The sequence below is a fragment of the Phyllobates terribilis genome, unplaced genomic scaffold, assembly GCF_046119375.1.
Source record: "Phyllobates terribilis strain yellow unplaced genomic scaffold, ASM4611937v1 Scaffold_5__5_contigs__length_657084704, whole genome shotgun sequence".
Taxonomy (NCBI): Eukaryota; Metazoa; Chordata; class Amphibia; order Anura; family Dendrobatidae; genus Phyllobates; species Phyllobates terribilis.
Genome location: NW_027362765.1, coordinates 324,393,090 through 324,465,028, shown reverse-complemented (window position 1 = coordinate 324,465,028; position 71,939 = coordinate 324,393,090). Strand labels below are relative to the sequence as shown.

At 49.2% G+C, this 71,939-nt stretch overlaps 1 protein-coding gene across 1 annotated transcript; it reads left to right on the top strand.

The window, feature by feature from the left end:
- Positions 1 to 37,386: 37,386 nt before the first annotated feature.
- On the top strand, positions 37,387 to 53,506 carry LOC141271145 (proteoglycan 3-like). The gene is made up of 5 exons (XM_073681245.1): positions 37,387 to 37,543; positions 39,217 to 39,434; positions 47,930 to 48,064; positions 50,775 to 50,880; positions 53,246 to 53,506. The coding sequence occupies exons 1-5, from the start codon at positions 37,489 to 37,491 to the stop codon at positions 53,314 to 53,316; spliced, it is 585 nt and encodes a 194-aa protein (XP_073537346.1). The 5' UTR covers positions 37,387 to 37,488; the 3' UTR covers positions 53,317 to 53,506.
- The last annotated feature ends 18,433 nt before the right edge of the window (positions 53,507 to 71,939 follow it).

The window sequence follows — 71,939 nt, the reverse complement described above, 5'->3', positions numbered from 1 at the left end:
TGCGATTGACCCTCTTCTAAGGAGGGTGGAGCGCGGACCGTTGGTGGTAGTCGGGATGGACCAGGCGGAGCCAGATGCCACCTTGAGGGTAGTGGCGTACGCCGACGACATTTCCCTTTTTGTAACCTCGAAAGGGAAGGCAGATTGGGTCATGTCTGAGGTTGAGTGCTACTCGGTGGCATCCGGGTCCATGATCAACCGGGATAAGTGTGAAAGTCTCTGGCTGGGAGGGGGAGATCCTAGTTTTGATCTCCCGGACACTCTTCCAGGGCCTCAGGCCACAGCAAAAATACTAGGCATCAGTTTCGGCCCGGGGGACTACCCCCAGCAAAACTGGGAGGGCAGACTTAAGATTGCCGCCCAGAAGGTGGATCAGTGGAAGGGCTGGTCCCTGACCCTGAGGGAAAGAGTTAGCCTGGCCAAAGGGTATTTGCTTCCTTTACTAATATACCTGGGCATTGTCTGCATCTTGCCAGAGCCTCTTTGGACACGGGTCTACAGCCTGTTCTTTCAACTATTATGGGGGAATAGGCTGAACTTAATCAAGAGGGAGGTCACGTACCGCACGAGGAGACTTGGAGGGTTGGGTATGGTCAACCCAGTGGTGTTTCTTGTAAACACCTTTATTAAGGCAAACATCGCCAACCTCTGGTTAGAGAGGGCTCCTTCGAACGCCTCATAGGCATCTTCTGGCTTATGCTACCCCGGTTCTGAAGATGATCCGTCGGTGGGGTCTGGGAGTGTGGGAGATCAGGACCTTGTCAAGGAGGTTACTTGACAATAGGGTCCTGTTGACCCACTTTCAGAAGCCCCTGGCGCTCAAGGATTGCCCAAGCCGGGATCTGGAGGTACGGCTTGGGTTATTGAACTCTAAACGGATCCCCTTGAAGTTTTAGGACTTGGCTTGGCGCTGCTTCCATGGGAGACTGTATGTGAGGGACAACCTGAAGTACAGGAACTCTGATTACCGGGATTGTCCCCGCGAGGAGTGTGGCGGCATGCTTGAGAGCATGGAGCACTTCCCGCTTCGGTGTCCCTTTAATACAGAGGTCTACAGTAGGGTGGGTGCTTCCATTGGCTGGTCCAGGCTGGCAGGCCTTTCCTATGTGGAGTGGGCCTATGGGGCATTCAGGTCCCTGGGTGGCCGAGATCGGGGCACTGTTTTCTTAGTTAGCTTAGTGACCAGGTTTTACACGTGGAACGCACGGTGCTTAGTGTCCACCCAGCAGAAAGCCCTCCCCCGGGAAGAGGTGATTAGGAACATCCTGGGTGACCTGGCAAAAGTGCGCTCGCTGGAGTATGAGAGGCTGGGTGCAGGGAGGGCTTCCCTTCTATGGAGGGGGTTCTCATTCAATGTGCCCTAGGGAGAGTTAGGTTATGCGTGTCTGTGATAGGGTGAGTTAGTCTCCTTCTATACTTTATATTTATTTGTAGGATCAGGTAGTCGTGTAGGGTCAGGGAGGGACAGACAGGGACAGTGATCAGGGATAGGTAGTTTAGTATTAGGTTGGTAGTGAGGGTCAGTGAGGGACAGGTAGGGACAGGTAGGGAAAGATTGGTAGGGCGTTAGGGACAGGTGTTTTTTTTTTGTTGTTTTTTTTTTATAGGGAGGGACAGGGTGTTGTGTGTTAGATTAGGGTGAGATCCTCTGTAGTCTCCAGTTTCCTGGTGGTGGGCTGCTCCCCTCACATTGTAGTTTTTTGTTTTGCGGTATCGGAATCGGAATATAGGGCTTGCAAGCACTGAACTTGGGTCTGATTTTTGATTTATGGTTGGTTCTTTGTGGTTTGAAATTATCATGTTACTGCTAAGTGTTAAAACAGACTTTTTATGTTGTGTATTTTATGTATATATATGTGTATTGCGTGTGGGGGGGTGTAGTTTTAGGTTGGGTGTGGGGTTTCAGGGGGGGAGGGGGAAGGGGTGTTTTTGTAAAAAAAAAGAAAAATGGACATCCTGCGGGATGCGGGAAAAAGGACCCTTTTTGCGCGTAAATGGCCACAAACTTTCGTGGGACCTTGTTGGTGTTAAGAGGCCACAGACTTTCGTGGGACCTTGGGTGTTTAAAAATGGTGGTGGGGAAAAAAATAAATAAATAAATAAAATAAAATAAAAAATAAATAAAATAAAAAAAAATTGAAAAAAAAAAAATATATATATATTTTTTGTTGTAGAGTGTTAGTTTTGGCCAGGTGGCCCCATCTCTTATTTTTGGCGGTGGGCCAGCTATTTAGTTTTCCTTTTTGGGGTTAGGTGTGAATGTGCAGGTATGAATGTTGCGGATGTTAGGGGTCTTGTGCACTTTAGGGCGTGGCCTGGCTGGTAGGTACTGAAGGTCTTCCCTTGCTGGGAGGTCTTTTGGAAAGAACGAAGACGTTTTGTGTCTTGTGTTTCGTGTCAAGTGTCATGTGTTAGTTTGTTGGACTCTATATAATTTTGGATTTGGGCTATGTCTTGCTGGGGTTTTTTGTTTTTCTTGTATAATGTTTGTATTTGTGGTTTATATTTGTGTTTTGTTTTTGTGTTTTTGTACTTTTATATAAAATAAAAAGAGTTCCAGCTCCAGTAGCGTCCACTAAAGCTGCTGCAGTTAAAAAGCTTTTATAAGGATCGAGCTTGGCGGTCCACCGCAAGGCGTCCTGCCGCCAGTCCCAGCCCCTGTGCCTTGGGGTGCCTCCCCGATGCTCTTCACTGAGTGTCCCGGGGGCCCGAACCATTTCCTTTGAAAAAATTAAGTGTCCAAACTACAGGTGGTGTAGCTTGCTTAACAGCTGGGATAATCCGCTGACTAGCAGACAATGCTACTAGGCACAAAGTATTTCCTGGGCTAGATGCAGTTAAAAATTTGTAATTAGATACTCTCGTTGGATGCTGAGAAAGCATTCCATAGAGTCTCCTGGCATGCCATATATTATTCTCTTAAAAAGCTTGGGGTAGGGGTCTAGGGGACCCTTTTATAGCCAAAATCACGGCCCTGTATCGCAATACGTCACCTAGGCTGAAGATTAATGGAACTGTAGCACCCTGAGGGCTCGGTTGCTACAGAGGTATTGCACCTCACCCAGAGGTGTGATATCTCACTCTCAGGTAAGGATGGAGTGTGGATCAGGACCCGACACCTGCATGCATTACACCACATTGCCGTGGGGCAGGGTGACCAATATGCCCCTGAGATGGGCACGACAGTCCTTGTCCCTGGCTGGAGTGGGGGGAGGGAACACTGAGGAAGGGGAACCCTGTAGTGCAGGAGCAGGGAGGAAGCAGTTCCTGGGTGCATTGAGAAGGGAGTATAAAAGGTGGGCACCATCTTAGTTCAGTGCAGAGAAGTCTGAGCAGAAGTGACAGGGAGCAGGGGCTCTGCATGAGCTCTGCTCCGGAGGCGGGCCTAGTAACAGAGGCCCAGGCCTGGAAGAGGGAGAAGGAAGGAAGAGGAGCGGAGAAGGCTCCAGGAACAAGGAGCGAAGGGATCCCAGGGGTGCGGACGGGCGAGTCGCCACCGCACGCCCGAATCCACCTGCGTGGAGGGGTCAGGCCAAAGGGGGAGACCAGTCCCCGAAACTAGTGGAGGCGGGAAACGACCCTCAGCTAGAAACCAGAGGCTGTGACATTTGATGTGGCGCAGCCCCTCGCTACACCCGCTAGGAAGGCACCACATAGGGTCAGGGAAACTGGCGCCAAGTTTACCAAGAGGAGGCCCGAGGCAGCCAGACAGAAGGGTTGGTAAGAAAGGCCAGACAAAGGACACACAAAGGGGGTCCTGTGTTGCGCTCCAAAGTTATCTGGGAGTTGTCTGAGCCCCTCACCTGGTGAGCACAGTACGATGTGGGCAGCCGTTACCTGCAGAAGTGGTCTGGATAATAAGAACTGTGAGTAAAGGCCCTGGACTGCATCACTGACTCCGTGTCGTTACTGCTGCTGCCCTGCACCATCACCCCCATCCTCTGCATACACTGCCCCGAGGCTATACTCCTCCCGTGGGGAGTTATGCTACGCTCTGCTGCACCCACAACACCAGCCTCAGCGGTCTGCCCTGCAGCGGCGGTTCACTCTGACCGCAATCCACGGGTGGCGTAGTCGGACATTTAAACATCAAAACCACATAAATAGTTCCGCCACTGGTTTGACCACCCTGAGCCACGGAACCAGGTCGCCGCCACGGAGACTACAACCACCAGCATCCACCAAAAAGGGTCCGGCTCCGGGTGTCCCAAGGCCCAGGGGGCGCGTCAGAACATTTTCATCACCTTTCATAATCACCAATGGGACAAGGCAGGAATGTCCTCTGTCCCCTCTCTTATACATCCTAGTGACGGAGCACCTGCTCTCATCAATTCGCCATAACCCCAATATTAGGTGGATTGAGGTGGGAGGCACCGAGTACAAGTGCTCTCTATTTGCTGATGATCTCCTAGTATATATCACTCAATCACATATATCCATCCCTGCTGTTATGGCTGAAATAGATCACTTTGTTACATGGTAAAATTTTAAAATCAATGCAGCGAAGTCTGAGGCCCTCGATGTCTCCCTCCCCATATCCATACAGGATTCCATCCAGTCCAACTTTCCCTTTGCCTGGCCCTCACAGGGTATCAAATACTTAGGAATTCCTATTCATAGAGACCTCTCCCGTCTATGTTATCTTAATTTTGGGCCCTTTAATGAACAACTCCATACAGACCACGGTTGGCAAGTTAGAACTGTAAGATTCACTACGTGAACCACTGGTGTTTTGTGGAAAAGCACATGTACACTGTGTTCCAAATTATTATGCAAAAAGTGTTTAGGAGTGATAAGGGAAGAATTTGTTTGTCAGTTAAACTCATTGATGGTGATGTGTGTCAGGTCTCTTTATATCACTGTAAGCAATTGCAGACACCTGTGCTAATTAGTTTGGCAGGTGTGTCCAATGAAAGGCACGACTACTTAAGAAGGCTGTCCCACATTATTAAGCAGCCTACATTTTCTGCCAAAATGGGAAAGAAAAAGGATGTGTCGGCTGCTGAGAAGCAACAAATTGTGGAGTGTTTAGGTCAAGGCATGACTACAATCAACATTGTGCGATGATCAGGATGAAGTGTCTTGGCAATCAAGAAGTATGTAGCTGATTCACAGTACACACGTGTGCGTGCTGATAAGGGCAAATTGAGGACTCTTTCCTACAGGCAATTACGTCAGGTTAAAAGAGCAGCGGCAAAAAAGCCTTGTCATAGCAGCAGACAAGCTTTTGAAGCTGCTGGTGCCTCCAACGTCCCCCGAACAACAAGATGCAGGGTCCTTCAGAGGTTTGCAGCTGTGCGTACGCCATCCTGTCGACCTCCTCTATCCACTGCACACAAGCAGAAACGGCTCCAGTGGGCCAAACATTACATGAAGACTGATTTCAAAACTGTTTTGTTCACGGATGAGTGCCGTGCAACGCTCGATGGTCCAGATGGATGGAGTGGAGGATGGCTGGTTGATGGACACCCCACGCAAACACGGCTACAGCGCCAACAAGGAGGAGGTGGAGTAATGTTTTGGGCTGGAATCATGGGGAGAGAGATTGTCGGCCCCCTTAGGATCCCTGAAGGGGTAAAAATGTACTCCATAATGTATGTGGAGTTTCTCAAACAGCACTTCCTGCCATGGTTCAAGAAGAAGAACCGTGTATTCCACAGCAAGATCATTTTCATGCATGATAATACACCGTCTCATGCTGCACATAACACATCTGCATCTCTGGCTGATATGGGCATAAAAGGGGACAAACTTATGGTGTGACCCCCATGCTCCCCTGACCTCTACCCCATTCAGAACTTCTGGAGCATCATCAAAAGGAGTGTCTATGATGGCGGGAGGCAGTTCACATCTAAGCAACAGCTCTGGGAGGGTATTCTGTCCTCATGCAAAACAATTGAAGCAGAAACCATCCAAAACCTGACAAATTCAATGGACGAGAGAGTTCAGAAGCTCCTTTCGAACAAGGGGTCCTATGTGCAAATGTAACATTACCTAGAATAAAGTTTTGAGTTGAAAACTGTTTGATTTCAGTTTCTAATAACCTGTTAATGCTTATAATTTCAAAAATGACCATTTTTTTGGTCTTTATTAAAATGAAAAGGTTGATCGAAGAGTGTGGGGGATCTAAGAGTGTGGCAACCCAGTAGTCAGGATTACTTCGAATTCTGACAATCTGAGGGTCATGTTGCAGGTAGTGCAGCAAGAAGGCACTTATGTGTCTTGCGCATCTCGGAGCCCCAAAATTATTTTCCGGGCTAGATGCAGCTAAAAATTATTATTAATTTTAAATCTGGTGGAGCTTAGTATAGATGGCCTAATAGAATCAGTACTGCACACTGCTACAAAGCCCGAATTATTTTCCAGCCAAGATACAGATAAACATGATTAGTAATTTTAAATCTGGTGGAGCTTAGTATAGATGGCCTAATAGAATCAGTACTGCACACTGCTACAAAGCCCAAATTATTTTCCAGCCAAGATACAGATAAACATGATTAGTAATTTGAAAGCTTAAAACGGTTGGTGAGGTGATTTTAACCAATCATCAAGCTTTTACTCTCCCCAGGATGACACAGGGGTAGAAAAGTCATTTCGGATCCATGATTTATTCATCTTTATGAACGTGAGTCTGTCTACATTATCAGTGGAGAGCCGCGTGCGCTTATCTGTCAGCACACCACCAGTAGCGCTGAACACACGTTCAGACAGAACGCTGGCTGCGGGGCATGACAAGATCTCCAAGGCGTAAGTGGCTAGCTCCGGCCATTTATCCAGATTGGAAGCCCAAAAAGAGCAAGGGTCTAGTGACACAGTCATGGCTTCAATGTTTACTTGGAGATACTCCTGTACCATCGTCTCTAGGCGTTGACTATGTGTCAGACTTCTTGTCTCCTGTGGCCTTGCAAAGGATGGGCTAAAAAAGTGGTGAAATGATTCCGCAAAATTGATGTTACCAGCAGATACTGTGGTTCTGTTTCGGTTTGAGTGCTGAACACTCGATGGTCCCACTGTTGGCAAGTTGGAACTGTGAGATTCACTACGTGCACCACTGGTGTTTTGTGGAAAAGCACATGTAAGATTCTGCAACAGTCTCTGCTGATACTCCTGCATGCGTGCATCCCTTTCTATGGCAGGAATAATTTCTGCAAATTTACTTTTGTACCGGGGATCTAACAGTGTGGCAACCCAGTAGTCAGGATTATTTCTAATTCTCACAATTCGAGGGTCATGTTGCAGGTAGTGCAGCAAGAAGGCACGCATGTGTCTTGCGCATCCAGGAGCACCAAGTCCATGTTGTGTTGGTGGCGAGGTAACAATCATGCTTCCTTCCTCTGTCCTCTCCCCCCAACCTCGCACAACAGAAATGTGATCAAGGTCTCCCTCATCTGATGAGTCTTCCATCAGTTCGTCCTCCACTTCTTCCTGGGCTCCTGCACCTTCCTCACTAGTTTAGCTGCTACCATGCGCCCTGGTAAAACCATCTCCCCCACCCTCACATGCCTGCCGCCTTGGTGCTGCCGACCGTCTGGACCTTGCACATGTTAGCCCTTCCGCATACAACTCCTCCTCCTCTACTTCCTCCACCTCCTCTTGTGCCACCACCTGACTCCGAATTCTGTTTAACATGTGCTCCAGCATGTAAATCACCGGAATAGTCATGCTGATAATGGCATCGTCAGCACTAAACATCTTCGTCTCCATTTCAAAACTGTGCAGAAGGGTGCATAGGTCCCTGATCTGAGACCACTCCTCCAGCGTGATTTGCCTCGCCTCTGGATCTCGTTGGCTCAGGCTACACGTTAGAACGTATTGCACCAGGGCTTGTCGGTGCTGCCACAGTCGCTGCAACATGTGCAGAGTTGAATTCCACTGGGTAGGCACATCGCATTTTAGCCGGTAAAGTGGCAGGCCCAACGACTTCTGTAGAGATGTAAGTCGCTGAGCTGCGGGATGCGAACGGCGGAAGTGAGCACACAGCGACCGTGCCCTCTGCAGAAGGCCATCTAGTCCGGGATAGTGGGCTAAAAATTGCTGGACAACCAGGTTCAACACGTGAGCCATACAAGGCACGTGTGTGACATTGCCCCGGCGAAGGGCCGCACCCAGGTTTGCAGCATTGTCGCACACGGCCTTCCCTGGTTTCAGGTCCAGTGGAGACAACCATTCATGAAATTGGTTCTCCAGAGCTGACCACAACTCCTCAGCTGTGTGACTCACATTTCCCAGACATTTCAAAGTAAAAACCGCCGATGACGTTGAGCCCTACTTCCAGCATAGTAAGGAGGTGTGCAGGATCCCTTCTGCGCAGTTAGAAAGCTTGTGGCATGACCAGACAGGCTTTGGGTGCAGGTGGAGGACCGAGAGGAGGTTGAGGAGGCAGAAGCAGTGGAGGAACTTTGAGATAAAGAGGATTGACGCACAACTCGTGGGGACGGCAAGACTTGGACAGCAGCCCCTTGTCCTGCTGTCACCATAGTTACCCAGTGCCCAGTCAGCGACATGTAACGCCCCTGCCCATGCCTACTCGTCCAAGTGTCTGTGGTGAAATGCACCCTGTCACACACAGAGTTTCTCAAAGAAGTGGTGATGTTGTGTGCGACATGCTGGTGGAGCGCAGGCACACCTTTCTTTGAGAAGTAGTGCCGACTGGGCATCTGGTACTGGGGCACTGCGACGGACATAAGGTCTCGAAAATCCTCTGTGTCCACCAGGCGGAAAGGCAGCATTTCTGTAGCCAAGAGCTTGCTGATGATGAAATTCAACCTCTTAGCTTTCTCATGGCTAGGAGGAAATGGTCTTTTACTTGTCCACATCTGAGGGACCGAGGGCTGGCTGTTGTGCTTAGACGGGGTAGATAAGGGTGTCCCCGGCAAACTGCCCGTCTGTGAGGAAGATGCAGGCGGACATGTTAGGTTGCCTTGATCCAAAGGTGGTGCTATCGATGTCGGACAGTGCTCAACACCAGCTGGTGTTACCAGCTCCAAAGAAAATGATGACCTGCCAATCACGCTGGCTGTTGCGGGTAAAGAGGTGGCAGGTCTGCATCCCAAAACAGGTGTGACTGCTGTCCCCCCAGTCACAGATGATGAAGAGGCCGCGGATGCACAAGATGTGGCAGACGGTGGTTGGCCCGGCCGGCTAGGCCGCATTGTAGCACAGTGAGCTTCCCACTGCAACTTATGCTTCATGTCCATGTGCCGGTTCATGCATGAAGTACTCAAACTATGTATTTTTTGGCCTCTACTTAGCTTTTGCTGACAAATGTTACAGATAACACGAGTTGGGTCATCTTTATCGATCTGAAAAAATGCCCAGGCTATGCAAGGCTTAGCACCCATGCGACCTGAAGAGCCACCACGACTTGTGGTGAGAGGCAGAGTTGTGTTTGAGGATGCAGTTGTTGACTTGCTTCCAGTACTACGTCTCTGTCCAGGAAGGCGCAACCTGACCTCGTCGTCACTAGCATTCTCCTCCACCTCCTCTGCTGACCTCATCTCTTGGCTGACTGTGGGTTGACAGTAAGTGGGATCTCCAACCTCATCATCATCACCCTGTGTGTTATCACACCCGTCGTCCTCAGAGCCAACCTGTTCCTGCCCTGACAAAAAACTAAAGTTGTCGCTCCAATCAGGTATTTGAGTCTCATCATCGTCTTCCTCATTGTCTCCACCAACAGGAGTTACAGTTTGGGAATGAGGGTCTACATTATGGTCAGAATCTTCTGCGTCTGGTCCTGGATCCGACTCATAAAGATTCTGGGCATCAGTGCAGATCATTTCCTCGTCTGGATTCACAGAAGCGCTGGAGCCGACCTCTTATTCCCAGGCTATAGTATGAGTAAACAGCTCTGCAGACTCAACCACCTGTTCTACCTCATACTCAGACGGGCAGCTGGAGATATTGGAGCTGTGAGGAAGCAAGTGCGATTGGGGTGACACCTCTGAGGACTGGAGTATTTGTGATGTTGAAGTTGATGTGGAGGAGAGCCCACTTAAAGGAGCACTTGATATCCATTGAAGCACCTGCTGTTTTTGTGCCTCATCTGGAATTTGTAGCGATTGGCGTGGCCATAAGAAAGGGATCTTATCACATTGTCCGCTAAAAGAAGTAGACATTTTAGTTTGGCTGGAAGATGGTCTTTCTTCTGCAGATGTTACTGTTGCTTTAACACCTACCCCACGGACACAACCTTTTTTCCCCTTCCCAACACGCCTAGTCCCCTTTCCACCAGCAGCAGGCCTTTTTCCACTCATTTTAGTGGTTAACTAATTCACAACTCTGGAATTGTTTGCACAAAGAATCAATGGATGGGAACCGAGCAGAGTTGAGTGGCCAAACTGTGGTATTAGGCCAAAACTATTGGCTGGGTTAGATGCAGAAAAAAATTATATTCAATTTGCAACCTGATGGAGGTCAGTATAGATGGACTAATAGACCAAGTCCCACACACTGCTAGAAGCCCAAATATTTTTTCAGAGCTAGATGCAGAAAAAAATTATATTGAATTTGCAACCTGATGGAGGTCAGTATAGATGGACTAATAGACCAAGTCCCACACACTGCTAGAAGCCCAAATATTTTTTCAGAGCTAGATGCAGGTCAGTATAGATGGACTAATAGAATGATACTATGCCCAAAAGGTTTTACTTCACTAGGTGCAGTAAAAAAATTGGTTTCTATACACAGGTGGTGTAGCTTGCAACACAGATAGGCTACTCCACTGACTAACACACTCTGCCATAGGCCAAAAAGGATTAGCTTTGCTAGATTTAGCCAAATGCTGTGAAAAAAACTTGCACAGCACTGGCACAGACCTGCCTGGCAAAAACTGATAGGAACTGATGTAACTTAGTCCTGAAAAGGACTGCAATTACAATTAGTCTTTACTCCCAACCTATCTATTTAAGAGCTCAGAGCTGCCTGATAAAAGTCGTAGGAAATGCTGTAACCTAGTCCTTAAAAGGACTGCAATCACAACTATTCCCTACTCCCAAGCTATCTGTATATTTGTGCGAAAATTGGCTTGAAATTAACAAGGTATAGCGCACACAGCAACAGCGGTGCCATCTAACACGCAGCTGCAGCAGTGAGAAAATGGTGGCGACGGGGAAAATGGCTGGGTCTTATAGGGCAAGGACATGTGACATACACTGCCAATGACACATGCCCTTGCTTGTGTGAAAAAAGCACTTCGCTCCGTGTGTGCGCTGCTGATAGGCTGACAGATTGCACCTCCCCACTGTAAATGCGGGAAAGAGAAAAAAAAATGGAGATCTTCATTATTCCTGCAGAGATCCATCCCCTGCCCCTCCCCCTGCCCCGCTGTACACTCAAACTGCGTATTAACATTAATTTTCATCATTACTGAGAAAAAATCCAGTTATGATTTTGGTGCACGAACAGTTATCGAACATAACCTCGAACAGCCGAATTTTTTTCAAATCGTTCGTGTTCGCCGAACGGCTCGAACACCGCCCAAAACAGCTCGAATTTGAGATTGGCGAACAGTTCGAGTCGAACAACGCTCATCTCTAATCTCCACGAGCCTAAAAGGCAACATTTTTAATGCAAGCATTCATGAAATGTGTGAATTTAGTAGCGTGGCCAGTGGGGCGTTTGGCTACGTATTTGCGCTTGCGTTCCAAGGATTGGGGTAGGGACAACTGAACGCTGCGCTGGGACAAGGACGTGGACATGCTTGCTGATGGTGCTAGTTGAGAGTGTTCAACAACAGGTGCAGGGCGGGAGGCATCTTGGCATGCGCCATGAAGAGGGGATTGGCGTGCACGCACAACAGTGGAAAGAGCTGTGGTGTCACCCGCAGACACTGTTCCTGGACCCTGGGGTTCGGCCCACTTAGTCGGGTGCTTTGCTGCCATGTGCCTGATCATGCTGGTGGTGGTCAGGCTGGTAGTTTTGCTACCCCTGCTGATGCTGGCCTGTCAGGTGGTGCAAATGGCTTTTTTGGTGTTATCTGCAGTCTTTAAAAAATAACCAGACTCGGGAAGACGCAACAGTTGTACTGGCAACTTCCATCGTGTTGGCGTTACGAGCAACGCTTTCTCGCCTTGTGTCTGCGGCCACCACACTGCTTCTTCCTGCCTGTTGTGGTGCTATGCCTCCCTCCCCCTGTGTGCTGCTGTCTTCGCTCTGTATGTCCCCCTGCCAGGTTGGGTCAGTTACTATATCATCCACCACCTCGTCTTCCACTTCCGCACCCTGGTCCTCCTCATCAATTGTGTCTCATCATCATCATCATCCACCTCTTGGGACAGTAATTGCACTTTCGCACCATCGCCTTCGTGTGACCATGGCTGCTCCAATATTTGGGCATCGCTACACGCGTTTTCCTCTTGACTTGCTTGAAGCTGGCCGGACGAGAGGTCCGAATCTACAAATGGAAAAGTGAATAGCTCTTCTGAGTGTCCAACTGTGGGATCCGTAGTCTCTGGGCACAAGGCATGGTGGGATGAAGGAGGATCAGGTTGAGGAATATGCGGCCCATACTCATGGCTACTGAGACTTGACCGTATGGTAGACAGGGTGGTGGTGGCAGCAAAGTGACTGGAAGCATTATTTGTTATCCAAACAACAACCTTTTGACACTGCTCTGGGTTCAATAGTGGTGTACTGCGGTCCCCTAGTATTTGGGACATGAAGATCAAGCGACAAGATGTGGGTGTTTGTTGTGGCACAATTTCAGCTTGCCCATGGCCACATCCTTGGCCTCTGCATGCACCATCACGTCCACTTCCCCGTCCCTTGCCACGCACCTTGCCCATTTTTAATGGAGGACAATATTTTCCACGTTCACGAGAAATGGCTGATTTTAGAACGCAGTTATATGTTATACGTCTGACAGAAAGCCACGGTTTTAAATAGCAGGCCTGTAATTTACTAATACTATTCTTCACAGACACCTAGTGTGAATAACTTGACCGACACACTGCAATGAAATGAAAATGGAAGAAATGTCTGATTTTGGAACAGTCTTATAGGTGATATGTCTGACAGAGAACCATGGTTTTAAATAGCAGGCCTGTAATTTAGTAATACTATTCTTCACAGAGACCTAGTGTTAACAGCTTGACCGACACACTGCAACAGAATGGAAAAGGAGGCCAATATTTTCCACGTTCAGTTCAAATTTCTGGATTTTTAGCGCTGAAACATGGAAGAGATCTGGCTTTATTCTGCAAGGAGAACAAGCAAATGGAGCAGAAAAATGGTGTACTCTGGATTGATTTTTAAGAAAATAACCAGGATTAAGATTAAAAAAAAAATTTGCCCTAGCCCCTGATATCTGGGGCTATGTCTACAAATATCTGTAATTATTACAGGAGCAGCAGACAGGACGTTCAATGGACCCTCTTGTGCTGTATCATACACTGCAGTCTGCCACATACACTGCCTGTCTGCCTAGCACTGATTATATGCAGCTGGATTAGTCCTCAGAAGGACTGTTAGTTCAGATGGATATACAGTGCCTACAAGTAGTATTCAACCCCCTGCAGATTTAGCTGGTTGACACATGCGGAATTAACTTGGCATTGTGACATTTGTACTGTAGATCAGCCTGGAAGTGGGAAATGCACTGCAGCAAATTTTTTTTTTTTTTTTTTTTTAAAACATTAAAAGTTAATTCAGAGTGTCATTTATTATTCAACCCCTCAAACCACAAGAATTCTGTTTGGTCCCCCTAAAGTATTAAGAAGTAGTTCAGGCACCAAGAATAATGAGCTTCACATGTGTGGATTAAAGATCTCTCTTGCCAGCCTTTTCTGACTATTTAAGACCCTCCCCAAACTTGTGAACAGCACTCAGACATGGTCAACATGGGAAAGACAAAGGAGCATTCCAAGGCCATCAGAGACAAGATCGTGGAGGGTCACAAGGCTGGCAAGGGGTACAAAACCCTTTCCAAGGAGTTGGGCCTACCTGTCTCCACTGTTGGGAGCATCATCCGTAAGTGGAAGGCTTATGGAACTACTGTTAGCCTTCCACGGCCTGGACAGCCTTTGAAAGTGTCCTCCCGTGCCGAGGCCAGGCTTGTCCGAAGAGTCAAGGCTAACCCAAGGACAACAAGGAAGGAGCTCCGGGAAGATCTCATGGCAGTGGGGACATTGGTTTCAGTCAATACCATAAGTAACGTACTCCACCGCAATGGTCTCCGTTCCAGACGAGCCTGTATGGTACCTTTACTTTCAAAGCGTCATGTCAAGGCTCGTCTACAGTTTGCTCATGATCACTTGGAGGACTCTGAGACAGACTGGTTCAAGGTTCTATGGTCTGATGAGACCAAGATCGAGATCTTTGGTGCCAACCACACACGTGACGTTTGGAGACTGGATGGCACTGCATACGACCCCAAGAATACCATCCCTACAGTCAAGCATGGTGGTGGCAGCATCATGCTGTGGGTCTGTTTCTCAGCCAAGGGGCCTGGCCATCTAGTCCGCATATATGGGAAGATGGATAGCACGGCCTACCTGGAGATTTTGGCCAAGAACCTCCGCTCCTCCATCAAGGATCTTAAGATGGGTCGTAATTTCATCTTCCAACAAGACAACGACCCAAAGCACACAGCCAAGAAAACCAAGCCCTGGTTCAATAGGGAAAAAGTCAAGGTGTTGGAGTGGCCTAGTCAGTCTCCTGACCTTAACCCAATTGAAAACTTGTGGAAGGAGCTCAAGAATAAAGTCCACGTGAGACACCCAAACAACCTAGATAACTTGGAGAAGATCTGCATGGAGGAGTGGGCCAAGATAACTCCACAGACCTGTGCCGGCCTGATCAGGTCTTATAAAAGACGATTATTAGCTGTAATTGCAAACAAGGGTTATTCCACAAAATATTAAACATAGGGGTTGTATAATAATTGACCCACACTTTTATGTTTAAAATTTAATAAAATTTAACTGAGCAACATAACTTTTTGGTTTGTAAGATTTATGCTTCTGTTCATAAAACCTACTCTCGTTTGCAGTTTGAAGGCTCTAACTTATTTGCATCTTATCAAACCAGCTAAATCTGCAGGGGGTTGAATACTACTTGGAGGCACTGTATATATGTTGCGGAATACCTATACTAACAGGACGTTCAATGGAGCCTCTTGTGCTGTATCATGCACTGCAGTTTGCCACATACCCTGCCTGCCTGCCTCCTGCTATCACCTCTGAATATATGCAGCTGGATTAGTCCTCAGAAGGACTGTTAGTTCAGTTGGATATATATATATATATGTTGTGGAATACTTATACTAACTATAAACAAGCAAATCTCTCCCTGACATGACAGACAATCCCTGCATGTTCATTGGCTCTCTAAAGAGCGCCATACATGCAGGGAGGGGACCCAAGCAACCCGGAAATACTCGCCAAGCTTGTCAAGTACAGTGATGCTCGGGCGAGTACCGAGCAGTGGCGAGCACGTTCACTCATCACTAGATCCCAGGTCTCTTCTACACGTTCCCAAAGTTGGTGCATACTGGTCAACTCATTTGGGTATGTTTACAGCTTTTTCTTCAACTCTACCCACAAGTATTCGCTTTTATTGAGGTATGGGGACTGTGGAGGCCAATTCAAGCACCTCTACTTTTTTGTCATTGAACCATTTCTTCACCAATCTCGATGTATGCTTTGGGTTGTTGTCCTCCTGAAACACTATGTCGTCCTTTTCATACCCATAGTACTCACGTATACAAAGTATCTCGTCTTGTAGGATACTCACATATAGCTCAGCATTGAGACTACCATCGATCCTGGTCAAGAATCCAACGTCTTTGGCTGTGAAAAAAAACCATGTCATCAGGCTTCCTCCACCGAACTTGACAGTACCTTCAATTTCTAGATCCGTTAGCCCCTTTTTCTCTTGTTTCTTCCAGACCTATTTGCACCCATCAGAGCCTCATCTATTGATTTTCGTCTCATCGCTCCAAATCACCCATTTCCAATCTTCTACTGTCCACTTTTCTGCAAACTAGAGTCAACGCTTCTTATTAACAATATTTTGGTCGAGGCTTTTTCACTTTTTTTCGACCCACCATTCCAGACTTGTGTAACATGCTTCACACAGAACTTGAAAGGACATCTGTGATCTCACTATTATGGAGCATACGAGTCACCTCCACTGCTGTGTTTCAGAACTGATAGACCTTGTGATGACCCAACTTGTTGACTCCAATAATTTGCATGGACTACCACCTCTTGGCTTTTGAATCGATGGACGGACTTCATTTCGTATTCTCCCATTGTCATGGCACTCACATGATGTAGATTGGCAATTTTATGGGCTGAGAGATCGCTATAGATGAGCTAGATGATGCGGTTGCATGGGTGTGCATGTACTCTGTGTATACATGCATGTGTGTTATGTGTGTGTATATGACGCGCCCCCTGGGCCTGTGCTGTGCAGGGGATACCCGGAGCCGGATCGCTGGGGGTTGTAGTCCTCCGTGGCTGTGACCCGGTCCATGCCCAGGGCGGTCAAACCAGTGGCAGTCTGAGTGTGATAACAAATGTCCGACTACGCCACCCGTGGATTGCGGTCAGTGGGGACCGCCGCTGCGCTGCAGACCGCTGAGGCTGATGTAATTTGCGCAGCCGAGTATGGAATAACTCCCCACGGGAGAAGTATTGCCTCAGGGCAGCTAGTGTGGAAGATGGGAGTGATGGTGTGAGCGTCCCAGTACTAATGGTGCTGGTGCGGCGATGAAACACAGAGACGTGTGGTGCAGTTCAGGGTCTTTACTGATGGTAATAAGCAGACCCTTCCGGGAGTACTGGTTAGCAGTAGGGGCCTGGTCAGTCTGTGAGCAAGCAGGATCTCCCCCTGGCCAGGTGGAGTTGTAGGCCTCCCCGTCTATCTGCACTCTTTCCAGGCTACCTTGCTCTATGAGGGTAGAAGTAGCCCACGTCCCTGAGTATACCGTGTGGTGCTCACCCGTATGGCCGGTGACTTGGGGCCTTCTGTTAGCCTCCGCTTCACGATGGTGGTGCTGGTCCCTTGCTTGTGACCGTGCCTTCGGGCCTCTATGGCCAGAGGACATGGAATCCCCTGCCGGTTGGATTCTGCTGCTGGACCTGGATGTCCCCACAGCCTCGGACTCCGTGTCCGTTATTAGTGTCTTCAACCAGGGCGAACTATGTTCAGCTCGAGCCCCTGGTATTCAGCTACTGTTCCTACAGAGCTCCTAGGTCTTCCTTTCCCTGTGTCTGCTGTCCTCCAGACCAGACTGCGTCTCTGTCTGGGACTTCACTCCAGGCTCTGACTGCTCTGCTTGTTCTGCAGGCTCTGTCTGTCTAATCCCGCCCCAGACCCAGTTTATAAGGGCAGATTCCTCCCCTCCCAGGTCTGGGTGGGCCGTGTTGCATGCTTAGGGCTCCTGACCAGTGAAACCTCCCACTTGCTCTCAGACATAATATTTCTATTACTGTGGCAACCAGACCCCTGGGGTGCCACATTCCCCCCTAGTAAATTTTAGTACTCCGGGACTAAACACATTTTTTAAAGAAACATAAATGCAGGGTATAACAATAATACAATAACATATTTACAAGAAGCTTTAGTTCTTTAAAGGTCACGGCGTGTCCGTAACCGGGTGTCCATATCACCCAAGGTGAAGCTTTAAGCGAAGTAGGGGACCTGTCCAAAGCAAACCCCTTGCGTTGGCCTTGGGCTTGGCTGCAAGGCTGGAGCTAGCTACTTTGGGCCGCAAGTAGGCCACGCCAGACAGGTTTTCTCTTCCGCGGCCGTCTTCGCAAGAGGCACCAAGGTGCAACTATCTACAAGAATTGTTCCGGTTATCCAGTGTCCATAACCTGTTAGTCCAAAGAAATCTGCAGGGTAACTGAGAAACATAATTAATAACAGGCAACAAACATAAACCATAAACAGTTAAACAGATAAATTCACAGTGCATTAGTTTAGATTTTCCAGCGAGCGGGCATCTGACCTCTAGTGACTCTAGTGGACCTACGGAGCTCACTAACTGGTTCTGCACTACAGGGTGTAGGAGGTGTTATGGGCAAGCTGGGCAGCTGTCTGCGCACTCTTTGGCTCACTAGGGGCACGGCAGGCTCACTACTAGCAGAGGGTTGATCCTCCTGCGCTGCTGGTGTGGACTTTTCTGCCTCCTGGGCCGGCTGCTCTTCCAGCTCTACCTGGTCTTCTGTAGGCACTTGAGGGGCTGGCTGGAGAAAGGTGAGGACGGGCACCACGATAGCGTTGTTTACTTGTGTCCAGGACCGGGGAAAGTCTCCGAGTACGGTGCTGATCATTTCCTCCTTTTCCTCTACGGGTTGAGGGTCTTCCTGATCTTCATCCGTGCTTTGCAACTTCTCGGGGCACTTTTTCAGGTGGTCTCTGGAGACAGTGGCTGTGGTCTCTCCTCCATCCTTGCTGATGACGTACACCTTTGGATTATTGTGGTTTGAGGGCAGTACGGTGTACGGGTCCTTTTCCCACTGGTCGTCCAACTTATGGAGCCGCCTTTTTCTTTTCAAGACCTGCTCTCCAGGTACCAGGGGAACAGCGGGAGCATATTGGTTATAAGTCCTCTCCTGCCTTTCTCTTGATTGACAGAGACTTTGCTCGACGCTCTCCTGTACTTTCCGGTACTGTTGCTGCCGTTCTGTATCCCAGTCTGCTTCTGGCGAGGTGTCCTCGGGTGTCAGGACTCCAATATCCAGGTCAACAGGCAGCTTACCAGGTCTTGCTCGCATTAGGTAAGCCGGGGTACAGTTGGTGGAACCTACCGGGATGTGGTTGTACAGGTCCACCAGATCGGGCAGTTTCTCAGGCCACAGACTGCGTTCTTCCAGGGGCAATGTTTTTAGCAGATCTATCACCACCTGGTTCATCTTCTCGCAGAGTCCATTGGTTTGGGGGTGATAGGGCGTTGTTCTTATCTTCTTGCAGCCATACAGGTTGCAGAACTCCTGGAAGACCTCTGCTTCGAAGGCTGGTCCTTGGTCCGTCAGCACTTGGTCTGGGTACCCGTGTGGGCGGCAGAAGTGCAGCTGGAAGGCTCTGGCTGCTGTCTGAGCCGTTAAGTCTTTGACAGGGACCACGACCAGGAACCGGGAGTAGTGATCCACAATGGTTAGGGCGTAGACATACCCGCTTCTGCTTGGAGCCAGTTTAACATGGTCCAGAGCGACCAGTTCCAGCGGCTGCCTGGTGATGATGGGCTGCAGGGGAGTCCTCTGGCTGGCACGGTCCCTTCTTCTTAGATTGCACGGGCCACAGTCTCTACACCACCTCTCAATGGCTCCTCTCATGCCTATCCAGTAGAACCGTTCAGGCAGCAGGAACTCCAGCTTCTTCCATCCGAAGTGCCCTGCCCCATTGTGGTAGGCCTCCAGCACCATAGCTGCGTCCCGTCTCGGTACCACCACCTGCCAGATCAGTTCATGTGTCCGGGAATTGACCATTCTGCGGCACAACTTCTCCTTATAGAGAAACAGTCCGCTCTTTTCCGTCCACAGTTTCCACAGTTGCTTGGTCTCTTCCGGAGCATCTGGGTCCAGGCGGGCGTCAGCCTGGGTCAGCATCTCCTTCACCAGACGGACTGCAGGGTCACGGTCTTGCGTCTCCGCCCAGTTGTAGTGGGGTAAGGGGTTGAACGTAGCGGATCGCTGGCCCCTCACACGGTGGGAATACTGGGTAATCCCATGATGGTGAAACGCAGGGAGTTCGATCTCTTCCAATTCTTCTGGATCCTCCCCTTCGTCCGGTAGGTTTGGCATCCTGGACAGGGCGTCCGCGTTGGTATTAGAGCGTCCTGCCCGGTATTTGATTGTGAACTCAAAATTGGACAGGCGGGCCATCCATCTCTGCTCCAGGGCACCCAGTCTTGCAGTGTCCAGGTGCGTCAACGGGTTGTTGTCCGTGTACACGGTGAATCTGGAAGAGGCAAGGTAATGCTTAAAACGTTCGTTTACTGCCCACACCACTGCCAGGAACTCTAGCTTGAACGAGCTGTAATTCTCAGGGTTTCTTTCCGTGGGTCGCAGTTTTCGGCTGGCGTAAGCAATTACCCGTTCTCTCCCCTGCTGGATCTGGGACAGTACGGCTCCTAGCCCGATGTTGCTTGCGTCCGTGTGGAGGATAAAGGGCTGGCTGTAATCAGGGTACGCCAGGATTTCATCCCCCGTGAGGGCCATCTTCAGCTGGCGGAAGGACTCCTCTTCCAGCTTTTCCCATTTGAAGGGTGGCTTCTGGTTTTTGGCCTTCCTGGACTGGCCTATCAGGAGGTCCTGCATAGGAGCTGCCTTCTTGGTAAAACCGGGAATGAATCTTCGGTAGTAGCCTACGAACCCGAGGAACTGCCGCACTTCCTTTATGCTGGATGGTCTTGGCCAGTCCTTGATCACGGTGATCTTGTCAGGGTCGGGAGCCACTCCGTCAGCACTCACCACGTGTCCCAGGTATTGTACCTTTGGCTTCAGTAGATGACACTTTGAGGGTTTTACCTTTAGGCCATAGTTCGCCAGGGCTTCAAACACTTCTGCCAGGTGTTCCAGATGGTCCTCATAGGTCTTGGAATAGACGATGACGTCGTCCAGGTATAATAGGACCGTCTCGAAGTTCCGGTGTCCCAGACAGCATTCCATCAACCGTTGGAAGGTTCCTGGTGCGTTGCAGAGCCCGAATGGCATACAGTTAAATTCGCTGAGTCCCATCGGGGTGGTGAATGCGGTCTTCTCCCGGTCCGCCTCTGCTACAGGAACCTGCCAGTACCCGCTAGTGAGATCCAACGTAGAGAAGAAGTTAGCAGATTTTAATGCAGCTAAGGACTCTTCTATCCTTGGTAACGGGTACGCATCTTTGTGTGTGATACGGTTGACCTTCCTGTAGTCTACACACATTCTCATGGTGTTGTCTTTCTTTTTCACTAAGACTAGTGGAGCTGCCCAGGGGCTACAGCTGTCCCTAATTACCCCAGCCTCCTTCATGTCTTTCAGCATCCCCTTGGCGTGTTGATAGTGTGCAGGGGGTACGGGTCGGTATCTCTCCTTTATAGGAGGGTGGTCTCCCGTGGGGATGTGATGTTCTACCCCGTTTACTCGCCCGAAGTCTAGCGGGTGTTTACTAAACACTCTCTCGCACTCTTGAACCACCCGATAGACTCCCTGTTTTTGGTGTGAGGGAGTGGAGTCAGTACCCAAATGCAGTTGCTGACACCAGTCCTCCATTTGTTTCTTAGAGCCGTTACCTTCCTCTGGTTGAGATGGAGGCAAGGGTTCCACGGGCTGTACAGAGTTCTGGTTGATGGTGAACAATTTGGCTAGCGTGGCATACCGGGGCAGGTATACTTCTCTCTCCCCGATATTTATGATGCGGACGGGCACCCTCCCATGGCGTCCCATGGCGTACATCGACCACCCCCCGTGCTGTCAAAATGGTGGGCCTACTGTCTGAGTAGACGGGTTCTACCATTGCTTGGTAGTCTCTACCTCTTAGACCAATAGCTGCCCGGCACCAAATCATCATCTCACTTTTTGGGGGCATGGCAATAGGGAACGGGTCACACATTCTCACGCTACCTATCTCACCATCAGATAGTTCCACTTGTTGCCGCTTCATCAGTGCCCGGATCTCTTTTTGGAGGACACGCTGCTGGCTGGAACTGGTGTTCTTGGAAACCTGTTGCAAAATAAGAATCACCTCTGCAAGACCGTTTTCGATTACATTAGTACCTAAGGTTATTTTTGGGTGACTCTCGCGACGGTCAATGTCCACAATGATAAGTCCTTGTGCCGGCAGTTCAACTTTACCGACCTTGATGGTCACTTCCTTAAATCCTATCTGTGGCACGGGCTGACCATTGCTGGCGATAATGCTCAGGTCGTCATCTGGGTAGCGGGTTATGTCCGAGTCATTCCAGTACCGCTTGAAGAGCACGTACGGGATGGTGGTGACCTGTGACCCAGTGTCTAGTAGGGCACTCATAGGAATGCCATCCAGTACCACAGGCAAGACCGGACGTCCCCCTACGTATTTATCACGCCAGTTTGATGGGCCTGATGATCTTATGCCTGGGGGTTGGCCCTCTACCCCAGGTTGTGCATATGTCCGGGTTGATTGCAGCGGCGGCAGATGGGTCATCCGTCCTCGTTGTATCTGTCGCTGGGTCTTCCTCTGGCCGGTGGGGTCCTCCTCAGTCGGCGCCACGGGACGTCCTCCGGTCCGGATGCCAGCTGGATCTTTCCTGGAGAAGAGACCTGTAAAGACTGCACAGTTCTGGTTAGCGCGGCAACGCTCTTAGTCAGCTCTTGGACCTGGTGGTGCAGGTCTGTTGCTGGGTCATTGTTCAAAGCCTGCGCATCAGCTCCCACAGGCCCTGCAGACAAGGGCGCCGTCTCCTGGTGATAAGTGATAGCAGGGCGCCTGTGGGTCGCAGCGCCACCTGGTGCTGGTTCTCGGAGCACCCGGATGGCTCTGTCCTTGAACTGTGCAAAGTCCAGGTCAGGGTCCTGTAAGGCCATTGACCGCAACTGGGTTCGGTGGGCATTGCATAGTAGACCCTCAATAAATTGTTCGGTCAACAGCTTGTCTTCATTTCCCACGCTGTCAGGGTCTGCCTGTTTAATGGCTCTCAGGGCCTCTTGTAGGTTTAGAGCATAGTCTCTTATACTTTCATGTGCCCGTTGTTTGCACCCATAAAATCTGAGCTTTATTTCGGCTGAGGTGCGGGTATCAAATGTGTCTTTCAGCCGGGCTAGTATCTCTCTGACAGTCCTCTTCTTCCCAGGTGACCAGGACTTTACCTCCCTTTGGGCTGCCCCGATTAACTGGGCCACCAGGATGCTTACTTTTTGCTCTTCTGTGAGGGGGTATACCTGGAAGAGGCTATCCAGTCTTTCCCTAAAGTCACTTAGGGCATGTGACTCCCTTGAGTACTGGGGTAGCCAGGTTGCCCCAGGGATATAGGGCATGGTGAATGGCATGACCGCTGCAGCGGTTGCGCTGGCGGCCGGTGTGGCGGTGGAGCTCCCCTCGGTGTCCGACATCCTCCTTCCCCCCTAGTGGACCGTGGCCTACCTTGCGATGCTCTTCTTCCGTAGGCCTCGGCTCCGCAGTCAATCGTCGGGGTAGAGGACCTGGCGTCGCGCTCCGATGACGTCAGCGTCGCTCTTCCTCCCTTCCAGGACCTTACACAGCGTCGGAGCGTGGGGCGGAGCTTCGGATCTCGCGCGCTTTCGGCGTCCACGGCCCTCTTCTTCCCGCGCGGCGTACTGAAGATGGCGTCCGATGGCGGGAAGCAGCTGCGGATGGCGGGAAGACGGCAGAAGACGGCGGGAAACGGTCCAAGATTGCGTCCGATGGCGGGAATCGGCTCCGGATGGCGGGAAACTTCACCACAGGTAAGTATAAAAGTCTTTTTCAGGCACGCAGTACCCGGTGGTTGCGGGCACGAAATCCTGCCGACTACGCCAAAGTTGACGCGCCCCCTGGGCCTGTGCTGTGCAGGGGATACCCGGAGCCGGATCGCTTGGGGTTGTAGTCCTCCGTGGCTGTGACCAGGTCCGTGCCCAGGGCGATCAAACCAGTGGCAGTCTGAGTGTGATAACAAATGTCCGACTACGCCACCCGTGGATTGCGGTCAGTGGGGACCGCCGCTGCGCTGCAGACCGCTGAGGCTGATGTAATTTGCGCAGCCGAGTATGGAATAACTCCCCACGGGAGAAGTATTGCCTCAGGGCAGCTAGTGTGGAAGATGGGAGTGATGGTGTGAGCGTCCCAGTACTAATGGTGCTGGTGCGGCGATGAAACACAGAGACGTGTGGTGCAGTTCAGGGTCTTTACTGATGGTAATAAGCAGACCCTCCCGGGAGTACTGGTTAGCAGTAGGGGCCTGGTCAGTCTGTGAGCAAGCAGGATCTCCCCCTGGCCAGGTGGAGTTGTAGGCCTCCCCGTCTATCTGCACTCTTTCCTGGCTACCTTGCTCTATGCGGGTAGAAGTAGCCCATGTCCCTGAGTATACCGTGTGGTGCTCACCAGTATAGCCGGTGACTTGGGGCCTTCTGTTAGCCTCCGCTTCACGATGGCGGTGCTGGTCCCTTGCTTGTGACCGTGCCTTCGGGCTTCTATGGCCAGAGGACATGGAATCCCCTGCCGGTTGGATTCTGCTGCTGGACCTGGATGTCCCCACAGCCTCGGACTCCGTGTCCGGTATTAGTGTCTTCAACCAGGGCGAACTCTGCTCAGCTCCAGCCCCTGGTATTCAGCTACTGTTCCTACAGAGCTCCTAGGTCTTCCTTTCCCTGTGTCTGCTGTCCTCCAGACCAGACTGCATCTCTGTCTGGGACTTCACTCCAGGCTCTGACTGCTCTGCTTGTTCTGCAGGCTCTGTCTGTCTAATCCCGCCCCAGACCCAGTTTATAAGGGCAGATTCCTCCCCTCCCAGGTCTGGGTGGGCCGTGTTGCATGCTTAGGGCCCCTGACCAGAGAAACCTCCCACTTGCTCTCAGACATAATATTTCTATTACTGTGGCAACCAGACCCCTGGGGTGCCACATATACATGCATGTGTGCTATGTGTGTGTATACATGTGTGTGTATATGACGCGCCCCCTGGGCCATATTCTTTAGGGGAATACCCGGAGCCGGATCAGATGGGGGTTGTAGTCTCCGAGTGGCTGTGACCCGGTCCGTGCCCAGGGTGTCAAGCTCAGAGTATGTGGCAGTCCTACAGATGTTATAAAGTTCTTTATGTCGACTACGCCACCCGTTGTATTGCGGTCACTACGGCCGCCGCTGCAGCAGGGTCCGCTGAGGCTGATGGTGTTGGTGCAGCTTTTGATAGTATAACCCCCAACGGGTGGGGTATAGCCTCAGGGGGTCAGGTGCAGAGGATGGGGGTTGTGGTGGTGCAGCATAGATGGTAATTAAAGACAGAGTCGGGTTGTGCAGTTTAGGGTATTTACTTACTGCTGATGTTCCGGTCACTCCAGCTTCAAGTGACCACCCGAGCCGTGCTGCGTCCACCAGGTCCTGGATTCAGCCAACCCCCAAGCAAGTCCGGAGCGTGACCCTGAGCCCTCCTTCCTGTCCTGTCTTCTGGCCGTCCCCACCAGGGATCCACCTAGGTCCAGCTCCCTCGGGCCTTCTGTTGGGAAACCCTTGGCCTTGGGTTCCCTGACCCTACACGTGGTTTGCCTTCAGGGTGGATGTGGTGGGTGGCCGTGGCAGATCCTGCCCACGGCCTCCGGTCTCTGGCTGAGGTGTGCTTTAGCCCCCACCAGTTTGGGATCCGGTACCCTTTTGCCAACTCTTCACCCTGTGTTTGTATGTGGGTTCTCAGAGTTCCTTTTCTTTCACCCTCTGGGTCTCTCTTTCTCCTCTCTCTCTCTGGGGCTGCTCTGCTCCTCTTCCTCTGACTTCTCACAGACTGACTGACTGTGGCAGACTGACTGACTGTGGCAAAGTGACCCTGATCTTAGATGGTGCCCACCTTAAATACTCCCTCTATGTGTGAGCTCAGGTGACCAGCACCCAATGAGCTCCTATCTTTACCCAGGCTGCTCCCCCTATCTGCCCCTACACTACTTGGGATGTACCACCCCCCTCCCACTCCAGCCAGGAACAGACTCGGTCGTACCTGCACATTTCTAAGTGGGAGTACCGTTGGTCTGTTCCTCGGAAATGGGATGTGTGTAGTGCATGCAGCTCTCTGGGCTCAGTCCCACACTCCATCCTTACCCGGGAGTGGAATATCACACCTCTGGGTTGAGGTGCAATACCCCTGTAGCAGCCGAATCCTCAGGGTGCTACATTCCCCCCTGGTAAATCACAGCACGTCCTCGGGCTGTAAGATATAAAACATCCACAAACATACATTTTTTTTTTTTCATATAAACAACATAATAAAAACATATAAAATATCATATATATATCAGCATCATCATAAAACTTTTCATATTAATAACATTCTCGTCGCCTCTGGCTCCTCCTCCGGTCACTGTGCAACGTGTGCCCGGGAAAAGTGCAACAGTCTTTGGAACTCGTGGCTTTCCTATAAAACCAGTAGGGGGCGCTTTAGGACGCGCAACTATTTACAAGGGGATATGGCCGCTCTCAGTCCTCGGCCAGGTATCAGGAAGGAATGACCGCTCTCAGTCCTCGGTCAGTGGGATTTAAGGGATAAACGGGTAAACAGTTCACACTTGCTGGTCCCAACGGGGACTATATTATCAGCAACAGTTTCTTTGGTACCCCTACGGGTAACTATATACAGCTTCTACTCTGCTGTACTCAACGACGACGTCCTCCTGCTCTTTCTTTGTGGTTACCTTTAGCTTCAGACCCGTCCGGGTCCTCTTGTTCTTCCTCCTCACACCGCAGCTCTTCCTCCGTCAGGCGATGCACATGGAGGGCGTAGGGTCCTATGGCACACTTGTGCCGGGTGAAGGTGACCTCGTCCCCGATGTAAAGGTCACGACCTCTGTGTCCCTCCGGTAGGTGGGACTCAACGTCTCTCCTGGTCACGAAGACGTCGCCTGGGGTGCGGTGGTCTCGGATGAAGCCCCACCCATGCTGCATGTTAAACTTGATCACAGTCCCGGTGGTGCGGGGACTATGCGCTGCACAGGGGTCTCTCCTGGCCCGGCTCTTCTGCTCCGCGCTCCTTACTTGAGCTTGCTGTTCCCGGACCCGCCTCTCTCTCCGCTCTCTCTCAAAGACCTCGAGCTGCTGGCGGCAGCACTCTGCACGCTCCGCTGCGGCTGCCCGAGTCTCTTGAGTGAACCCCATGAGATCTTCTCCGGTGGGGTCCCACTCAAACTGTGCTTCTGCTAGCGGGGGCGAGATCCTTTTGACGGGCTTTGGAGCCGGGATCAGGGGTTCATCTAGGGGTCTCTCTTTCCGGAGTCGGGGATGGTGAAACTCCGGTGGCCATATGAAGGGCTGCCCATCCGGGCACGTATGTTGGGCGAACAGGTCCTCACCCAGGTGCGGCACTCTTGGTCTTATGGGCGCGGTGGAAGTGGCGCCCGGGTTGCCCAAGCCTTGCGGCCAGGCCTGGGGCACCTGGAAAGTGAAGGGCACCGTAAGGACGGCGGCGCCCTGGGCTACTTGGCCCTGCGACCAGGCCGGGGGCTCCGCGGAGGTAGGGGGCGCTGTTGGTATTACGGCGCCCGGGGGTACTAGGCCTTGCGACCAGGCTGGTGGTACTTCCTGCTTGGTCACGCTCGGGGTCGAGGCGTGTGACGTCACAGGGGTCGCGGCTTCCGTTTGAGGCCTAGTCTGCGGCGGTGACGTTGCAGCGACGGGCACGGCAGGGGGTACTTCGGGCTCTGCGACGGGGAGCTGGGGCAGGCACGCGGTTTCCCGGCTTGGGGTAGAGACGTCCCCTTTACCTGCCTCCTTTCGTTCGGCTCCCTTCTCGGCGCCGTCTCCGGCCTTCAGTCCTCCTGCGCCATCCTCAGAGGCGGTCTGTCTCCTCGTCTTGGGTGGCGTGCTCCGCTGACGGGTCTCGGTCTGCTGGGCCATCTCACGGCTCCACTCCGCCAACGTCTCTCGCTGCACCCGGGCCATCCTCCTTGCGAGGCCCTCCAGAGCGGTCTGCGCACACTCCCGGTCTCGGGGGAGCTGTGCTAGGACCTCCACTAGGCCTAGTGGGGTCGTTGCTTCTAGCAGGCTCCTGACCAACGGGTCGGTGCTGCTCTGCTCTCCTTCTGCTGTTCCCGGCAGGCTCCTGGCCAGCGGGCCGGTGCTGCTCTGCTCTCCTTCCATCTCCGGGTAAGCTTCTCCTGGACTCAGCTCTAGGCTTCTTGTCTCCGGGTGCGCTCTCTCCAGACTGCTCCAGGCGACACCCATCTTTGCTCTCTTCTTCTCAGTCCTCCCACTTCGAGGGCGGTCCCGGGGCCACTTGGTGATTGTCAGCTCCAGGGGCAGTTCTTTCACGCTGACAGACACCTCTAGCATCACAGTCTCTGTTGGTGGGGGCGGTTTCCACTTTTGGCGCCATTTTCGGTCCTGGCCCACGATGGGAGGTGGCCTCTTGCCACCCTCTGGCACGCCCATAATGGCGTCCGCTCTTCCAAGGCGGGAAACCTTTGGAAATGGCGGGAATCGTCTCCCAGTGGCGGGAAACTCTGCAGATGGCGGGAAAAAGCTGTTAATGGCGGACAACCGGCGGGAATCGATCTGTGATGGAGTCCGATGGCGGGGACCCTCCGGAACCGTCAGGAGACTTCTTTTTGAGGTAAACTTGTTCTTTTCTTCAGGCACGCAGTACCCGGGTGTTGCGGGCACGTAATCCTGCCGACTACGCCAAAGTTGATGTGCCCCCTGGGCCATATTCTTTAGGGGAATACCCGGAGCCGGATCAGATGGGGGTTGTAGTCTCCGAGTGGCTGTGACCCGGTCCGTGCCCAGGGTGTCAAGCTCAGAGTATGTGGCAGTCCTACAGATGTTATAAAGTTCTTTATGTCGACTACGCCACCCGTTGTATTGCGGTCACTACGGCCGCCGCTGCAGCAGGGTCCGCTGAGGCTGATGGTGTTGGTGCAGCTTTTGATAGTATAACCCCCAACGGGTGGGGTATAGCCTCAGGGGGTCAGGTGCAGAGGATGGGGGTTGTGGTGGTGCAGCATAGATGGTAATTAAAGACAGAGTCGGGTTGTGCAGTTTAGGGTATTTACTTACTGCTGATGTTCCGGTCACTCCAGCTTCAAGTGACCACCCGAGCCGTGCTGCGTCCACCAGGTCCTGGATTCAGCCAACCCCCAAGCAAGTCCGGAGCGTGACCCTGAGCCCTCCTTCCTGTCCTGTCTTCTGGCCGTCCCCACCAGGGATCCACCTAGGTCCAGCTCCCTCGGGCCTTCTGTTGGGAAACCCTTGGCCTTGGGTTCCCTGACCCTACACGTGGTTTGCCTTCAGGGTGGATGTGGTGGGTGGCCATGGCAGATCCTGCCCACGGCCTCCGGTCTCTGGCTGAGGTGTGCTTTAGCCCCCACCAGTTTGGGATCCGGTACCCTTTTGCCAACTCTTCACCCTGTGTTTGTATGTGGGTTCTCAGAGTTCCTTTTCTTTCACCCTCTGGGTCTCTCTTTCTCCTCTCTCTCTCTGGGGCTGCTCTGCTCCTCTTCCTCTGACTTCTCACAGACTGACTGACTGTGGCAGACTGACTGACTGTGGCAAACTGACCCTGATCTTAGATGGTGCCCACCTTAAATACTCCCTCTATGTGTGAGCTCAGGTGACCAGCACCCAATGAGCTCCTATCTTTACCCAGGCTGCTCCCCCTATCTGCCCCTACACTACTTGGGATGTACCACCCCCCTCCCACTCCAGCCAGGAACAGACTCGGTCGTACCTGCACATTTCTAAGTGGGAGTACCGTTGGTCTGTTCCTCGGAAATGGGATGTGTGTAGTGCATGCAGCTCTCTGGGCTCAGTCCCACACTCCATCCTTACCCGGGAGTGGAATATCACACCTCTGGGTTGAGGTGCAATACCCCTGTAGCAGCCGAATCCTCAGGGTGCTACATTCCCCCCTGGTAAATCACAGCACGTCCTCGGGCTGTAAGATATAAAACATCCACAAACATACATTTTTTTTTTTTCATATAAACAACATAATAAAAACATATAAAATATCATATATATATCAGCATCATCATAAAACTTTTCATATTAATAACATTCTCGTCGCCTCTGGCTCCTCCTCCGGTCACTGTGCAACGTGTGCCCGGGAAAAGTGCAACAGTCTTTGGAACTCGTGGCTTTCCTATAAAACCAGTAGGGGGCGCTTTAGGACGCGCAACTATTTACAAGGGGATATGGCCGCTCTCAGTCCTCGGCCAGGTATCAGGAAGGAATGACCGCTCTCAGTCCTCGGTCAGTGGGATTTAAGGGATAAACGGGTAAACAGTTCACACTTGCTGGTCCCAACGGGGACTATATTATCAGCAACAGTTTCTTTGGTACCCCTACGGGTAACTATATACAGCTTCTACTCTGCTGTACTCAACGACGACGTCCTCCTGCTCTTTCTTTGTGGTTACCTTTAGCTTCAGACCCGTCCGGGTCCTCTTGTTCTTCCTCCTCACACCGCAGCTCTTCCTCCGTCAGGCGATGCACATGGAGGGCGTAGGGTCCTTTGGCACACTTGTGCCGGGTGAAGGTGACCTCGTCCCCGATGTAAAGGTCACGACCTCTGTGTCCCTCCGGTAGGTGGGACTCAACGTCTCTCCTGGTCACGAAGACGTCGCCTGGGGTGCGGTGGTCTCGGATGAAGCCCCACCCATGCTGCATGTTAAACTTGATCACAGTCCCGGTGGTGCGGGGACTATGCGCTGCACAGGGGTCTCTCCTGGCCCGGCTCTTCTGCTCCGCGCTCCTTACTTGAGCTTGCTGTTCCCGGACCCGCCTCTCTCTCCGCTCTCTCTCAAAGACCTCGAGCTGCTGGCGGCAGCACTCTGCACGCTCCGCTGCGGCTGCCCGAGTCTCTTGAGTGAACCCCATGAGATCTTCTCCGGTGGGGTCCCACTCAAACTGTGCTTCTGCTAGCGGGGGCGAGATCCTTTTGACGGGCTTTGGAGCCGGGATCAGGGGTTCATCTAGGGGTCTCTCTTTCCGGAGTCGGGGATGGTGAAACTCCGGTGGCCATATGAAGGGCTGCCCATCCGGGCACGTATGTTGGGCGAACAGGTCCTCACCCAGGTGCGGCACTCTTGGTCTTATGGGCGCGGTGGAAGTGGCGCCCGGGTTGCCCAAGCCTTGCGGCCAGGCCTGGGGCACCTGGAAAGTGAAGGGCACCGTAAGGACGGCGGCGCCCTGGGCTACTTGGCCCTGCGACCAGGCCGGGGGCTCCGCGGAGGTAGGGGGCGCTGTTGGTATTACGGCGCCCGGGGGTACTAGGCCTTGCGACCAGGCTGGTGGTACTTCCTGCTTGGTCACGCTCGGGGTCGAGGCGTGTGACGTCACAGGGGTCGCGGCTTCCGTTTGAGGCCTAGTCTGCGGCGGTGACGTTGCAGCGACGGGCACGGCAGGGGGTACTTCGGGCTCTGCGACGGGGAGCTGGGGCAGGCACGCGGTTTCCCGGCTTGGGGTAGAGACGTCCCCTTTACCTGCCTCCTTTCGTTCGGCTCCCTTCTCGGCGCCGTCTCCGGCCTTCAGTCCTCCTGCGCCATCCTCAGAGGCGGTCTGTCTCCTCGTCTTGGGTGGCGTTCTCCGCTGACGGGTCTCAGTCTGCTGGGCCATCTCACGGCTCCACTCCGCCAACGTCTCTCGCTGCACCCGGGCCATCCTCCTTGCGAGGCCCTCCAGAGCGGTCTGCGCACACTCCCGGTCTCGGGGGAGCTGTGCTAGGACCTCCACTAGGCCTAGTGGGGTCGTTGCTTCTAGCAGGCTCCTGACCAACGGGTCGGTGCTGCTCTGCTCTCCTTCTGCTGTTCCCGGCAGGCTCCTGGCCAGCGGGCCGGTGCTGCTCTGCTCTCCTTCCATCTCCGGGTAAGCTTCTCCTGGACTCAGCTCTAGGCTTCTTGTCTCCGGGTGCGCTCTCTCCAGACTGCTCCAGGCGACACCCATCTTTGCTCTCTTCTTCTCAGTCCTCCCACTTCGAGGGCGGTCCCGGGGCCACTTGGTGATTGTCAGCTCCAGGGGCAGTTCTTTCACGCTGACAGACACCTCTAGCATCACAGTCTCTGTTGGTGGGGGCGGTTTCCACTTTTGGCGCCATTTTCGGTCCTGGCCCACGATGGGAGGTGGCCTCTTGCCACCCTCTGGCACGCCCATAATGGCGTCCGCTCTTCCAAGGCGGGAAACCTTTGGAAATGGCGGGAATCGTCTCCCAGTGGCGGGAAACTCTGCAGATGGCGGGAAAAAGCTGTTAATGGCGGACAACCGGCGGGAATCGATCTGTGATGGAGTCCGATGGCGGGGACCCTCCGGAACCGTCAGGAGACTTCTTTTTGAGGTAAACTTGTTCTTTTCTTCAGGCACGCAGTACCCGGGTGTTGCGGGCACGTAATCCTGCCGACTACGCCAAAGTTGACGCGCCCCCTGGGCCATATTCTTTAGGGGAATACCCGGAGCCGGATCAGATGGGGGTTGTAGTCTCCGAGTGGCTGTGACCCGGTCCGTGCCCAGGGTGTCAAGCTCAGAGTATGTGGCAGTCCTACAGATGTTATAAAGTTCTTTATGTCGACTACGCCACCCGTTGTATTGCGGTCACTCCGGCCGCCGCTGCAGCAGGGTCCGCTGATGCTGATGGTGTTGGTGCAGTTTTTGATAGTATAACCCCCAACGGGTGGGGTATAGCCTCAGGGGGTCAGGTGCAGAGGATGGGGGTTGTGGTGGTGCAGCATAGATGGTAATTAAAGACAGAGTCGGGTTGTGCAGTTTAGGGTATTTACTTACTGCTGATGTTCCGGTCACTCCAGCTTCAAGTGACCACCCGAGCCGTGCTGCGTCCACCAGGTCCTGGATTCAGCCAACCCCCAAGCAAGTCCGGAGCGTGACCCTGAGCCCTCCTTCCTGTCCTGTCTTCTGGCCGTCCCCACCAGGGATCCACCTAGGTCCAGCTCCCTCGGGCCTTCTGTTGGGAAACCCTTGGCCTTGGGTTCCCTGACCCTACACGTGGTTTGCCTTCAGGGTGGATGTGGTGGGTGGCCATGGCAGATCCTGCCCACGGCCTCCGGTCTCTGGCTGAGGTGTGCTTTAGCCCCCACCAGTTTGGGATGCGGTACCCTTTTGCCAACTCTTCACCCTGTGTTTGTATGTGGGTTCTCAGAGTTCCTTTTCTTTCACCCTCTGGGTCTCTCTTTCTCCTCTCTCTCTCTGGGGCTGCTCTGCTCCTCTTCCTCTGACTTCTCACAGACTGACTGACTGTGGCAGACTGACTGACTGTGGCAAACTGACCCTGATCTTAGATGGTGCCCACCTTAAATACTCCCTCTATGTGTGAGCTCAGGTGACCAGCACCCAATGAGCTCCTATCTTTACCCAGGCTGCTCCCCCTATCTGCCCCTACACTACTTGGGATGTACCACCCCCCTCCCACTCCAGCCAGGAACAGACTCGGTCGTACCTGCACATTTCTAAGTGGGAGTACCGTTGGTCTGTTCCTCGGAAATGGGATGTGTGTAGTGCATGCAGCTCTCTGGGCTCAGTCCCACACTCCATCCTTACCCGGGAGTGGAATATCACACCTCTGGGTTGAGGTGCAATACCCCTGTAGCAGCCGAATCCTCAGGGTGCTACATATACATGAGTGTGTGCTGTGTATATACATGCATATGTGCTGTGGGTATACATGCGTATGTTCTATGCGTGTGTATACATGAATGTGTGCTATGTGTGTGTATACATGAGTGTGTGCTATATATGTTTATATATGAATGTGTGTATACATGCGTATGTGCTATGTGTATGTATACATATGTGTGTGCGTTCGATGTACATGTAAGAGAAAGCAGTGATACCCCTGAAGAGCCCTTGTTTGATGTGACACTAGAAAGGAAATACTGCCATCTACAGGCTGGGCAAAACCAGGTGGAACCAATTGGTAACAGAAGAATTGCATGGGGTCAGGCCTCAGCAGAAAGTCTATGGCACTAGGATGCCGGTCATCACCTCACAAGGTCCAGATAATGCCTGGTGAAGCCCACAGTTCAGACAGCGCTGGTCAAGACCCAGAGTCCCGAACTGCGCCGATCAAGACCCAGAGTTCAGACTGCACTGGTCAAGACCAGGACCTGTGCCCTACGCCAGTCAAGTTCCAGAGACCAGACAACACTTATCAAGAATTGAGACCTAGTCCTTCCCGCCCCAGACCCAGGAGACTTCCGCCGACGGTCAAGCACCGAAGTCCCGCAAGAAGACGGCGACCTGAGGAGCACGCCTGCGATTGCAGAGGGACAGCGCAAGTCAGCAGTGCCGTCTCTTCCAGCTATAACATTCGGTACCAGGGCTGGCCTGGGCTAGGACATCAGGTGAGGAAGGGGGATCAATGTACTGTAATAGACTTTGTCAAAAATATTTGTGGCCTAGTGTGAAAACCCAGAGACGACCACTAGGGCCAGAATTGCAGGAAGAGCTTAATTGGTAACTCCCGTGAACGGGAATACACTCCTCTCCTTGTAAAGAGAACATTAGCATTATATAGTGAAGAGCTTTCATTGCTATCATAATTGTATCGTTATATGTTTTATTGCTGATTTGCATTGTTTAATAGTACCAATTGTCTTATAACTACTGTAAATTACAACGTTCACTTACTGTTCTTACCTTGTATCCTCTGTGCATTGCATCCGCTCACCTGCATTACATTTGGCGTAGTCAGCAGGATGCAACATTCAAACACAGAGATGGAGGACCAGTCCATGACCGAGCCCATCAGGGCTGGGGGCTATGCTCAGCAATCTTCCCAAGTTAACAGGAAGCAGCATGTTACTGTGGGATTGAGTAGAGAGACTGAATAGTATGCTGCGCATGTATCCCCTGACCCCCTCCGTTCAGGCCAAGTTAGCCCTCTTAACCCTTGGCGGAGAGGCCCGACAGAAGGTCATGTACCACCCACCCAGGGACCGTGACACCATGGTTAAAGTGATAAAAATCTTAGAGGATATGCACGGTGACACTTCGGACTTCGGGCACCTCCGCATGCAGTTGTTTCAGCGGATACAAGGGGAAAGGAAGACTGTAGCTCAGTATGTTAATACATTGCAGGAAGTGATGGCCCATATCACCAAGAAGGGCACAGAGGGCTGAGTTCATTGGGTGAAGTACTGAGGGATCAACCAGTTGCTTGACTGAAGGACCCCTACTTGAGACAGGCCTTAAAAGAGCTATTGAGTTTGAATCCAGATCTGGGCTTTCTTGAGGTCGGAGCCAAAGCTAAGGTCTTAGAAAGAGAAGCCCCTATCCTAACAAGCGCAATACGGAGCCATGAAGTGGCCACCCCTCGGTTGGTACACACAGAGCCCGACTGGACCCAGGAGACAGGTAATACGGGATATCCAAGGTGAGCTGTGCAGTATCAAGGAGACCTCTGCTAGTGAGTCCCACGCCTGGCCTCATGGCCCAAAGTGAAAGGAGGTTGGAGCGGGAAAGTCATTTACCACGAGCCACGCCACGTCTGCAGCCCATCAGTGGAATGCGTGCTAGAGTGTTTGACTTGTGATGGAAGGGGACATATCTCAAGGGACTGTCCAAGTCGGGAAAGGAGGAGACGGGGAAGCCTGTTAAACTGATGCGCCCCATGGTCAAGGAGCATATCGTGGGGTTCCTAGCCTCAGAGGGAAAAAAAGGATACTCCGAAGATGTTGTCTCTGAGAGACCCATTACTTGGGCTGAATTCAATGGGCAACGCATTCATTGCTTGATGGACACAGGGTTCCAGGTGACCACTGTGACTGAAGAGTATTTTCTAATTCACTTTCCTGAAGTTGCCCGCTCCAGAAAGGAACACACTATCTGACTGATGGCATTCAACCAGCTGCCTATCCCAGTGGCGGGAGTAGTGTGGATGTTTGTACGAGTATGAAGAAAAGATCTGGGCCGAAAAGGAATTGTGCTGGTAAAGGGGCCCAGAGGAGGTGGGCCTATCGTAACCCTGGGCATGAATGTGTTAAAAGAAGTGGGACAGTTCTTGGCCAGTGGCCCAGATAGAAACAAATGGACCCATGCCACATGTGATCCAGCCAGTAAGAAGGTGTTCCTACAGCTTGTGCGAGTCAGATAAATTCAGAAGTTACCCACAGAAGTTTCCCAGCATCTTGGCAAAGCGTTGATACCTCCGGAAGCCACAATGACACTGCCAGTGGGACAGACTGTACTCACTATTCCAGTACTGGCTCATGCGTCCTTAGAGGGTGTGGACAGCCAAATTGAACTGATAGAGGGAGAGGAAGCTATTGGTTGCCTGTACCTTGGCCTCTGTACAACAGAGATGAGTACCTGCGCATTGTAAAAATTTTAGTGGAGCCAGCTTGCAGTTGATGCCCTGACAAGAACTGGCCCGTGTTTGCATAATGCCTGAAGATCTCACTAGAGCTAAAGTTATAGAATTGATAGCTGCAGGGGCTCGATAGTCAAAAGCCCAGAACATACAGACATAAAAAATGGGCGTGTTAAGGGAGACTTAGACTAATTAGCCTCATCATGAAAAATATAACTAATCTGCTTACGTAGCCACCAAGCAGAGCTGAAGCTGGAGAAAACAAAAAATAGCTCTTTGGCTGACTGGAGCTTTCTCCTCCTGCTTCAGTCTTACTCCGTGCTCATTTGTAAACCCATTCTGCTCAGAGAGCTTTACAGCAGGGCATTTTCTGGAGGACGAGTTGTAGGTCGAATGACAACCTTCATTTCACAATTCAATGTACTGGAAAATGGGAAAAAAATTCCAAGTGCCTTAAAATTGCAGGAAAAAAAAGACAATTCCGCCATTGTTCTTTTGGGGGGATATTAAAAAAAAAACGGGGCATCATAATTCTCCTGATCAGGTCAATTACTGTGATATTAATCATGTAAATATTGTTTAAAAAAAATGTCTTTGTGTTGCCATAACCCTTTTATTTTTCGTCGATGGAGCCTTGTGAGGGATTGTTTTTTGTGCACAGAGCTGACTTTTCTAGTTTAATTTTTTTTGGAAAATGTGACATTTTGATGCATTTTTTTTGTGGGGGTGGGGTGTGGGGGGTGAAATGCAGCGACCAAAAATGGCAAAGGCAAAATCTGCTGTTTCCATAAGTCTAATAATGTTCAGTCACTTCCCTATTACATCTTTGACTCCTTTGTTTGGAGTAATTCTCCTAATAAATGGAGGTCCCAGAGGTGGGATCACCACCTATTTCCAACGTTAAAGTGGTTGTCTGGCCTTAGGTCACAAGTCTGCAGTCACCTTATGTGACTGCAGACTTGTGAATTCTCACATCGCGCGTAAAGTGCACTGTGAGGATTCTCTGGTGCAGACGCCGGAATTATATGACCGCGAGTATGCAATTTGCATACTTCCAGTAATATTCCAACCATATTCTAGAAGGCACATGGCCGCATGTATGCAAATCGCATACTTGAGGTCACCCGCCCTCCACTACCAGCATGAGACAATCCTCGCAGCACGCAGTGCCTGCACATAGAGTGACTGCAGACGTGTAGCCTAAGGCCGGACAATCCCTTTAATTGCATACTACACCGTGTGCCATAAATTATTACCCCCTTAAATACAATATTTAGATGATCAGTTATTATGTTGTTTTAGAATAATTGCAAATGAATGTAACACATTTTAACTGATAACAATCCAAATCAACAAAATACTAAGAAACTTGAGTTATATGGTTGGTTAGACAGTTAAACTTAAGCAATCATTTCCGTCTGATTTTATCTGCTTTTTGCACCAACTTCTTATCAGCCTCATGGAGTAATGTATCTTGACTTTCAAGTTCCTAAATTCCAGATATAAAAGAGAAGACCTGAAATATCAGAATAAACCTGCAGAAGACCATCACATTGTTGAGAAGATACGAAGACATGTGGAAGCTTCTACTGCTCCTTGTGGTGGGGACCACCTTGGCTCAAGAATCTGGTGAGTTATAGGGTGTCCACTCTGACAGAATAGTGAAGGCTACAGCTGATCAGTGATCCCACAATCAGGGCTCTGGAACCCCAAGAATGAGGCTCTGTGCCCCCTCATGAATGGAGGGAGATGTTCATGCTCAACATCGCCTCCATTTGTTGTCTAGGGGAGTGCCAGAGAAACACAAACACGGCAATCTACTTTCTTTGGCAGCCCGATTAACAATTAGTGGAGCGGAGGTTGAGTATACGAACCTCTGCTCTATTCAGTGTGGTGCTCCCAAGCCCTGCTCTCAGGAGCCAGAGCTCCAATCTTGGGATCACTGAGGGTCCCAGTGGTCAGACCCCCAGCAATCAGCCAGTTATCCTCCAGCCTATGATTAGAGGATAACTTGATTATTTTGGTAATATTTGGTAATAACCCTTTTAAGGGAATACAGTATGACATCAGGTTTTTACTACCCCATCTGAGGACAGCATAATGTAGGGGCAGAGACCCTGGTTCCAGCGATGTATTGTTTGCTGTTATTTTGATAAAATCACTGTTTTATCTGCTGCAGATTTAGCAGTTCTCAGAATATTGAGCTCTGCATAACCCCACTCACACCACTGTAACAGTGGACAATGTACACAGAAAGCTGCCAATTCGTGGTGAGTGGAGTTATACAGACTTCATGAATATGGAGAACTACATGGCAGCAGCCTCACTGGTCCTCCAGTGATAATCTCCTGCTGATAAAACAGTCAGTGATTTTATGAAAACTACACTGAGCAGCCCAGTACATCACACTGTTCTCAGATTAGGTACCAAAAACCGGGTGACAGAATCCCTTTAAGAGCACCGATGTAGTTTTTTCCAAGCAAAATAAGATGAAGGCTTCCCATGTAGCTATTCACTTACATCCAGCTCTATTTACTTTTTAATATAGAGCTCTGAAAATTGTCTCTTCAGAGAGGAAGAGGACTAGTGCCACCTACAGGAAGTAGCAATCCTAAAAGTCAATATCGACCCTTTAACGAGCATTATCACATGACTTAGGATATAAGCCAGAACCAGAAACTCAATTTGCAGACACTGTGTTTCAGGGTACTGCCCATCGTCAGTGCAAAGTGTGAGTTCTGGCTTGGCTGGGTGAGAAGCGTCAGACCGTATCTAAGGGGTGACATTTCTCCTTGTGGAAAGCGATAATATGGAGCTCAAAACTCTGCCTCACATTCAAGGCAAAATCATACTGGGGATTTATAAAGGGGCAATATATTTATTTCACAGTTTTGTTTCTTTTCATACACCATAAAATCAATTTGCTTTTGCAGCATCTGACGGACATTGAGCACTGCTCCCAAAAAAAACCCATCGTTCTTTTCTGACTGTGGCCAGTTGTATTCCAATAATGATTACAGCAAACATGCTATTATTACTATCGGTACAATATCCATTGTACCTGGCATTTCTCATAAATGATGTCAGACGTGAGTGCCACCCTCTAGGTTTACCATATGACTTCTGAAAAATATATTTAGCAATTTTTATGCAATTCTAGGCGTCAAAGACCAACAGCATTCCAATAGAAAACATCTAGGAGAAGGGAGCCTTGAGACACCATCCGAACATGGACCTTAGGAGTGATAAGGCCTACAGAAGAAGCTCAACTCATGATATATGTTTTTGTCTTTTGTTTCCAGGAGATTATCCCCAGGAAATCGATGATCAGCTACTTAGAGTAGCCAACGATGAATACAATGATGAGAATGAGTTGGATGAAGAAGACTTGTCTGTAAATGAGGAAAGTGACTGTATTGAGCCAGATTTTACAGAAAAAGCAGAAGATGCTGCCTGTCCTAATAAAGCAACATGCAGTTACCATATTTTCTTTAGGCCTAGGCGCTTCTACAGAGCCACGGTATGTTCATATAACTAATTAATGGCCTTAACCCCTTCCTGCAGAGGCCAATTTCCATTTTTTGTTTTAGTTTATTCCTCCCTTTTATCCAAGAGCCTATACCTTTTTTTCTGTCCACATAGACGTATGAGGGCTTGTTGTCTGCAGGAGGAGTTGTACCATTGAATGGAATCATTCATTTTACCACATAGTGACGCGCCCCCTGGGGCCGTGGGATACTCGGTAGCCGGGCCGGTCGATGCTAGGGGATGTCACTGTGGCAGTGACCCAGTCTGTGACCCAGGGCAGTCAATTAAAGGGCAAAAGCAAAAGGGGAATAAAGTTTTTAAAGAGATAATGTTCGTGATGCCACCTGTGGTATGCAGCTATATGGGGCCGCCGCTGCGGAGCAGATCCTCTGGAGCTGATGGTGACGCAGCAGAGTTGGTTCAGCTTTCCATAGGCAGAGCTTAGCCCCAGGGCAGGAAATGGTGATGTTATAGATGTTGCTGTGCAGTGTAGTGCAGGTGATGGCGCAGATAATGACCAGTCCACAACTTAATGGCGGTTTCCTCTTATCTTTACTTGCAGTTGTTAAGCAGACCGGGGCACGGGTACTAGGTGGTAGTAGAGGTCTAGGCAGCCTGGAAGCAAGTTGGGAATCCACCTCGCCAGGTGAAGCTGTAGGCCTTCCCTTTGCGCTAATCTCTTTGGCCCTGCTGCTTGTAGCCATTCTGCGGCCCTCGTCCCTGAGTAAAACGTCTATTTCCTCACCCGTATGACAGGCAGCTCGGGCCTTCCTGGAGTGTCGCTCCCATGTGGTGGTGTTGGGCCCTGCGGTGCTGCTGAGCCTCCGGGCGTCTGATGGGGCCAGGAGACCTGCAGTCTTCTGCCCTCTGGTTTCTGCTGCTGGGCCTTCAGTGCCCCACAACCTCGGACTCCGGTGTCCGGTTCTTCTGCGTTTCTCTCCTCTGAGGTGAGCTAGCTTACAGCTCCACTCCCCAGGTCCTTCCTCGTTGTCCTCTAACTCCTCTCAAATCACTCTTACTAACCCTGCCTCCAGATACCAGTTGCTATGGGGAGGAGCTCCCCTTGCTGGTCTGGAGCCAGGGAAGTGTTCTATGCTAGTAAACCTGACTAGGGGACCCCTCCTTGCTTCCAGGCATGGCATCACCTCTTGTGAGGGAGGCAATGCCACTGTGTCAACCTGACCCCTGGGGTGTCACAATAGTGTAATGCAAATAGGGAAAAAATTCCAAGTGGGGACAAATTGCAACAAAAATGCAATTTTTACGTTGTTTTTTGGGACTTGTTTTTACAGCGTACGTTGTGTGGTAAAAATAACCTGGCAGAAAGATTCTCATCATCAATGTGATTACAGTGATACCAAACTTGTCCAATTTTTTTATTATTTTAGTGGTAAAAAAAATTTCAAGGAGCTGTGTGATGGCTTATTTTTTGCAAGTCGAGATAACATTTTTATTGATACATATTGGGATAGTTGTGACTTTTTGACCATTTCTTACAGTACTTTTTGTGAGTTTGCAGAGATTAATTTTGACGTTCTTGAATTTTTTGTGTTTTTGTTTTTTGCTCCTCTTCTTCCCAGTGTCATAACTTTTTTATGTTTCAGTCAATATGGCTGTGTGAGGGCTTATTTTTTGCGGGTTGAGTTGTACTTTTGAACGACACCACTGGTTTTACCATATTGTGTACTGGAAAATGGGAAAAAATTCCAACTACGGTGAAACTGCAAAAAAAGTGCAATTCCACAGTTGTTTTTTTTACCATGTCCACTGAATGCTAAAGCTGACCTGCCATTATAATTCTCCAGGTCATTTCGAGTTCGTAGATACCAAACATGTATAGGTTCTTCTTTATTTAAGTAGTGAAAACAAAATCTAAAGTTTGTTGTTTTTTTAAAATGTCACCATATTCCGAGACTTGTAGCGTCTCAATTTTTTGGAATGTGGGGCCGGGTGAGGGCTTATTTTTTGTGCACCAAGCTGACATTTTTATTGATACCATCTTGGGGTAGATAGAAATTTTTTATCTCCCGTTATTGCATTTCATTGCAATGTTGTGGCGACCAAAAAAAATTATTTCTGGCATTTTGATTTTTTTTCTCGTTATGCCGTTTACCGATCGGATTAATTATTTTTTTTTTCGATAGATCGGGCAATTCTGAACACGGTGATACCAAATATGTGTGTATTTGATTTTTTTAATTGTTTTATTTTGAATGGGGGCGAAAGGAGGGTGATTTGAACTTTTAAGCATTTTTTATTTTTTAAATATTTTTAAAAAAAAATTTTTCACTGGCTTCAATAGTCTCCATGGGAGACATGAAGCTGCAATCATCTGATTGCTTGTGCTACACATGTGTAGCAAAAATGCACACTTGCTATGAGCGCTTACCGCTACAAGGCGCTTATAGCATCCCGGCAATGACAACCGCAGGGGTCTTCTGCAGACCCCGGATTGTCTTGCCAACCCATGACCCACGGTCATGTGACACGGGCACCAATGGGCGGGATTAGTGACGCGCTTCCAGAACTGCCATGTTAAATGCCGCTGTCAGAGATTGACATCGGCATTTAATGTGTTAACAGCTGCAGGTTGATCACGATTCCTGTTAGGGGCACATGACAGCTGAGCCGATCAAATTTAAACGACGGTTAGGCCACGGCCCCACTATCAGTATTTGGTCAGTATTCTTTCTCAGGAGAGGGAGCCAAAACCAGAAGTGGGTGATAAATGCAGAATTGGTGACTTGTTGCTATTATACCTTTTCTCTGATTGTTCCTCAATGGATTTTGGCTCCCACTCCTGAGAAAAAATACTGACTGAATACTGATAGTGGGGCCGTGGCCTTACTGTTTAAAGCACCACTCAAGCATTTAGTTTTTCTTCACCATTGGAGTGGTGCTTTAAATGTAAGCCCTCTGCCCCTGGTCATATACTCACCCTCCGGCGTCTTCACCGTTTTTTGGCGCTAGTCCAATCTCGGCGCCATCTTGAGAGCGCAGCTTCTGAGTTGGCTGGAACTCAGAAGCTACGTCATACGCTCTCAATACAAGTCTACGAAAGCCAGAACAAGACTCTCATAGATTTACATTGAATACGGAAGGAAAGTTGAAGATAGAGAACAATAGAGAAAAGGAAAGAAAAGAATCTGTGTGTAAAATGCTTCAAGTTGTAAAAGAAACGTTCCTAAGACTGTGTACCCGCTATCTCTTGTATATATTTCCTATCAAGTTCCCCTTAAGTAAAAAGTTTATTTTTGAATGATGGTCTCCTTCACTGAACTGTGAAACATCCGGTCCTAGCAAACCAGCAACATCGGTTACATGAGGCCTTCACACTCGTAGCACCCTCACAGCATAAGTTCACACAACCAGCCAGGACCCCCACTTTCATGTATCGTACCGAGGTGCAACAGATGAGTACCTCGCTCATGGGTACAGCCCCATGCCATATTGCAGTTAAACCATGGGCAACATGAATCAGTCACTGTTTGCGCGATGGCAGCCAGGTATGTTTTACACTGCAGAGTTTGAAAGCAAATATCAGTTGAAAATCTAGTAGTGGACTTTGTGTCTTGGCTGACTAATCTGAGTCATGTCCCTTGCTGATTTGTCCCCACCCCATTAAGTGCAATAGTGCAACCAGTGTCTGATTCCGGCTGCCTGTGGGTCAGACAGAATAAATCTGCTGTCAGAGCTGCTTTAACAAAAAATTATTTAAATGGAATCTGTCATCAAATGTATTCTTACCAACCTGAGAGCAGCATACAATGGCATGTAAAAGTTTGGGCACCCCTGGTCAAATTACTGTATTTGTGAACAGATAAGCAAGTTAAAGATGAAATAGTCTCTAAAAGGGCTAACGTTAAAGAAGAAACATTTCCTTTGTATTTTAGGCAAAACAAACGTATATATATATATATATGTATATATATATATACATATATATATATACATATATATATATATATATATATATATATATACATACTGTGTGCAGGATTATTAGACAAGTTGTATTTTAGAGTATTATTTTTATTATTGATCAACAACTATGTTCTCAATCATCCCAAAAGACTCATAAATATCCAAGCTTAATAGTTTTGGAAGTTGGAGTGGGTTTTTTTTAGATTTGGCTATCTTAGGAGGATATCTGTTTGGGCAGGTAACTATTACTGTGCAGAATTATTAGGCAACTTAATAAAAAACAAATATAATCCCATCTCACTTGTTTATTTTCACCAGGTAAACCAATATCAGTGCACAAAATTTAGAAATAAACATTTCTGACATGCAAAAACAAAAACCAAAAAAATTAGTGATCAATATAGCCACCTTTCTTTATGATGACACTCACTAGCCTTCCATCCATAGATTCTGTCAGTGCTTGATCTGTTTTCGATCAACATTGCGTGCAGCAGCCACCACAGGCTCCCAGACACTGTTCCGAGAGGTGTACTGTTTTCCCTCCCTGTAGATCTCACATTTTATTATGTACCACAGGTTCTCTATGGGGTTCAGATCAGGTGAACAAGGGGGCCATGTCATTATTTTTTCTTCTTTTAGACCTTTACTGGCCAGCCACGCTGTGGAGTAGTTGGATGCATGCGATGGAGCATTGTCCTGCATGAAAATCATGTTTTTCTTGAACGATACCGACTTCTTCCTGTACCACTGCTTGAAGAAGTTGTCTTCCAGAAACTGGCAGTAGGTCTGGGAGTTGAGCTTCACTCCATCCTCAACCCGAAAAGGTCCCACAAGTTCATCTTTGATGTTACCAGCCCATACCAGTACCCCACCTCCACCTTGCTGGCGTCTGAGTCGGAGTGGAGCTCTCTGCCCTTTACTGATCCAGCCTCTGGCCCATCCATCTGGCCCATCAAGAGTCACTCTCATTTCATCAGTCCATAAACCTTTGAAAAATCAGTCTTAAGATATTTCTTGGCCCATTCTTGACGTTTAATCTTATGTTTCTTGTTCAAAGGTGGTCATTTTTCATCCTTCCTTACCTTGGCCATGTCCCTGAGTATCGCACACTTTGTGCTTTTTGATACTCCAGTAACGTTGCAGCTCTGAAATATGGCAAAACTGGTGGCGAATGGCATCTTGGCAGCTTCACGCTTGATTTTCCTCAATTCATGGGCAGTTATTTTGCGCCTTTTTTGGCCAACATGCTTCTTGCGACCCTGTTGGCTATTTGCCATGAAACGCTTGACTGTTCTGTGATCACGCTTCAAAAGTTTGGAAATTTCAAGACTGCTGCATCCCTCTGCAAGACATCTCACAATTTTGGACTTTTCAGAGCCCGTCAAATCTCTCTTCTGACTCATTTTGCCAAAGGAAAGGAAGTTGCCTAATAATTAAGCACACCTTATATAGGGTGTTGATGTCATTAGTCAACACCCCTCCTCATTACAGATGCACATCACCAAATTTACTTAATTGGTAGTTGGCTCTCAAGCCTATGCAGCTTAGAGTAGGACAAAATGTGTAAAAAGTATCGTGATCAAAATACTCATTTGCCTAATAATTCTGCACACAGTGTATATATATATATATATATATATATATATATATATATATATATATATATAGTCATTTTTTTACATTAGAAAAATTGCACAAAGGAAAATGGGCTGATGCAAAACTTGGGCATCCTGCATGGTTAGTACCTAATAGCACCTGCTTTTGCAAGTATCACAACTTGTAAATGCTTTTTGTAGCCAGCCAAGAGTCTTTCAGTTCTTGTTTGAGGGATTTTCATCCATTCTTCCTTGGAAATTTCTTCCAGTTCTGTGAGATTCCTGGGTCATCTTGCATGCACTACTATTTTGAAGTCTAGCCACAGATTTTCAATGATGTTCAGATGAGGGGACTGTGAGGGCCATTGTAAAACCTTCAGCTTGTGCTTTTTGAGGTAGTGTATTGTGGATTTTGACATGTATTTATGATCATTATCCATCTGCTGAAGCCATCCTATTTTCAACTTCAGCGTTTTTACAGATGGTGTTATGTTTGCATCAAGAATTTCTTTAAATTTCTTTGAATCCATTTTTCTCTTTACCCATGAAATGTTCCCCATGTCATTGGCTGCTATACAACCTTAAAGTATGATTGATACACCCCCATGCTTAATGGTTGGCTAGATGTTCTTTTCCTGAAATTCTGTGCCCATTTTGTCTTCACACATAACTTTAATCATTGTGGCCAAAGAGTTCTATTTTAACCTCATAATTACACAGGACTTGTTTATAAAATACATCAGGCTTGTTTAGATGTTCTTTTGCATACTTCTGGCGCTTTATTTTACAGTGAGAACACAGGAGACGTATTCGTCTGATGACTATTCCATGAAGGCCATATTTATGCAGATGTCTCTGAACAGTAGAACAATGTACTACAACTCCAGAGTCTGCTAAATTTTTCTGACGGTCTTTTGCAGTCAAGCACAGTTTCTGATTTGTCTCTCTAGCAATCCTACGATCAGCTCCAACTGAAATTTTGCTTGGTCTACTAGACCTTATCTTGACCTCCACTGTTGTTGTTAACTGCCATTTCTTAATTACATTTCAAACTGATGAAAGGGCAACTTGAAGATGAATTGCTATCTTCTTATAGCCTTCCCCTGCTTTGTGGGCCTGCACCATTTTCAGGATACTAGTCAGCTGCTTAGAAGAACCCAAGGCTGCTGTGTTATGGCACAAGGTTAGAGGAGGCTGGATTTTTATAAAGCTGGGAAATTTACGTCACCTGGCCTTTCTTAACAATGATGGTGAACAAGCCATAACCCTAACAGGCTAATTAAGGTCTCCAATGGTGCCAAAACTTTTGCATCAGCCCATTTTTCTTTTTGTAATTTTTAAAATGTAAAAAATTACAATAGATTTTTTTTTTGCTTAAAATACAAAGGAAATGTGTCATCTTTACCGTCAGTCCTTTTGGAGATCATTTCATCTTCCATTTGTTTAACTGTTCACAATAACAGTAATTTTGACCAGGCGTGCCCAAACTTTTATATACCACTGTAATTTAGGCACAAAGACAGTAACTGTAGTTGTGTGACACTTACTTGGCTCTTTCCTGTAGTTTTGATAAAATCTGTTTATGTTCTGCAGCTCTGCTAGTCCTCTCAGTGAAAAGTTCTGTTTAACCCCACCAATGGCATTGATTGACAGCTTTCTGATTTTACAGTGCAGTAGCTGAAACTGTCAATCAGTGGTGGGAGGAGAAAATAGTCGGAGATCATAAATACCGAGGACTACAGAGCAAAAGCTCATCATTGAAAGGACTAGCTGCAGATATAACAGTGACTTTCTCAAAACCAGCAAAAACCCAGGTGACAAACTCTTCAAACTGTTATTTTCTGCTGACACATTCCCGTCAAGGATCTCTTCAAGCAACAGAAGAAGCCTTATCCTCCATGTTATACACACACGTACACCATTATATAACTACTATCTATTGAACCCGTTCTACGCCCGGGTGGCAAGCATTTTTATTGGTATATGGTCTCCCATGCTGGTATGTGCTGCACCCATCCTGGTATTTGTGCTACCCCCATCCTGGTATTTGTGCTCCCCAATCCTGTCTCCACCATACTATCCTGGTATGCATGGCACCCCTCACCCCCAATCCTGGTATGCATGGCACCCCTCATCCCCAATCCTGGTATGCATGGCACCCTCACCCCCCAATCCTGATATGTGTGGTACCCCTTACCCCCCAATCCTGGTATGTATGGTCCCCTCACCCCCCAATCCTGGTATGTGTGGCCCCCTCATCCCCCAATCCTGGTATGCATGGTCCCCTCACCCATCAATCCTGGTATGCGTGGTCCCCTCACCCCCCAATCCTGGTATGTGTGGTACCCCTCACCCCCCAATCCTGGTATGTATGGCACCCCTCACCACCCAATCCTGGTATGCATGGTCCCCTCACCCCCCAATCCTGGTATGTGTGGTCCCCTCACCCCCCAATCCTGGTATGTGTGGCCCCCTCATCCCTTTCACGCTGTACACACATACAAAAAAATAAACACTTATACTCACCTTTCTTCTCCGTGCTCCAGCGCTGCTGCATCCTGTTCTGCCGGAGGCCGGGGGAGGAGTGTCTTTGCTGAAGACACACTGCAAATGTGTCTTCAGTAAAATGGCGCCAGAAAGCACTATGCGCATGCACCGATCCAACGCCTCACTCCTGCACCGGTCTCTGGCGAAGAGAGGCGCCGCGGCAACGCTCCTCCTGGTCAGGTATGTAAGTATGGCGCTGGAGATCGTATGCGTTCAGTGCCTACGCATCCCGCGATCTCCGGCGCCATGCACCTCCTCTTACCGGTAATGGCTGGATGCCTGCTTCTGTCTGGAGCCAGACTGCGCGTTACACATGCGCAGTCTATAAAAGCTTCAGACAGAGACACGTATCCCCGGTTATATTATAGATATTAGTATGATAATACAAGATTAACCTTTTCTATTCATTTTTCTTTCATAGCGTGTCTGTCGTAACTGGAGAGGTGATCTGAGCTCCATCCATAGCAGTAAAATAAATAGTTATCTACAAAGATTCCTAAGAGGAATTGTTAAAAATTCCAGCTATGTTTGGATTGGTATTTGGAAGAAGAAAACAGTAAGTACATCAACATTTTCCACACTTATAGCAATGAGTCATGTTATTTCCTTGAGTTGCATAGATAGATTTAATATGGGACAGCAATGGCCTAACTATAATAGGTGCAAAGGTTGCAGGTGCAACCAGGCAATGGGTTTTGGGGCCAAAATGGTCACTTTGGGGCCACAAGCTTTGAAATACACCACTTTGGGACATTATATTAGGGCTTGACAATGGCATCACATCCTACCAACATTTCCTATACTTATGGGACCTTCCAATGAATCATAATTTCTTTAGGACCTCATGGGAAGGTTTAATATGGGACACCCAACTAGGGCTTGACAAAGCCATTACATCCCACCATCTGGGAACAGGAAGGCCTGAGACTATCTGTTTTTCCTACCTATGGGACACATAGCATCTTTGTAGGCCGTGAAATGCGCAGCTTTTGCATGATAGGCTGTTTTTAGGGTATGTGCCGACAACGCCTTACATCTGGAAGCCGCATAAATTAAAGCTAAAAATGGTCCAAAAATAATTAATGTAATGCATTGCAATGTCAAAACAACTTGCTATGCATACAGTATGTTCCATCTATTTTCACTTCTTATAAAGGGGCTTTAAAGGGGTTTTCCCATGAAAGAAAGTTGATTTTAATCAATGTATCTTGGAATAATAATAACTTCCACAATTGGATGTGTTTAAATAAAATGTTCCTGTGCTGAGATAATCATATCAATGTTCCCCTGTGTAATGGCTGTGTCTGACTGTGTACGGAACGGTTATAGGAAGTTTTGCCCCCAGCAGTTCGCCCCTAGCAATTTGCCCTCAGCAGTTCGCCCCCATCTGTTCGCCCCCAGGTACATTTTTCGCCCCCGCACATTTCGCCCCTATCATTTCGCCCCCAGGAAGATTCGCCCCCGCACATTTCGCCCCCACACGGGGGCGAACTGGGGGCGATATGTGCGGGGGGTGAGATGTGCGGGGGCAAAACATCGTGGGGGCCAAATGCTGGGGACGAAATGTGCGGGAGCGAAATGTACCTGGGGGCGAATTGCTGGGGGCGAACAGCTGGGGGGCGAAACATCCAATTCCCGTATGGAACACGGTCTGGTCATACCACAGCTCCTGGGCGGGGGGGGACGACAAAGGAGTATACAGATATTACATCATGGGATCACAGCTGATTCTTTTTGTGAGGTAAAATATTTCACTGCCTGTTTTTAAACAATGTTTTACTTCAAAGTAAGAATCAGCTGTGATCCCCTGCTGTAATGTCTGTATACTCTTTTGCTTCCTCCCCTGCCCAGGAGCTGTGGTATGATCAGACCGTGTCCGTGCACAGTCAGATACAGCCATTATACAGGGGCATATTTATAAGATTATCTCAGCACAGGAACATTTTTTTTAAACACATACAATTATGGAACTTATTATCATTCCAAGATCTATGGATTAAAATTAACTTTTGTTCGTGGGAAAACCCCTTTAAGCTTCGAAAGTCATAAAGTGGTTAAATGAATTGACCTGTCCACTCTCAGACATCTTCTGCCATTACTGTATGTTATATATGAAAAAAAAAATGCTGATGATAAAGCCACGGCAAAAATTACTAAGACGACATGGAAGACGCTTTAGGGAAAACACTGCTGGCATCTAATTTATGCAGGTACACCGGCATCTAAAGAAGGTCATTTGTACATAACCTTAGAGATAAAAGCTAAAATAAAAACAAAATGAGCAAAAACCCTTCAGTAAATAAATAGTAATAGTATATGGAAATAACATTGGGTGCGTAATTGACACTATTTTGATCACAAGACCTGAAAAATCATCCTACCACGACAAGGTGTACCCAATCAGGATGAACCCTAACTCTTGTAGTTCACCTCGCTGTGTTTCAGCAGACCTCAAAATAGACAGGGGCAGAGCAGGACCCAGACCTGACTGTGTCACATCTGCCCGTGGACAGCTATATACACAAAATGCACAGCCCAAAAGGGGGAAGGAGGCAAGGCCCTATATGTACAAAAAGTTAACACAAAACCAATGAAATGAGCCGGATCACATGCTGGTATAAGGGCAATGTGTAGGTGCATATTCACACTGTGGCCATTTAACAGACAAAACCTAAGATAAGGAGCAAATACCCTGCAGGAAGTAAATAAATAGTAATAGTACATGTAAATAACATAGGATGCTTAAACTCACTTGACACAATTTTGATCAAAAGAGTGTAAGAGCCATTCCATCACGACAAGGTGTATCCAATTGAGATGGACCCTAACTCTTGTAGCTGACTTTACTATATGTCAGCAGATGTCAAAATAGATATGGGCATAGCAGGAGCCAGACATGACTGTTTTGCACCTGCCCGTGAAAACCCTTAGAGGTAAACTGGCAGCTTGGGCACTACGGCATTGCTTACAGCATTATGGCTCCCACAGTGGAACCATATCATATTTCTATGTGGGGCCTGTGGTTCCATTTTATTTATGCAGAGTTATAAAATCCTATCCGCCTGCAGTCACCACTAGGAGATGAGTAATATGTATGTAGATTCCTTCAGCTCCATTAATTTCAAGACAGATTATAAAGCAAGAAAGTTGTATTCTCTCGGGAGAAGCCCCTGACCCTTCCTGCCCCTGGGCCCAGATGAGTGTGAATGAGCCTCTGACTCCCACATACAGCATTTGGAAGTAATGAAACATCACTTCCTTTCTAGCGTCGCTCATACTGGAATATTGATGGAACCAAATGGAGTTATACCAACTTCGCTGCTAAACAACGCAAATCCAGCGGACGATGGTGTGTTGCCATGAATATAAACTGTAAGTACAGTAAAAAATGACCGTGACCATATTTTTATCATTTAGATTTATTTTCCCATGGTTATTCTATACCTTTCTGTATTGAGTCTGTGGGGTTCTGCTCGGTCACTGTACGTTGGACACATTAGATATTTAATGCAGTGTGAGGTTAGACGATGTGCAGAGAGGCTAATTTCTCTTAAAGGGGTTGTCCAGTGTAATTTGATAAGTCTGCAGTCACTCTATGTGACTGCAGACTTATGAATCCCCCCAGAGCATGCACTGTGCACTGCAGGGGATTCGCCGGTTTCTCAGCTGGAACCAGTCGGTACATATTCGTTATGCATACTCCCAGCCAGGGCCCATCTAGTGGGCGCGGCCTAGCTCCATACACATCTATTGAACGAGGCAAAGCCCACTAGACACCCTCGTCCACTGGACGGCCGCACAGGAATGGATGGGGCGTGAGGCCCCATATGGAGTGAGGCCGCGCCCACTAAATGAGCCCTGGCCGGGAGCATGCATAACACGATTGTACCCGCCAGTCCGGGCTCAGAAACCGGCGAATCCTCGCAGCACACAGTGCATGCTATGGGGGGATTCAAAAGTCTGCAGTCTCACAAAGTGACTGCAGAACTATCGATTGAGAGCGGATAACCCCTTTAATTTGGGGACTTTTTACCATTGAAATAGCCTTAGCCTGACATTTCCCTATTTCATCCTTGCCGACAATATTCATTTTTTCCACAAGATTTTTTCTTATTCTTTTAACACCCTAGAACGCATGACCATAAAAATCTACACTTTCACATACCTGGGGCCTTTTAGTCCCGTGTGCAAATAATAAATAAATGACCAACTGGAAATGACAAACAACTATATACCTGAGGAATACCTAGAGTTTCAAAATTCTAACTAAAGAAATCTTGCAGAAAATAGAAAACAATTAACAGGGCGGGCCTGCGAGGCCCCAGGTATGCGTTCTAGGGTTAAACTCCTTAACCCATTAAGGATGCGGCCAATTTTCATTTATGTACATTCTTTTTTTTTCCTCCTCTTCTTTAAAAGCCATAACATATTAATTTTTCCATAAGCATAGAAGAACAAGGGCTTGTTTTTTGCGGGATGACTTACATTTTTACTTGACACCATTCATTTTACTATTTAAAGGGAACCAGACAACTTCTCCAGGCCCTCCAAACCGCCACCATGTATTTATTGATCCCTTAATATCCTTCCTTACGAGCCCTTTTAGTAACTCATTGATTTCTGCATATGCCTAATATCTATTTTATAGCTGCAGTTGCAATATTAGTGGGTGACTAGTCTTGGGGGAGTTGTTTTCCCCAGACTAATCTTCCCATTAATCATGTTACAATGTGTGGATAAATAATCATACTGACCTGGAGAATCATTTTTACCATAAAATGAATGTCACGAAAACAAAAACATTCCATGGTGGAATTGCATTTCTTTTTTCACAATTTCACCACACTTGGAATCTTTTTTCCCATTTTCCCATACATTAAAATGGATGGTGTTATTCAAAATTTAATGTTGTACTGCTCAAAAACGAGTCCCCATAAAGCTACGTCAAAAGAAAATTAAAAAGTTATGGCTCTCAGAAAAAGGGAAGGGAAAAATGAAATTGTAAAAGAAAATTGGATCCGCCCTTAAAATGTTAAAAGGGTTTTCGCTTCAGCAATGCCCTACTCACCAGTCTCCAAGCTTCTTACTTGCTAGGTGCACTCCTGAAAATTGACAGTCTGGAGCAGCGACTTGGCAGCACTGCTTGTCCTAACTGTGCCCTCTCCAATGCTGCAAGCAGAAGCCGATTTGTGTCTGCAACAGACGGAGGAGAGTGGGGGCACTTTAGGTGTCCAGCTCCAGCCATCTGACCAGCTACAGAACAGAACTTGCAGCCTGTACAGAAAAGACCTTGCAAGCTTGCACTCCTTGCCTAAGAGACCAGACACTGCTGGTAGGCCGCAGTAGTAGCTGGTAACTCAGGCAATGAGTGGTAAAATATAACATTACTGGTTCTTAAGAATAGAGAGGTAAATTGCAAAGTTGCTGTTTTTGACTAGTCTTTTGCTATTTTGCTCATTTAAGGAGGCTGTCCAGGCTTATCATGAAAGTCTACAGTCACATAAAGTGACTGCAGACTTGAGGATCTTCACATTGTGCACTGTGAGGATTCTCTGGTGCCAACAGCGAGACCAAGAGGTCATCTAATCGCAAGTATGCGATATGCACACACCTGGCCACATTCTGACTACACTACTCAATGAGCGAAGCCATGAATGAAATGAAATTAAAAAAACAGGACAATCCCTTTAACAACATGAGACAATCCCTTTGACCTTATCTTTATTTTATCTTTCAGCTGGCAAGTGGTACTCTCTCAACTGCCAAACTGAATTGCCATTTATCTGTGCTTTTGGAGAACTCAACTAATCTTTTATGTATCAGCTTTGAATGATTGCAGCCTGAAGATGCGCCAAGAAATGGTTTACCATGCATAAGTGTTGAATTAGTCACAGTCTTGGGACACAAGTCCCTAGTTTTCCCCAATTACTCCATAAGAATGTGCTCCTTACTCCTTTGCTATGTAGCTTCTAATAAAAGTATAATACATTTTCATGTATTTTGATATTTTGTCAATTTCTTTATTATTGTATAACATTCATGCCCAACATTAAAAATTTGTTTCAGTGTGTCAGTGAAGCAATTGACACCAGTTTCCTGTTCAAAATAGTTACCTACAGGCCAGATATGTAAAACTATGTTTTCTAAGTCACACGGATTACATATATGTTTTCAGAAAATACTGCCATTTCTGGCCTCCATTAAAAATTTGTTTCAGTGTGTCAGTCAAGCAATTGACACCAGTTTGCTGTTCAAAATAGTTACCTACAGGCCAGGTATTTAAAACTCGACCTTCCTGTCCCAATTAATAGGGGACTGCAGAACACCACTACTGAACACAGAGCAGTGTGAAAAGGTTATTGGTTGGATAGCACTTAATGCTTCCAGTCACTTAGCCTCCACCACCACCACCTTGTCTTCCACATGGTCAAGTCTCAGTAGCTGTGAGTCTGGACCGCATATTCCTCACCCTGAACGTCCTTCCTGCCACCATGCCGAGTGCACAGAGACAACTGATTCCACACTTAGACACTCCGAAGAGCTGTTCACTTTTTCATTTATAGATTCGGGCCTCTCGCCCGGTCCACTTGAAGCGGGGCAAGAGGAGATCGCATGTAGCAATGCCCAAATATTTGAGCAGCCACGATCCCACGAAGGCGATGGTGGGAAAATGTCACAAGAGGTGGACGATGATGAGACACAATTGCCAGAAAGTCAGGAGGAAGACCAGAGTGCGGAAGTGGAAGACGAGATAGTGGATGATATAGTAACTGACCTAACCTGGCAAGAGGATATGCAGAGCGAGGAGAGCAGCACACAGGGGGAGGGAGGCAGAGCACCCCAACAGGCAGGAAGAAGAAGTGTGGTGGCCGCAGAAAGAAGGTAGACAACCGTTCCCCGTAACACCAACACGAAGGAAGTTGCCAGTACAACTGTTAGTGCTTCCCGAGTCTGGTTGTTTTTTAAAGACTCTGCCGATAACCCCAAAAAGGCCATTTGCACCACCTGCCAGCCCAGCATCAGCAGGGGTGGCAAAACGACCAGCCTGACCACCACCAGCATGATCAGGTACATGGCAGCAAAGCACCCGACTTTGTGGGCTGAAGCACAGGGTCCAGGAACAGTGTCTGTGGGTGGCCCCACTGCTTCTTCCGCTGTTGTGCATGCAAGCCAATCCCCTGTCCATGGTGCATGAGAAGATGCCTCCTGCCCTGCACCTGTCATTGCACAGTCTCAAGAAGCAGCATTAGGAAGCATGTCCACGTTCTTGTCCCAGCGCAGCGTTCAGTTGTCCATACCCCAGTCCTTGGAACGCAAGCGCAAATACACAGCCAATGCCCCACAGGCCACACTACTAAATTCCCACATGTCGTGACTGCTTGCGCTAGAAATGTTGCCTTTTAGGCTCGCGGAGACGGAAGCATTCTGCAACTTGATGGCAGAGGCCGTTCCTCGGTACTCGGTCCCCAGCCGCCACTATTTCTCCGGGTGTGCCATCCCCGCATTACACAAGCACGTGTCCCAAAACATTAGCCATGCCATCAACAACGCAGTTACCGGTAAAGTCCACCTAACCACAAACACGTGGACAAGTGCTTGTGGGCAGGGAGGTCTCGTTGACGACACACTGGGTTAGCATAGTGGAAGCCAGGATCCAGTTGGACCTTGGGACGGAACACGTCCTCCCGACACCAAGGATCGCAGGCCCTAGGTCAATCTGGGTTCCACCACAGTCTACAGCTCCTGCACCTCATCCTCCTCAGCCTCCTCTTCCTCTTCAGACTCCATCTCCGAAATGACCACATCAGTCACAAGCTGGAAGCACTGCAGCACTGCCTCGGCCAAGCAGCAACAGGCTGTGTTGAAGATAATATGCTTAGGTGACAAACCGCACAATGCAAAAGAGTTGTGGACAGCTCTGAAAGAGCAGGCAGATCTGTGGCTCACACCTCTGAACCTACAGCCAGGCATGGTTGTGTGTGACAATGGTCGGAACCTTGTGGCGGCTCTGAGGCGAGGCGAGCTCACACATTTACCATGCCTGGCCCATGTGCTTAACCTCGTGGTTCAGCGGTTTCTCAAATCCTACCCGTAGCTGTTGGATCTGCTTGTCAAAGTACGCCGCCTGTGTGCCCATTTTAGAAAGTCAGCTACAGCTTCCGCCGCCCTTGCCGTGCTTCAGCAGCGTTTGCAGCTTTCGGCTCACAGACTGGTGTGTGATGTCCCCACACGTTGGAACTCTACACTACAGATGTTGGGAAGGATTTGTGAGCAGAAGAGGGCGGTTGTTGAGTACCAGCATCAACAAGGTCGTCGGTATTTAGTTCAGACTCCACACAAAAGACCTCAGGAGTGGACATGGATGTCAGACATATGTACCATCCTCCAAAACTTTGAGGACTCCACCAAGATGGTGAGCGGCGATGACGCCATAATTAGCGTCACCATCCCGCTTCTCTGTCTTCTGAAACGCTCTTTGCTCACAATCAAAGAGGATGCATTTCAGGCGGAGCACGATGAGATGGAGCAAGGAACCATACAGGGTGACTACACACAGACCAGCCTCATCTCATCCCAACGTGGATTGGGTGACAATGAGCAAGAGCAGGAGGAGGAAGAACAGAAGCTAGTTTCATGCGCTATAGACGGTACTACCTGCACAACTGTCATACCATCTGTTCAACGTGGATGGCCTGAGGACAGAGAGGAGGAGGAGGAGGAGAGCATGGTCACTTGTCCTCTTGGTGAGGACACGGAAGTCTTGCCTGTTAGCAGTCTGGCACGCATGGCTGAGATTATGTTACGCTGCCTTTCTCATGACCCTTGCGCTCTCAAAATTTTGGGTGACAGTCATTACTGGTTGGTGACACTTCTAGATCCACGCTACAAGTAGAACTTTATATCTCTTATTCCTGAGGCGGACAGGTCTACAAAAATGGTGCAGTACCAGAAGGTCCTTGTTGCGGAAGTATTAAAAAAATTTCCATCTGAAAACGCTGGCGGCAGAGGTCATAGTTCATTGGACAACCAAGGACTACAGGCGAGAGAGACACAACTCCAATCCAGCAGAGGCAGGGGAACACTGTCAAAGTTCTGGGAGAATTTTCTCAGCCCCTCCCATCTTACAGGCCCTGAGGCGCAGGGTACTCTCACAAGGAGTGCAAAGTTTGGGAGGATGCTGAAGGAGTACCTTGCCGACCATACCAACATCCTCCGTGATTCCTCTACGCCTTGGAGGTCCTGGCCTGCCCTGCCACTAGCGTTTTATCAGAGCGAGTTTTTAGTGCCGCTGGTGGAATTATAACTGATAAGCGCATCCGCCTGTCAACTGAAAATGCTGACAGGCTGACTCTTATAAAAATGAACAAGGGCTGGATTGGGCCAGACTTCTCAACACCACCGAATGATAGCAGTGTAACATATTCTCAAATCCAGTGTCTTTTTTTGGGAGGTGTATTCCCATGCACCTTTTCACACCCACACATGGGTATATGTGGCACCCCAGGGGTCCGGTTGCCACAGTGGCATTGCCTCCCTCACATTGTCTCCCTCACAAGATGCCATGCCTGGAAGCAAGCAGGGGTCCCCTAATCAGGTTTTACTAAGCATGCAACACTTTCCTGGCTCCAGACCAGTAAGGGGAGTTCCTCCCCTTGGCAACTGGGATCTGGGGGCGGGGTTAGTTAGTCTTAGTGTGATGAGTTGAAGTCAGGAAGTCGAGGAGAGAGGAGCTGGGGTCTGGAGCTGCGCGACAGCTCACCCCAGAAGAACCAGCACAGAAGAACCGGACACGGGAATCCGAGGCTGTGGGGCACCGAAGGCCCAGCAGTAGAAACCGGAGGGCAGGAGACTGCAGGTCTCCTGGCCCCATCAGATGCCCGGAGGCTCAGCAGCACCGCAGGGTCCAGCACCGCCACGTGGGAGCGACGCACCAGCAAGGCCCGAGCTGCCTGCCATACGGGTGAGCATAGAAACGTTGCACTCAGGGACGAGGGCCACCGCACAGCTACAAGCAGCAGGGCCAAAGAGTTTAGTGGAAAGGGAAGGCTTCCAACTTCACCTGGCAAAGAGGATTCTTTACTTGCTTCCAGGCTGCCCGAACTTCCACTTCTAGCCAGTACCCTAGTCCCGGCTTGTCTAATCACCACCAGTAAAGATAAGAGGAAACCGCCATTGAGTTGTGGACTGATTATTGCTGCGCCATCAACCCCTGCACTACAACGCCCAGCATAACCCATAACATCTACACTGCCCTGGAGCTAAGCTCTACCTGTGGAGAGCCACGCCATCCCTGCTGCAGTAACATCAGCTCCAGAGGACCTGCTCCGCAGCGGCGGCTCCCTTAGCCGCATACCACAGGTGGCGTCACGAACTTTATACGATCACTATAAATCCCCTATCAATAACCCCTTTTTATTGACCGCCCTGGGTCACGGACCGGGTCACCGCCACTGTGACATCCCCCAGCATCTACCGGCCCGGCACCGGGTACCCCACGGCCCAGTGGGCGCGTCAACTTGGCGTCACGACAGGATTTACGAAACCCGGTATAACCGGGTCCTGTGTGCTATAGACTTTATTGAACTGTGTTATCACGTGGTTTGCCGCCCACCGAGGGGGAAGAAAGAAGCCCCGATCCGGAACTGCCGGGTAAGAGATCCCTCCGCCTGCACAGCAGCATAGTGGTACGTCAGCAGATGCCTAGGACCTGGCTGAGGTTCACTAGGGGGGGGGGGGAGATGCCCAACATGGAGGAGGGTTCAGCCGCAGGTGCGGCCGCTGCCACTGTGATGCCGTTATCAATGCCAAATATACCGGGGGCGGCGTGGTTGCCCCAGTACTCAGGGGAGTCGCACACCCTGAACGACTTTGAGGAGAGACTGCGCAGTTTGTTTAAAGTATACCCCCTGTCTGAGGAGCAAAAAGTCATCATCCTCATAGGCCAGCTAATCGGTGCAGCCCAGAGAGAGGTGAAGTCCTGGCCGGGCAGAGAGAAAGGCACTGTAAAAGAAATACTGGCCCGATTGAAGGATACCTTTGACACTCGCACCGCAGCAGAAATTAAAATGAAGTTTTACGGGTGCAAACAAAGGGTGCAGGACAGTGTACGGGACTATGCTCTAAACCTTCAGGAGGCGCTGCGGGCCATCAAACAGGTAGACCCTGACAGTGTGCATGAAGAGGAGAGATTGCTAACTGAGCAGTTTATTGAGGGGTTCCTGTCCAGCGCTCACAGGACACAGCTGCGCATTATGGCTCTGCAAAACCCTGATCTGGACTTTGAGCAATTTAAAGACAGAGCCATCCGGGTGCTGCGGGAAATAAACACCAGGAGGCTCTGCACCCCACCGGCGCCCAGCTATCACCTACCACCAGGAGGTGGCATCCTTTTCCCCAGAACCTGTGGAGGCTGACGCGCAGACTCTGGACAATGACCCGTCTGCAGACCTGCGCCTTCAGGTCCAGGAGCTGACCAAAAGTGTGGCTGCATTAACTAAAACCGTGTCCCCCAAGGAAAAGATCCAGCTGGCTTCCAGTCCAGATGACGTCCCATGGCGGTGACAGAAAAGAATTCCACCAATCAGAAGGAGGAACAGCAATCGCTACGACCAGGACGGACAACCCATCTGCCGCCGCTGTCAAAAGGTGGGACACTACACAAGATTCTGCAATTTAAACGAGCAACACCTGGGTCAGAGGGCCAACCCCCAGGAGTAAGACAACCAGGCCCACAAAGCTGGCGAGATAAGTACGTGGGAGGACGCCCGGTCCTACCTGTCGTGCTTGATGGCATCCCAATGAAAGCGTTGCTGGACACTGGGTCCCAGGTGACCACGATGCCATATATCCTTTATAAACAATACTGGACTGATTCAGACATTACCCACAGTCCAGATGAACATCTTAACATCTATACCAGCAATGGTCAGCCCTTGCCTCAGGTGGGGTATAAAGAGGTGACTATAAAAGTTGGCAAAGTAGAATTGCCATCACAAGGAATGATTATTGTTGATATTGATGCCCGAGAAAGTCATCCCATGATAACCTTAGGCACTAATGTGATAGAAAATTGTCTTGGAGAAATTATTGTTTTGTTGCAACAGGTCGCAGAGACTGCCAGTTCCAGTCAGCAGCAAGTCCTGCAGAAGGAGATCAGAGCCCTGATGAAAAGACAACAGGTAGAGCTGTCTGGAGGGGAAATTGGCAGTGTCAGGATGAGTGATCCGTTCCCCATTGCAATGGCCCCTAGGAGTGAAATGTTGATATGGTGTCGAGCAGCAATTGGTCTCAGGGGTCAAGATTATCAGGCCCTGGTAGAACCCGTGTACTCTGACAGTAGGCCCACCATCTTGACAGGCAGGGGGGTGGTTGATGTCCGCAAGGGGAGAGTACCGATACGCATCCTGAATTGTGGGGAGAAAGAGGTCTATTTATCCAGGTATGCTACCCTTGCTAAGCTATTCACTGTCAGTGACAACTCAATAAAGACAGTGGAACCTTTGCCTCCATCCAAACCGGCGGAAGATAATGGCTCCAAGGGACAGGTGGAGGATTGGTGTCAGAAGCTACAAGTGGGCACTGACTCCACCCCTTTGCACCAAAAGCATAGAGTATACCGGGTGGTCCAAGAGTATGAGCGGGTCTTCAGCAAACACTCACTAGATTTTGGGCAGGTAAAAGGGGTCCAACATCATATACCCACGGGAGATCATCCGCCCATTAAAGAGAGGTACAGGCCTGTACCCCCAGCTCACTATCAATGTGCCAAAGGAATGTTACGGAAGATGAAGGAGGCTGGGGTGATCAGAGATAGTTGTAGCCCCTGGGCAGCTCCATTAGTTCTCGTTAGAAAGAAGGATGGTACAATGAGGATTTGTGTTGATTACAGGCAGATTAACCGCATTACACATAAGGACGCCTACCCATTACCCAGGATTGAGGAGTCATTAGCGGCACTAAGATCTGCTAATTATTTCTCCACTTTGGATCTCACCAGTGGGTACTGGCAGGTTCCTGTGGCAGAGGCAGACAAAGAAAAGACTGCGTTTACAACACCAATGTGCCTCAGCGAGTTCAACTGCATGGCATTCGGGCTCTGCATCGCCCCAGGAACCTTCCAGCGGTTAATAGAGTGCTGCCTAGGACACAAGAACTTCGAAACTGTCCTACTGTACCTGGACGACGTAATTGTCTACTCGAATACATATGAAGACCACCTGGAGCACCTGGCCGAGGTGTTTGAAGCCCTATCTGATTTTGGCCTGAAGGTAAAGCCGTCCAAATGCCACCTGTTGAAGCCCAAGGTGCAGTACCTAGGTTATGTGGTAAGCGCCGATGATGTAGCGCCAGACCCTGAAAAAGTCACCGTAATCAAGGACTGGCCAAGACCCTCCACTATCAAGGAAGTGCAGCAGTTCCTCGGGCTGGTAAGCTACTACAGGAGATTTATCAAGGGTTTCACCAAGATAGCAGCACCCATGCAGAACCTCCTGGTAGGCCAGTCCAAGAAGACCAAGAACCGAAACCTCCATTCAAATGGGGTAAACCAGAAGGTGAATCTTTCACCCAACTGAAGATGGCTCTGACCGGAGACGAAGTCCTGGCCTACCCCGACTATGGCCAATCCTTTATACTTCATACAGATGCCAGCAATGTGGGATTAGGAGCGGTGCTGTCCCAGGTACAGCAAGGCAGAGAGAGAGTGATTGCCTACGGCAGCAGGAGGTTCCGGCCCACGGAAAGGAACTCCGACAACTACAGTTCCTTCAAGTTGGAGTTTCTCGCCATAGTCTGGGCTGTAACAGAGCGCTTCAAGCACTATCTCGCCTCCTCCAAATTTACAGTCTTCACAGATAATAACCCGCTGACGCACCTGGAGACTGCGAAGCTTGGTGCCCTAGAGCAACGACGGATGGCCCGACTGTCTAATTACGAGTATACCATCAAGTATCGGGCGGGGCATAAGAATGCCAGGATGCCCAACTTGCCAGATGGGGGAGAAGACCAAGAAGAGCTGGAGGAGATAGAGATACCCGCTTTCCATTGTCATGGGGTGACCCAGTGCTCCCACTGTGTGAGGGACAAGTGCTCCGCCAACAGAGAGGCCATGTTCAACCCATTGCCCCACCATGGATGGGCAGAGACGCAGGATAGTGACCCGGCTGTCCGCCTAGTCAAGGAGTTGCTAACGCAAGCTGACTCGCTCCCTGATCCAGATGCTCCACAGGAGACCCAACAGATGTGGAAGGAGAAGGGCAAGCTGCTCATCTACGAGGGAAAGCTGTGTCGAAGAAGCATCAACTCCCGGACACACAAATTGGTCTGGCAGGTGGTAGTCCCAAGGCGGGATGCACCAATGGTCTTAGAAGCGTACCACAATGGAGCAGGACACTTCGGGTGGAAGAAGTTGGAAGTCCTGCTACGTGAGCGATTCTACTGGGTTGGCATGAGGAAAGCAATCGAGAGATGGTGTCGAGAATGTGGTCCATGCAACCTGAGATGGAAAGACCGTGATAGCCAGAGGGCTCCCCTGCAGCCCATAATCACCAAACAATCACTTGAACTGGTAGCCTTGGACCACGTGAAGCTAGCTCCAAGCCGGTCAGGCTATGTCTACGCTCTCACCATAGTAGACCACTACTCCCGGTTCTTGGTAGTAGTGCCAGTGAAAGACCAGATGGCTCAGACGGCAGCCAAAGCTTTCCAACAGCACTTTTGTCGCCCACACGGTTACCCTGAACGGGTGCTTACCGACCAAGGTCCAGCCTTTGAAGCAGAGGTGTTTCAGGAATTCTGTAACTTGTACGGCTGCAAGAAAATAAGGACGACGCCGTATCATCCCCAGACCAACGGGTTGTGTGAGAAGATGAACCAGGTGGTAATAGACCTGTTGAAGACGTTGCCCCTTGAAGAACGTGACCTGTGGCCAGAGAGGTTACCAGATTTGGTGGACCTATATAACCACATCCCGGTGAACTCCACCAACTGTACACCCGCTTACCTGATGAGAGCAAGACCTGGTAAGCTACCCATCGACTTAGACATGGGAGTCTTATTACCAAAGATGACATCACCAGACGCAGATTGTGATACAGAGCGGCAGCAACAATACTGCAAGGAGCAAGAGTGTGTTGAGAAAAGTTTGTCCCAGACGAGACAGAAGCAAGAGAAAACTTACAATCAGCACGCACCTGCCGTTCCCTTATCACCTGGAGAACAGGTACTTAAGAGGAAGAGACGAGTCCACAAGTTAGATGACCAGTGGGAGGTTGAGCCATACGCCATCCTACCCTCGAATTACGACAACACCAAAGTGTGGATCGGAAACTATGTGTCCTGAACAGTTGAAACACACAGAAGAAGATCAAGACAGCCTTCGGCCCACAGAAAAAGTGGAGGAAACGGTTCAGACAGTCCTCGGAGAATTTCCCCGGTCTTGGACGCAGGTGAACAAAGCGATTGTGGTACCGGTCCTGACCTTTCTCCAAGCGGCCTCACCGGAAGCTGCAGAGGCTCCAGAACATCTGAAAGACCAGTCGGCCACAGAGACAGAGGTTTCATCATCAGCAGACCAGGAGAATCGACCCTCTGCTAGCAGTGAACCTGTCGTACCCATGGTGAGCCAAAGAATTCATAGGAAATCACCCAGCCTACCGGTGTTACCTCAGGCTACCTGTAGTGTAGTTCACACTGAACCCACCGCACCAGGGGTAGACACTAGGGACCAGGATAGGGCAGTGACAATTAACGTACTACGTAGATTGACCAGGAGTACAAAAGGTCAGCTCCCTGCTCGCTGGAGAAACTAAAGTATAAAGTATAAGAGAACTAAAGTGTATGTTGTTTATAGTTGTATCCGTTAAATAATCTTGGATATGTATATTTGCTGAATTTATGGACAATTGGGCCACAGGACTAGGTGTGGTCAGGACAATATTGAAAATAGTTACTAATAGGCCTAGAAAATAAACCGCAGGCGTGGCTGAAGACCAGGCCCAACGAAAGAGTGCCCTGAAGCCACACCTAGGGACGATTCACAAAGTGGGTTGATGCGGTTCCCACCAGCTAAATTACAGTTACCAGGATTGTGGCGTAAGGACTAAGCGCCGCAGTGACTGCTGTACGTTTTTGTCGGGTTTTTGTAATTTTTGACTTTGCAACCTGTTTGTAATGTGAATTGTTATTGTTGATTGTTAATTTTAAAAGGTATCCTCAGTCCGGGAGTACTGAAGTTAGCTAGGGGAGAATGTGGCACCCCAGGGGTCCGGTTGCCACAGTGGCATTGCCTCCCTCACAAGAGGTGATGCCATGCCTGGAAGCAAGCAGGGGTCCCCTAATCAGGTTTTACTAAGCATGCAACACTTTCCTGGCTCCAGACCAGCAAGGGGAGTTCCTCCCCTTGGCAACTGGGATCTGGGGGCGGGGTTAGTTAGTCTTAGTGTGAGGAGTTGAAGTCAGGACGTCGAGGATAGAGGAGCTGGGGACTGGAGCTGCGCGGCAGCTCACCCCAGAAGAACCAGCACAGAAGAACCGGACACGGGAATCCGAGGCTGTGGGGCACCGAAGGCCCAGCAGTAGAAACCGGAGGGCAGGAGACTGCAGGTCTCCTGGCCCCATCAGACGCCCGGAGGCTCAGCAACACCGCAGGGTCCAGCACCGGCACGTGGGAGCGACGCACCAGCAAGGCCCGAGCTGCTGCCATACAGGTGAGCACAGAAACGTTGCACTCAGGGACGAGGGCCACCGCACAGCTACAAGCAGCAGGGCCAAAGAGTTTAGTGGAAAGGGAAGGCCTCCAACTTCACCTGGCAAAGAGGATTCTTTACTTGCTTCCAGGCTGCCCGGACTTCCACTTCTAGCCAGTACCCTAGTCCCGGCTTGTCTAATCACCACCAGTAAAGATAAGAGGAAACCGCCATTGAGTTGTGGACTGATTATTGCTGCGCCATCAACCCCTGCACTACAACACCCAGCATAACCCATAACATCTACACAAATTCCCTATCAATAACCCCTTTTTATTGACCGCCCTGGGTCACGGACCGCGTCACCGCCACTGTGACATCCCCCGGCATCTACCGGCCCGGCATCGGGTACCCCACGGCTCAGGGGGTGAGTCATATACGCTTCCTGATTTTGTCTATTTGCTCTTTTCCTCCTCCTTCTCCTCATCCTCATCCTCCACCACCATATTACCAGGGTTACCGTGGTCCGTGATGCAACATCCACATAATTTTTTTAAAGGGTGTTTATGATGCCTGTAAAAAAGTTTTTTTATCCAGTATGTTCATGGATACCCCCCAGGGGTAAATGTTTGTCAGCTCATACACTTAGTGCATGGGCATTACAAGCATAGGAGTAGAGATGAGCGTTGTTCTACTCGAACTGTTCGCCAATCTCAAATTCGAGCTGTTTTGGGCGGTGTTCGAGCCGTTCGGCGAACACGAACAATTTGAGAAAAATTCGGCTGTTCGAGGTTATGTTCGATAACTGTTCGTGCACCAAAATCATAACTGGATTTTTTCTCAGTAATGATGAAAATTAATGTTAATACGCAGTTTGAGTGTACAGCGGGGTGGGGGGAGGGGCAGGGGATGGATCTCTGCAGGAACAATGAAGATCTCCATTTTTTTTTCTCTTTCCCGCATTTACAGTGGGGAGGTGCAATCTGTCAGCCTATCAGCAGCGCACACACGGAGCGAAGTGCTTTTTTTCACACAAGCAAGGGCATGTGTCATTGGCAGTGTATGTCACATGTCCTTGCCCTATAAGACCAAGCCATTTTCCCCGTCGCCACCATTTTCTCACTGCTGCAGCTGCGTGTTAGACGGCACCGCTGTTGCTGTGTGCGCTATACCTTGTTAATTTCAAGCCAATTTTCGCACAAATATACAGATAGCTTGGGAGTAGGGAATAGTTGTGATTACAGTCCTTTTAAGGACTAGGTTACAGCATTTCCTGCGACTTTTATCAGGCAGGTCTGTGCTCTTAAATAGATAGGTTGTGGGTAGTGTTGAGCATTCCGATACTGAAATATCGGGTATCGGCCGATATTCACTGTATCGGAATTCCGATACTTAATTCCGATACTTTTATAATATCGGATACCGGAATCGGAAGTTCCCATAATGCCTGCGCTCTGCAGTGTCTGTGAAGGATGACAAGCTGGATGGCAGCGCTCAGCTGCGATCCAGCTTGTCATCAGAATTCCATCCCAGCGTGGGAGAATTCTCCTGATTGTTTAAAAGCCGGCGCGCGGTAAAAAGCCGCCGGCTTTTAAACAATCACGCAGCCCCATACTGCTTCCCCGCAGCCTCCCACCCCGATCCTCCGCTCCCCTCGCCACCTCCAATCCCAATCGTAAATTAGGACCGGGCGGGGAGCGCAGCACCAAGGAGCGAAGGACCCGGGCGGGGAAGCCGGCAGTGAAAAGACTTCACCGCCGGCTTTCCCGTTCTGTGCTGCGCTTTCCCGCCGGTTATTTCAAATGAACAGCTGAGGTATCAGGTGATGCCGATCAGCTGTTCATTTGAAGTCGCCGCGGTGCCCTTAGAGGGTTCATGTGAGTTCATGCTTGACTGCATGAACTGACATGAACTTTCCCACGGCCGCACAGGTCAGCCTCACCTCCCAGACCCGTCATGATTAGTGTGTGCGGGGTGTGTGTGTGTGCGGGTGTGTGTGCGGGTGTGTGTGCGATGTGTGTGTGCGTGCAGGCAGACATAGGCCGATGTGACACTACTACTCCCATCGGCCTATGTCTGTCCCCCGTCCACTCCTGCCAGCAGGATCAGCTCGATGGGAGCAGTAGTTCCCATCAGCCTGATCCTGCTATTTAAATTGCCGTACTGTGTCCCCAATAAATGTTAAATACATGTCATTGGTGGCCAGTGGTTACCTAAAAGAAATTAGTTCATACATTACCTGTCCCCGCCGATCGCCACCTAAAATAAAGTAAAAAATAAAAAACTACACCTATACTCACCTAGACACCTAATTCCCCGAAGCCATCGATCTCCTGTAATAAAATATAAAATAATAAACCACAACCTTATCCTTACCCCTCCGTAGTAGTCCACGAGTGTCCCACGAAGATCTCCAGTTCAGAGCAGCCACATAGAATGTGACCGCTCTGAACCGCTGCCGCCGCTAGAATGACGGGGCCGTAAGGGTTCACCGGAGTTCAGGCAGCGCTGCTCCGGTTAGCTCCTTTACGGCACTGCTGTATCGTGAGAAATTCCCACGGTACAGCACTGCCGTAAAGGAGGTCTCCGGAGCTGCGCTGCCTGAATGCACTCCGGTGACCTCAGTCAGTGGCTCCCGCTGCCGGGAGCGGACGTGTTCCCGGCAGCGTGAGCTTACAGCAGCCATGCACAGCTGTCACCATCTCCAGATGTGACAGCTGTGCATGGGAGATCAGCGCAGGAACGTGGACAGGTAACTATTTTTTTTTTAGTAAACTAAGAATTAAATAAAATGGTGTTTTATTTCAAATAAATTATTTTTTTCTGAGTGTAGTGTGTTTTTTCTTTTTAACACTTTGTAGGTTAGTAATGGGGGTGTCATATAGACGGCCATCATTACTAACCTGGGCTTCATGGCAGCTGGCGCTGACATGAACCCCACCACTATTACCCCCTGCCACCGCACCAGGGCAGCGTGGAAGAGCGAGGCTAAGTGCCAGAATTGGCGCATCCTATGGATGCGCCATTTCTGGGGCGGCTGACGGCTGGTGTTTCTAGCCTGGGAGGGGGCCAATATTCATGGCACCCTTCCTGAGCTATTAATATCAGCCCCCAGCTGTCTGCCTAGCCTTTGCTAGCTATTAAAATAGGGGGGACCCCACGTCATTTTTTTGGGGGGGGTCCCCCATTTTAATAGCTAGTAAAGGCTAGGTATTCAGCTGGGGGCTGATATTAGTAGCCTGGGAAGCTCCGTGGGTTTTACCCCCTTCCCAGGCTTCAAACATCTGCCCCAGCCGTCTGCTTAACCTCCGCTAGAGACTAAAATTATGGGGGATCCCACGCCATTTTTTTTTTAAATAAATCCTTTATTTTAACACTAAATGACATTTGAGGACTTAATAAAGATGCAGTCCCTAAATTATTATTTATTTTTTAATAAATTTTTCCCAAAACTTTTGACGTGGGCTTCGCCATATTTTTGTATGCCAGCCAGGTACAGCATCCAGCTTCTATGAACGCGCCATTTTCCGGGGCGGCCGCGGACTGCAATTTTCAGCGGGGGGGGGGGGGGGCAGAAAGCTTGGGCCTCCCTGCGCTGCAGATTCCATCCCCCAGCTGCCTAGTTGTACCCGGCTGGACACAAAAATAGGGAGAAGCTCCACGTTTTTTTTTTTTTAATTATTTCATGAAATTCATGGAATAATTAAGAAAAAAAGGGCTTCCCTATATTGTTGTGTCTGGCCAGGTACAAATAGGCAGCTGGTGGTTGGGGGCAGCCCGTTCCTGCCTGCTGTACCTGGCTGGACACAAATATATTGTGAAGCCCCACGTCAATTTTTTTTAAATTATTTCAGGAAATTCATGAAATAATTAAAAAAAAATTATGTGGGGCTTCGCCCTATATTTGTGTCCAGCCAGGTACAGCAGGCAGGAACGGGCTGCCCCCAACCACCAGCTGCCTATTTGTACCTAGCCGAACACAACAATATAGGGAAGCCCTTTTTTTCTTAATTATTCCATGAATTTCATGAAATAATTAAAAAAAAAAATGTGTGGCGCTTCGCCCTATTTTTGTGTCCAGCCAGGTACAACTAGGCAGCTGGGGGCTGGAATCTGCAGCGCAGGGAGACCCAAGCTTTCTGGGCCCCACCCGCTGCAAATTGCAGTCCGCAGCCGCCCCGGAAAATGGCGCGTTCATAGAAGCGCCATCTTCTGGCGCTGTACCCAACTCATCCAGGGCCCTGGTGCGGTGGCTCACTGGGTAATAAAGGGGTTAAGGCCAGCTTGGCATTATCAGCTGGCCCTAAGCCCGAAATTCATGGGGTCACGCCAATATTAGACATGACCGCCATGAATTTCTAGTAAAGTATTTAAAAAAAACACAAACACCCAGAAAAAAGTCCTTTAATTGAAATAAAGACACAATTCTTTATTGTTCTAAATTAAACCATACTTACCGCCACGCCCATTCCAGCTGAAGCCAACGATCTCCTGCAATAAAAGTAAAATAATAAAGCAACCTCATCCTTACCTTTCCATGGTTCCCAGGACAGCTTCAGCTCTGCTACATCGAGATGACAGGCTGGACCGCAGCAGAACACTGCCATCCAGCCAGTCATCCCGCGGACACTGAGAAGCGCAGGCATGCTTGCGCTCCTCAGTGTCTCTCTGTGACGTCATCCAGATGAGCCGAGGTCATGTCCAATGAACTCAGCTCACCTCATGCACGTCACTGACAGCGTGGGAAAATTCTCCTGCACTCAGCGCTTCAGCGTGAGAATTCTCCCACGCTGTCAGTGACGTGCATGAGGTGCGCCGAGTTCATTGGACATGACCTCACCTCATGCACGTCACTGACAGCGTGGGAAAATTCTCACGCTGAAGCGCTGAGTGCAGGAGAATTCTCCCACGCTGTCAGTGACGTACATGAGGTGAGCCGAGTTCATTGTCGGCTCATCTGGATGCCGTCACAGCCAGACACTGAGGAGTGGAAGTATGCCTGCGCTACTCAGTGTCTGCGGGATGACAGGTTGGATGGCAGCGTTCTGCTGCGGTCCAGCCTGTCATCTCGATGTAGCAGAGCTGGAGCCGTCGTGGGAGCCATGGAAAGGTAAGGATGAGGTTGCTTTATTATTTTTCTTTTATTGCAGGAGATCGTTGGCTTCAGCTGGAATGGGCGTGATGGTAAGTATGGTTTAATTTAGAACAATAAAGAATTGTGTGTTTATTTCAATTAAAGGACTTTTTTCTGGGTGTTTGTGTTTTTTTTAAATACTTTACTAGAAATTCATGGTGGTCATGTCTAATATTGGCGTGACCCCATGAATTTCGGGCTTAGGGCCAGCTGATAATGCCAAGCTGGCCTTAACCCCTTTATTACCCAGTGAGCCACCGCACCAGGGCCCTGGATGAGTTGGGTACAGCGCCAGAAGATGGCGCTTCTATGAACGCGCCATTTTCCGGGGCGGCTGCGGACTGCAATTTGCAGCGGGTGGGGCCCAGAAAGCTTGGGCCTCCCTGCGCTGCAGATTCCAGCCCCCAGCTGCCTAGTTGTACCTGGCTGGACACAAAAATAGGGCGAAGCTCCACGTTTTTTTTTTTTTAAATTCATGAAATTCATGGAATAATTAAGAAAAAAAGGGCTTCCCTATATTGTTGTGTCCGGCTAGGTACAAATAGGCAGCTGGTGGTTGGGGGCAGCCCGTTCCTGCCTGCTGTACCTGACTGGACACAAATATAGGGCGAAGCCCCACATCAATTTTTTTTAATTATTTCATGAATTTCCTGAAATGATTTAAAAAAAATTGACGTGGGGCTTTGCACTATATTTGTGTCCAGCCAGGTACAGCAGGCAGGAACGGGCTGCCCCCAACCACCAGCTGCCTATTTGTACCTGGTTGGACACAACAATATAGGGAAGCCCTTTTTTTCTTAATTATTTCATGAATTTCATGAAATAATTAAAAAAAAAAAATACGTGAAGCTTCTCCCTATTTTTGTGTCCAGCCAGGTACAACTAGGCAGCTGGGGGATGGAATCTGCAGCGCAGGGAGGCCCAAGCTTTCTGCCCCCCCCGCTGAAAATTGCAGTCCGCAGCCGCCCTGGAAAATGGCGCGTTCATAGAAGCTGGATGCTGTACCTGGCTGGCATACAAAAATATGGCGAAGCCCACGTCAAAAGTTTTGGGAAAAATTAATTAAAAAATAAATAATAATTTAGGGACTGCATCTTTATTAACTCCTCAAATGTCATTTAGTGTTAAAATAAAGGATTTATTTTAAAAAAAATTGACGTGGGGCTTTGCCCTATATTTGTGTCCAGCCAGGTACAGCAGGCAGGAACAGGCTGCCCCCAACCACCAGCTGCCTATTTGTACCTGGCCGGACACAACAATATAGGGAAGCCCTTTTTTAAAAAAATTATTTCATGAAATAATTAAAAAAAATTGACGTGGGGCTTCGCACTATATTTGTGTCCAGCCAGGTACAGCAGGCAGGAATGGGCTGCCCCCAACCACCAGCTGCCTATTTGTACCTGGTTGGACACAACAATATAGGGAAGCCCTTTTTTTCTTAATTATTCCATGAATTTCATGAAATAATTTAAAAAAAAAATGCGTGGGGCTTCGCCCTATTTTTGTGCCCAGCCAGATACAACTAGGCAGCTGGGGGCTGGAATCCGCAGCGCAGGGAGACCCAAGCTTTCTGGGCCACCCCCGCTGCAAATTGCAGTCCGCAGCCGCCCCAGAAAATGGCGCGTTCATAGAAGCGCCATCTTCTGGCGCTGTACCCAACTCATCCAGGGCCCTGGTGCGGTGGCTCACTGGGTAATAAAGGGGTTAAGGCCAGCTTGGCATTATCAGCTGGCCCTAAGCCCAAAATTCATGGGGTCACGCCAATATGAGACATGACCACCATGAATTTCTAGTAAAGTATTTAAAAAAACACAACACCCAGAAAAAAGTCCTTTAATTGAAATAAACACACAATTCTTTATTGTTCTAAATTAAACCATACTTACCACCACGCCCATACCAGCTGAAGCCAACGATCTCCTGCAATAAAAGTAAAATAATAAAGCAACATCATCCTTACCTTTCCATGGCTCCCACGACAGCTTCAGCTCTGCTACATCGAGATGACAGGCTGGACCGCAGCAGAACGCTGCCATCCATCCTGTCATCCCGCAGACACTGAGAAGCACAGGCATACTTCCACTCCTCAGTGTCTGGCTGTGACGGCATCCAGATGAGCCGAGGTCATGTCCAATGAACTCAGCTCACCTCATGTACGTCACTGACAGCGTGGGAAAATTCTCCTGCACTCAGCACTTCAGCGTGAGAATTTTCCCACGCTGTCAGTGACGTGCATGAGGTGAGCTGAGTTCATTGGACATGACCTCACCTCATGTATGTCACTGACAGCGTGGGAGAATTCTCACGCTGAAGCGCTGAGTGCAGGAGAATTTTCCCACGCTGTCAGTGACGTGCATGAGGTGAGCTGAGTTCATTGGACATGAACTCGGCTCATCTGGATGACGTCACAGAGAGACACTGAGGAGCGCAAGCATGCCTGCGCTTCTCAGTGTCTGCGGGGTGACAGGCTGGATGGCAGCTTTCTGCTGCGGTCCAGCCTGTCATCTCGATGTAGCAGAGCTGGAGCTGTCCTGGGAACCATCGAAAGGTAAGGATGAGGTTGCTTTATTATTTTTCTTTTATTGCAGGAGATCGTTGGCTTCAGCTGGAAT

What these genes read in the sequence shown, in the direction of transcription:
- LOC141271145 (XM_073681245.1), top strand. Translation starts at nt 37,489, where the DNA reads ATGTGGAAGCTTCTACTGCTCCTTGTGGTGGGGACCACCTTGGCTCAA. An exon ending in GTATTTGGAAGAAGAAAACA is followed by an intron (nt 48,065 to 50,774) that starts GTAAGTACATCA and finishes CTTCCTTTCTAG; the next exon opens with CGTCGCTCATACTGGAATAT. An exon ending in TGTTGCCATGAATATAAACT is followed by an intron (nt 50,881 to 53,245) that starts GTAAGTACAGTA and finishes TTTATCTTTCAG; the next exon opens with CTGGCAAGTGGTACTCTCTC.